At 47.9% G+C, this 71,604-nt stretch overlaps 3 protein-coding genes and 1 pseudogene across 3 annotated transcripts; all 4 read left to right on the top strand.

Annotated features, from left to right (window-relative positions):
- The first annotated feature begins 3,452 nt into the window (after positions 1-3,452).
- LOC140389457 (zinc-binding protein A33-like) lies at positions 3,453-4,383 on the top strand. Its single transcript, XM_072473590.1, has one exon. It carries the CDS (start codon positions 3,453-3,455, stop codon positions 4,065-4,067), a length of 615 nt encoding a protein of 204 aa, XP_072329691.1. The 3' UTR covers positions 4,068-4,383.
- Positions 4,384-20,902: 16,519 nt separating this feature from the next.
- On the top strand, positions 20,903-21,589 carry LOC140389131 (E3 ubiquitin-protein ligase TRIM39 pseudogene; annotated as a pseudogene).
- A 5,516-nt stretch (positions 21,590-27,105) lies between these two features.
- Positions 27,106-48,207, top strand: LOC140389130 (E3 ubiquitin-protein ligase TRIM39-like). The gene is made up of 12 exons (XM_072473287.1): positions 27,106-27,549; positions 27,927-28,022; positions 28,970-29,203; positions 30,216-30,238; positions 30,323-30,441; positions 33,781-34,309; positions 39,643-39,946; positions 40,324-40,419; positions 41,871-42,104; positions 42,924-42,946; positions 43,031-43,149; positions 47,374-48,207. Exons 1-12 carry the CDS (start codon positions 27,148-27,150, stop codon positions 47,889-47,891), a joined length of 2,697 nt encoding a protein of 898 aa, XP_072329388.1. The 5' UTR covers positions 27,106-27,147; the 3' UTR covers positions 47,892-48,207.
- Positions 48,208-56,952: 8,745 nt separating this feature from the next.
- Positions 56,953-65,490, top strand: LOC140389129 (zinc-binding protein A33-like). The gene is made up of 6 exons (XM_072473285.1): positions 56,953-57,354; positions 57,726-57,821; positions 59,134-59,367; positions 60,189-60,211; positions 60,296-60,414; positions 64,642-65,490. Exons 1-6 carry the CDS (start codon positions 56,953-56,955, stop codon positions 65,172-65,174), a joined length of 1,407 nt encoding a protein of 468 aa, XP_072329386.1. The 3' UTR covers positions 65,175-65,490.
- Positions 65,491-71,604: the final 6,114 nt, after the last annotated feature.

The following is a 71,604-nucleotide window of genomic DNA, read 5'->3' as shown; positions in this document are numbered from 1 at the left end:
AAGACTAATAACCCTCTCCGAGATGGAATTCCTCATCTAACACAGGAATAGTCCTGGAGGATTGCAAATGTGATGCCGTTGTTTCAGAAAGGGGCAAAGGTTAACCCAGGAAAGTACAGACCTGTCAGTTTGACATCAGCAGTGGGAAAACTGATAGAGGCGATAATATGAGATGAGAAAAATATGCACTTCGAGAAAAATTAATTAATATTAGCCAGTCCTCATGGCTTTGTCAAGGGCAGGCCATGTCTGCCAAATGTAATTGAGTTATTTGACAAGGTGACACAGGTAGTGGATGAGGGTAGTGCTGTGGATGTTGTATATTTGTACTTTGAGAAAGCATTTGATACAGTGCCACATGGCAGGTTGGTTAGCAGATTAAAAATGTTTGGGATTGAAGGGTCCTGGGCTGCATGGATTGGAAATTGGCTAAAAGATAGGAGACAGAGGGTAGGTATAGATGGCCATTTCTCAGACTGGAGACGAGTTGCAAGTGGTGTTCCCCAGGGCTCAGTGTTGGGACACTTGCTTTTTACGATTGATATAAATGATTTAGAGTTGCGTGTTGAGGGTAAAATCTCTAAATTTGTAGATGACACTAAGCTCGGGAGAATACCGAATTGTGACGATGACGCTGGGCGACTTCAGAGGGACATTGACAAGTTGGCCAATGGGTAGATACCTGGCAGATGAATTTCAATGCAGGGAAATGTGAGGTAATGCATTTTAGTAGAAGAATCATGGGGAGACAATATAGGCTCAATGGTACAACTTTGAGGGGAGTACATGAGCAGAGGGACCTCAGGATTCAAGTGCATAATTCTCTGAAGGGGGCCTGGCAATTTGAAAGAGTTGTTAAGAAGGCTAAATGGATCTTTGGGTTTATAAATAGAGGCACAGAGTATAAAAGCAAAGATGTGATGCTACACCACTACAAATCATTGGTCGAGTATTGTGTTCAGTTCTGGGCACATTATTTAAGGAAAGATGTTAAAGCCCTTGAGAGAGTGCAAAGGAGATTTACTAGGATTATACCAGCAGTGAGGAATTTTAGATACAAGGAAATATTGGGGAAAATTGGGCTTGTTCTCCAGAGCAGAGAATATGAAGGAGACTCTGTTTCCACTGGTTGGTAAGTCAGTGACTAGGACTCACAATTTCAAGATGGCCAGCAAGAGAGCTAGGAGTGAGGTGAGGAGAAACTTCTTTACTCAGAGAGTTGTTGGGAATTGGAATGTGGTACATGGGAGAGTGGTGGAGGCGGATTCCACAGGAGGTTTCAAAAGAGAGCTGGATATATATTTGAATGTGCCGAATTTAGGGGACCACGGAGACAGGGCTGGAGAATGGGACTAGCTGGGCCGCTCTTTTGGGAGCTGGTACGGACATGATGGGCCGAATGGCATCCTTCTGTGCTGTAAATAGCAACATCTCTGTCTTAAATAGAGGCCCCTTCATTTGATGCTGTGTCGCCTACACCTCGCTTACCCCAGAGATCAAACATCCTCCCAGCATCTACCCTGACGAAGGAATCCCTCAGAATGTTATGTTTCAATAAGATAACCTTTTATTCTTCTAAACTCCAGTGAGTACAGACCAACCTGCTCAACCTTTCCACATAAGGCAATCCCTTCATCCCAGGAATCAGCCCAGTGAATCTTCTCTGAACTGTGTCCAATGAGAGTCTCTCCCTCCTGATGTAAGGAGATCAGATCTGAACACAGTACTCAAGCTACAGTCTCACCAATCCCCTGTACAGTTGCAGCACGTCTTCCCTACTCTACACTCCATCCCTTTTCCAATAAAGGCCAACATTCCATTCGCCTTCCTCATTCCTTGCTGTACCTGGACACTAACTTTTAGTGATTGATGTACAAGGTCCCCCAGATCCCTCTGTACTGCAGCATTCTGCCGTCTCTTTCTGTTGAAGGGACTGTTTAGCACAGGGCTAAATCGCTGGCTTTGAAAGCAGACCAAGGCAGGCCAGCAGCACGGTTCGCTTCCCGTAACAGCCTCCCCGAACAGGCGCAGGAATGTGGCGACTAGGGGCTTTTCACAGAAACTTCATTTGAAGCCTACTTGTGACAATAAGCGATTTTCATGTCATTTTCATTTCATCTTCATTTCAAATCATTTGCTGATTTTCTATTCTTCCTGCCAAGGTGGACAACCTCACATTTTCCCACTTTATACTCCATCTGCTAAATCTTTGTCCACTCACTTAACCGGTCTATATCCCTCCGCTGAACCTTTGTATCCTCCTCACAACTTCCCAACCAAACTTTCTGTCATCAGTAAATTTGGCTCCAGATTTGGTCTCTTCATCCAATCACTAATATAGATCAGAAACAATTGTGTCCCCATCACTGATCCGTGTGTCACTCCACTAGTTACAGTTTGCCAACCTGAAAATGAACCATTTATATTGGCTATGCCAGGTAGTTTGCCAATCCTCTATCCAACACCATGAACTCTTATATTGTGCAGTAATATTTTACATGAGGACATGTCGTTTGGAAATCCAAATACACAACATCTACTGGTTCACCTTTATCTACCCTGCTGGTCCCATACTCAGAAAGCTCTGATAAATGTCTCAAAAACAATCTTCATTTAACAAAACCGTGTGGACTCCGCCAGATTGTATGAAGATTTTCTAAATGTCTTGTGACTCCCTCCTTCACAATGGCATCGAGAGTTTCCAAATAACAGATTTGGCCCAAATCTTCCTGCTTTGTCTCCCTCCTTTTTTGAAACATTTCCAAACCGCTGGGACTTGTCCAGAATGGGGGGAATTTGGAAAGATTACAACCAATGCATCCACTTTCTCCAAAACCACTGCTTTAAAATCCTGGGTTGCAGGACATCAGGTCCAGGGGACAAGTTGCCTTTCATCCCAATAGTTTTCCAGATACTTTCTCTTTGGTGACCATGATTGATTTTAAGTTCCTCCCTCCCTTTTTCCCTCCTGCCTCTGTCCTGGGTCAGAAGCAGATGAGGGTCAACTTGTCTTAACCAAGGTCTTGTCCTGGAGAGAGATGTTTATTCTCAGTGAATTGATGCTGATCTGTGCTGAGTGAATGGAGCTGAAGGAATGGGGAGAAATGTCTTCACACACTCTGGGCCCCCTCCCCCGCAGGCCGTCGCCCTTCAACGCTGCGTTCCGGCCGGCTGAGAGCCGGTGTGGGCGGCGCCGGTGGGACTCGGCGTTTCCACGACGGCCGCTCGGCCCCTCCCGGCCCGAGAATCGGCGGGCCTGCCGCAGAGAGCGGCTCGCGACCGATGCCGAGCCAACCACGCCAGCGCCGCTCAGCAGAGAATCGCGTGCCGGCGTCAGGGGGGCGTGGCGCGATTCGCACCGCTCCCGGGGATTCTCCGGCCAGGCCCCGGGCTGAGAGAATCCCGTCCTCTGTCCCTGAGCTTCCACAGTTCCTGGGCTGAGGAAAGTGGTGATGTCCCATCACCGTCTACACGTCTCGTCATTCACTCCTGTTTTTCTCACAGTAACAGCTTCCCAATCATGTTCTCTTCCAGTTCCAGCATCTCTCACCCTGGACCCGGAGACGGCACACAACTATCTCATCATTTCCCAGGATCTGACTAGTGTGAGGTTCGGAAATGAGAAGCAAGCTCGACCTGATCATCTGGGAAGATTTAATAAACACTTGTATGTTTTGAGCTCCCAGAGTTTCACATCAGGGAGACACTACTGGGAGGTGGGTCTTGGAAACAAGCCTTACTGGATTGTGGGTGTCTGCAGAGAGTCTGTCAACAGGAAAGCAAACATCACACGTTCACCTGAGAATGGATTCTGGGTCATCGCCCGGTATCCTAACTGCAAATCATTGAAAATCCCGGATGTCATCTCCCAGCGGAAAGTGAAACCCCGGAAGTTGGGAATTTACCTGGATTATGAGGGAGGACAGGTGTCATTTTACGATGCTGAGGACATGTCTCACCTGTACACCTTCACTGACACATTCACCGAGAAACTCTACCCCATCTTTAATCCTTGTAATGATAAGTCTGGTGATAACCTTGATTCACTCACACTGCTCACTGGGTAACACAGTGGGACACGTTTTGGGAGGTCGGAGTTTTAGTGAGAAGCCTGATTCACTGTCTGAACAGCTCATGTTGTCCTGATTCTCTGCTGTGTGCTGTCAGGGGGTGAGTGTGTTTCTGTATTGTTTATTCTGTAAATTTAACTCAGATTCTCCACCCATCCCACTGTCCCTCTCTGAATATAATGGGACCCAGAAACACTGGGCTGGTATAGAATGAAGCAAAATCTCCTGAATTGTGATAACTGTGCCCAGCTCTCGAACAATTCATTGTGAATCTTTATTTTGTTTCCTCCCTTGAATAAATATTTTATTTGAAGACGGGACAGACACCTGGTGTGATGATTACTGATTCAGTGAATGAGCAGAAAGAATGTTTTCTCTCCTGTCTGGGATGTGGATGTCGCTGGCTGAGCCCTCGTTGCCCATCCCTAATTGCCCTTGAGAAGGTGGTGTAGGTCCACCCACTGTGCTGTTAGGGAGGGAGTTCCAGGATTTTGACCCAGTGACAGTGAAGGAACGGCCGATATGTTTCCCAGTCGGGAAGGTGAGTGACTGGAAGGGAACCTCCAGGTGGTGGTATCAGGAATGAGAATATCAGAATAGGATCCGGAGTAGGACATGTGACCATTCAGTAAGATCCTGTCTGAACATCAACACCGACTCCACTTTCCCCTCCTATCCCTTCATTCTCTTTGCACTCAGGAATATACCGATCTCTGTGTGGAATATACTCACTGACATCTCACCGCGAGAGAGAATCCCAAAGATTCACAACTCTCTCTGAGGGAAGGAATTTCTCCTCATCTCAGTCTTAAATGGACGACCCTTTATCCTGATTCTGTGACCCCCTCGTTCTAGACCAGTGTCAGCACCTACCCTGTCAGGATCTCGGAGAATTGTATATGTTTCAATAAGATCACCTATTATTCTTTTAAACCTCAAAGAATATAGATCGATCCAACTCAATCCTTCCTCATATCAGAAAACCCTTTCATCCCAAGTATCAATTCCGAGAACCTTCATTGCTCCCTCTAAGGTAAGTACATGTTTCCTCAGGTACGGAGACTAAAACTGTCCACAGTCCTCCAGCTGTGACCACACTCAATCCCTGTTACTTTGCAGCAAGACTTATAGTCTTATACTTCAGCCCCGTTGTAATAAAGGCTAAGATACCATTTACCTTCCTAATAGTTCACTGTATCTGCTTGCTAACTTTCTCTGTTTCAGCTAATTTAGGGGGGTTGCCATTTAGGGTAGGTAGGGATAGGTTTAGGTATCTGGGGGTCCAGGTGACAGGGGTGTGGGCGACACTGCATAAGTGGAACTTAACAAAGTTGGTGGAGTAGATAAAGGAGGACTTTAGGAGGTGGGATACACAGCACCTGATGCTGGCGGGAGGGGTCCAAGTGGTTAAGATGAATGTCTTGCCAAGGTTTTTATTTGTATTTCAGATGCTCCCGATTTGTATTCCGAAGGCCTTCTTCCGGAATTTGGTCAACGTAATTTCGGAGTTTATTCGGGCGGGGAAGGTGAAAGGGTGAAGTGGGCCGTGATACAGAGGCAGGGAGAGAAAGGGGACTTGGCGTTACCGCACCTGCTGTACTATTATTGGGTGGTGAATGTGGAGAAAGTGAGGTGATAGTGGGAGGGAGAGAGGCCGGAATGGGTTAGGATGGAGGAGGAGTCCTGTCGGGGGCCCAGATTCAGGGCCACGGTAACGGTGGCACTACCGTTGTCACCGAGGAGATATATGGAGAGCCCGGTTGTACAGTCCACGGTTAGGGTGTGGAACCAGCTGAGGAGACAGTTTCGGATGGCGGGGATGTCGGTGCTAACACTGTTGTGTGTGAACCACGGATTCAAACCGGGGGAGACGGATGGCATGTACAGGAGGTGGAGAGAGGTGGGGTTGGTGAGGGCCAGGGATTTATATTTGGAGGAGAGGTTTGCCAGTCTGGGAGAGCTGCGGGAGAGGGGCGAGCTCCCGACGGAAGTGATTTTAGGTATCTACAAGTGAGTGACTTTGCACGGATGGTGTGTAAAGAGTTCCCCAGGCTGCCGAAGTATGTCCCATTAGAACGGCTGCTGCTTCCGGACATGGAGGAGGAGGGTAGGATTGGGGACATATACGGGTGGCTGGGGGAGCAGGGGGAATGCACATGGTGAGGATTCAGGAGAAATGGGAGGAGGAGTTGGGGGAGAGATAAGGTGGAGAGTGAGGCGCTGGGTGGGGTGAATTTGACCTCTTGTGCGAGACTGAGTTTGATACAGTTAAAGGTGGGATGGGATACAGTGAGTTACACACTGGAATCTAATCGAGGGGTTCAGATGGTTTATATATAGAATAATGGATACCTGGGAGTGAGTTACAGACTGGAATCTAATCGAGGGGTTCAGATGGTTTATATATAGAATAATGGATACCTGGGAGTGAGTTACAGACTGGAATGCAATCGAAGGGTTCTGATGGTTTATATATAGAATAATGGATACCTGGGAGTGAGTTACAGACTGGAATCTAATCGAGGGGTTCAGATGGTTTATATAATGAATAATGGATACCTGGGAGTGAGTTACAGACTGGAATCGAATCGAGGAGTTCAGATGGTTTATATATAGAATAATGGATACCTGGGAGTGAGTTACAGAATGGAATCTAATCGAGGGGTTCAGATGGTTTATATATAGAATAATGGATACCTGGGAGTGAGTTACAGACTGGAATCTAATCGAGGGGTTCAGATGGTTTATATATAGAATAATGGATACCTGGGAGTGAGTTACAGACTGGAATGCAATCGAAGGGTTCTGATGGTTTATATATAGAATAATGGATACCTGGGAGTGAGTTACAGACTGGAATCTAATCGAGGGGTTCAGATGGTTTATATAATGAATAATGGATACCTGGGAGTGAGTTACAGACTGGAATCGAATCGAGGAGTTCAGATGGTTTATATATAGAATAATGGATACCTGGGAGTGAGTTACAGAATGGAATCTAATCGAGGGGTTCAGATGGTTTATATATAGAATGGATACCTGGGAGTGAGTTACAGACTGGAATCTAATCGAGGGGTTCAGATGGTTTATATATAGAATAATGGATACCTGGGAGTGAGTTACAGAATGGAATCTAATCGAGGGGTTCAGATGGTTTATATAAAGAATAGTGGATACCAGGGAGTGAGTTACGGACTGGAATCTAATCGAGGAGTTCAGATGGTTTATATATAGAATGGATACCTGGGAGTGAGTTACAGACTGGAATCTAATCGAGGGGTTCAGATGGTTTATATATAGAATAATGGATACCTGGGAGTGAGTTACAGAATGGAATCTAATCGAGGAGTTCAGATGGTTTACATATAGAATAGTGGATACCAGGGAGTGAGTTACAGACTAGAATCTAATCGAGGGGTTCAGATGGTTTATATATAGAATAATGGATACCTGGGAGTGAGTTACAGACTGGAATCTAATCGAGGGGTTCAGATGGTTTATATATAGAATAATGGATACCTGGGTGTGAGTTACAGACTGGAATCTAATCGAGGGGTTCAGATGGTTTATATGTAGAATAATGGATACCTGGGAGTGAGTTACAGACTGGAATCTAATCGAGGGGTTCAGATGGTTTATTTACAGAATAATGGATACCTGGGAGTGAGTTACAGACTGGAATCTAATCGAGGGGTTCAGATGGTTTATATATAGAATAATGGATACCTGGGAGTGAGTTACAGACTGGAATCTAATCGAGGGGTTCAGATGGTTTATATATAGAATAATGGATACCTGGGAGTGAGTTACAGACTGGAATCTAATCGAGGGGTTCAGATGGTTTGTATAGAGAATAGTGGGCAGCACTGTAGCACAGTGGTTAGCACTGTTGCTACACAGCTCCAGGGTGCCAGGTGCGATTCCCTGCTTGGGGCACTGTCTGGCACGTTCTCCCTGTGTCGGTGTGGGTTTCCTCCGGGTGCTCCGGTTTCCACCCACAAGTCCCGAAAGATGTGCTGTTAGTTAATTTGGATATTCTGAATTCTCCCTCTGTGTGCCCGAACAGGCGCCGGCATGTGGCGACTAAGGGCTTTTCACAGTAACTTCATTGCAGTGTTAATGTAAGCCGACTTGCGACAACAATAAAGATTATTATTGTTATATTTATGGCCTCACTCAATCCGGCCTCCAACTGAAAGGCAGCTGACAGTGCAAGTGGTCATTCACAGTACCGCCAGCAGATGGCGGCGCTGTTCCATGTAAAGCGCTTCCAGCCAACCTGGGTAAAGTGTGGGTCAGGATGAGAGACTGATAAATATTGGGAGACAGAAGGATTTTTGTATCCATGAAGTAGGAAAAGTTTTTTTAATGTATTTTATTCCAAATAAATTAAATAATACAAAAACATAAGCAACCTGGGGAACATTCTCCCCAGCACACAATGTTACAATCTGGACAAATGTTTCCATTTTACACATTCCCCCCGCGCGACGGACAATTCCTCAAACGTGGCCACTGACGATCCCCACCGTGTGGGGATCAGAATCCCCTCAGATATGGGAGTCACTGGGAAATCCAATCGAGAATTCAGGAGAAACATCTTTACCCAGAGAGTGATTAGAATGAGGAGGTCACTTTGTTCACTGAGAACAGGGCAGGGGTTCAAATAGAGGGAGTGTGTCCTTGCCCAGCAGCTCAGGGCTGGACTCACTCTGACTGGGTTTGGGGATGGAGACGAGGCCCTTGTTTCAGGTGAAGCAATATTTTAAATCCGGGCTCGATGTACTCACAGTGACTCCCAGTGGGGGCCAATGGAAAGGGATATTGTCCAGAATGTTCAACAAGAGGCTGATTCACTGTCTCCCATTGAGTGCTGCCACCCCAGTCGAATATCCTTTAATGAGCATCACTGTCTCAGTAAAATGTCTTGTGAGATGATCACTAACTGCGGGTGAAGCAATAGCAGAATCAGCTTCACGATTTGTTCAAACTAACAGAAGATTAACAAGCGGATGGAGCAGGAGGTGAACAGGAATTTAAAGATGTTATTGTGCAGTCGATGTCCCAGTTCCAGATGTGTAAATGTGATCTAGTGACTGACAGAGCCTGTCCCTTCATCACTCTCCAGTAAATGGAAGCTCTGCTAGGTAGGGTGTGTCTGTGTGTGTGAGTGTGTCTCTGTGGGTGTCTGTCTGTCTATCTGAGTGTGTGTGTCTCTCTGAGAGTGTGTGTATATGTGTGTGCCTGTCTGTGTGTGTCTATGTGTGTCTGGGTCTGTGTGTGTATTTGCGTGTGTGTCTGTGTGTGTGTCTGTCTGTCAGGGTCTCTGACTGGGACTGAAGACCCCCCTCAGGACAGTTTCCAGCACAAACACTTTGATTCAGTCAGAGGCAACAACAAATTACATTTATATAGCGCCTTCAATGCAGTGAAACATCCAAAGGGACTCGACAGCAGCGTGAATCAGACAATATTGAGACTGAATCTGTTGTTCGAGACGCTTCTCCCCACAGGCAGAGAATGTGCAGCATCTGAGAAATGAGCAGCTCCAACACAGCGTTGTTCCTCTTCACTCCAGTTACACAAACTCGGCACCAACTTTCCATCTTCCTGTCCAGAAGCTGATCGGAGAGGTTCAGGCAGGATTGAGGGGGGAAAGATTGGCCCGGATTTGGGAGAGAGAAAGAGACTCTCCAGGAATTTGGAGAACAAGGGGGAGGTTGGAGATGGGGGTGCACATTTTCAAAAAGATGTTTTTTGTAAGAATGAGGGTCAGGTGGAGACAGGGTGGAGAGAGGATAAGGAGGGGCTCAGGGGTGAGGGAGGGGCTCCAGACACAATAATGGGGTCAGTTTGATTTAATTCCAAAGTTCCTGACACTGAGATGTGTCACTGATCAGTTGAAGTGAAATCCAGGAAGTGCAGCCCTGAACAGGAATTGAAAGTGACAGAGCTGGAACAGGGAAGGAGAGAGAGACTCTGAGCACTGGGATGGCGTCTCCAGATCTCACACAGGAACTAACCTGTCCCATCTGTCTGGAGATATTCACCCAGCCGGTGACTCTGGAATGTGGACATCATTTCTGCAGCTCCTGCATCTCTCAGAGTTGGCAGAAGGTCCCGGGCGATGTTTCCTGCCCCCAGTGTCGACAGGTCTTCACCCAGAGCAACGTCAGGCCTGCTCTGACCCTGATTAACATCGTGGAGAAGTTCAGAGAGCAGAAGGTGAAGGTGACACTGCCACAGGAGGAGTTTTACTGTCAGGAACACGAGGAGAAGCTGAAACTCTTCTGTGAAGATGAACACAAAGCGATCTGTGTGGTGTGTGGGATGTCCAGAGCTCATAAGACGCACAGTGTGATCCCAATAAAGGAGGCAGCCCAGATATACAACGTACTGGATCATTGCTACTGACACAGGTAGATGGGGAAGAGGGACAGGGTGTAAGTAATAGAGAGAGAGAGTGTTTGTAGAATGTGTGGAGGGGAAGAGAGGGCAGGAGAGAAAGGGGTAGGGAAGGGGAGAGGAATGTAAGAGAGGGTTGGAACGAGGAAAGGATTGATTGAGGAGGGGAATTAACCTGGAGGAGGATAATTGTAACAAACAGAATTAACCCACAGCTTCTACTTTGTTTATTGAGTGTCAATCCTGAGAATATCTCCTTCTCTACCTCACTAGTCTCACTCTATTTAAAACAGCAAACTCCTCCAGAATGTGACAATGATTGTTTCCTTTGACAAACCCCTTTGTGTCCTTTCTGTCTCAGAACAAGTTAGAAACATCATTGGAAACTCTGCAGAAGCAAATGGACCTCAGTCTCCACAGTAAAAGGGAACGAGAGGATGAGATTTTACACATGAAGGTAGGAGACTGGCCTTTAGGCTTTGTGTAAACTTCCCTGTGTTTGTTATTGAGAGTGAGTGAGCTTCTCACACAGTCAGAGAGAGAGTTTTACTGAATAAAATGCTGCTGCTCCAACGTACACTGCGAGCTGCTCCCCGAACTGCAATATAAGGGAGCGTCTGTAAACTGCAGATTATTATGACAATGTGAAAATCTCTTATTTTCTCTCTCAAATCAATCACATCAATTCATTAAATAAATCTTGGCTGTAACTCACTCCTGTGTATCCATTATTCTATATATAAAGCATCTGAACCCCTCTATTAGATTCTTGTCTGTAACTCACCCCCAGGTATCCATTATTCGATATATAAACCATCTGAACCTTTCGATTAGATTCCAGTCTGAACTCACTCCGAGGTATCCATTATTCTATATATAAACCATCTGAACCCCTCGATTCGATTCCAGTCAGTAACTCGCTCCCAGGTATCCATTATTCTATATATAAACCATCTGAACCCCTCGATTAGATTCCAGTCAGTAACTCGCTCCCAGGTATCCATTATTCTATATAAGGGCCATCTGAACCCCTCGATTAGTTTCCAGTCTGTAACTCACTCCCAGATATCCATTATTCTATATTTAAACCATCTGAACCCCTCGATTAAATTCCAGTCTGTAATTCACACCTTGATGGTTCTTATTCAGGATTAACCGTTGGAATCACTTTATAATGTTTATTTGTAACTCACTCCCACAGACCCAATATTCCATCAAATTATTGAGCCGGCAGTGAGCTGTTATTATTTGTTAGTCATACTGGATGCAAATTGTTTTCCTATATCCCAGTGGACAGAGACCAGGGACACTCGGATTATAAACGTTGTTTATTCCGTTCTGTATTCAATCTATTCCAGGCTGAAGTTGACAGACTGAGAAATGAAATCAACAGTGAATTTGAAAAGATGCACAAGTTCCTGGTTGAGAAGGAGGAGCTGCTGAAAGCAGAGTTGGAGAGAAAAAGCAATAAAATAATAGAGGAAATGGAGCAGAACTTAACCAAAACCATGGATGAAATGTCTTCTGTTGAAGGAGCAATAAGAGATCTAAAATCGAGGCTGGAGGTACAAGAGGCCCCAGAGTTCCTCAAGGTTCAAAATCTCTTTGTCTTGTCCAGTGAAACATTCCAGAGACTGAGGGTGGGCACTCTGACCTTTAACCTCTGGGATTGGGCAAGGCCTCAGTCTGATTGGTTGGGTGATTGTTTCTTTCTGCTGTCAGTAAGGGTCCAATGGGGAATGAGGTGAGAGAATCTCAGTGTGATTCCGATACTCAGTGTAACCACGGCACTGATTGATGATTGGACTCAGAGAGAGCTGGGCTGGGAACTGGAGACGTTTACACTGCTGCACATGGAGTTCTACTGAGGACGGGGTTAAGATGCGTTGTTAAAGTGGAGTCGGTAGATCTTTATTGAGTTGTGGGTTTTGCTGTTCCTGATCCTGCGAACGCTGGATTCAAATGAAGCCTCAGCCAGCAATAGTGTTGGGATTAATATCGGGGATGGACAAGAGACACAAATTAGAGGATGTCTCGGAGGGTTGTGGAGCTGGAGGAGATTACAGAGATCGGGAGGAGTGAGGCCATGAAGGAATTTGAAAACAAGGATGAGAATTTTCAACATCAATACGTTGTTGAACCGGGAGCCAATGTAGTTCACCAACCACAGGGGTGATGGGGGCTACGGTTAGAGAGATAAGAGTGGGAACTGGTGCGGGCAGAACACCCAGCTGGACAACAGTGAGAGGCGGTGGAGGAGGATGGTGTGATCGACCGTGTCAAAGGCTGCAGACTGATCGAGAATAATGAGGAGGCGAGAGGGGTGAAGATGTGGATTTAAAGGAGAGACAATCCCAGCTAACATGGGGACCAGGAGGGGAGTTTGGGAGATCAGTAATTTGGGGAAGAGGATGGAGGGGATAGGAGGGGGGTCTGATGACCAAGATGAGCTCAGAGAGGGAATGAAAGGAAAAAGTAAAAGTTATTTTCTATCTGATTCCTTGTCTCGATTCTGTCCCTCTTCATAATTTCTACTCGGGATTTACATCAACAAGAACTCTTTAATCTGACTCGATCATATCTATTCTGTTTCTTTCCCCTCAGGATATTCAGGACCTGTTGATGAGGTAAGCAGGTTTAAAGAAACAGTTTTGTGATGTGATCACTGCTGTCTCTCTATCACACACTGATTTCCAGACCTGTTTTTACAGGAGTCAGATGGAGTTTGGCAAGCCTGGAACTGTCTCCACTCAGTTACCTGCGGATATCGCTGGTGAACCAGTCAAATACATCAAAGTGTGGAGGGAAATGAGGGCAGTGATTTCTCCAGGTATCATTCTCTGTATATTACCGTCTCCCTGCTGTTATCCAAGTGATTAATGAGGTTTGACACACTGATGAAATGATCAGAAGGAATAAGAACAGGAGCGGTCCAGCCCAGTGAACCTGCTCTGATTTTTGATAAGATCATGTCTGATCGAATTGTGGCCTTTACTCCACTTTCCTGCCTGTCCCAGATGACCCTTAACCCCCTTGTTTTTTAAAAAAAAATTATTTTTATTCTCCTCCATTTTTCACGTTTTCTCCCACATTTACATCCATCAACAATAAACAATAATCAGCAAGATATGTCAGTCCCCATAATAACAACGATCCCATCCGCCCACCAACCCCCAAACCTCAACCCGCCTGTTTACATAAACAAACGACAAAAAGAAATCAGGGATTACCCGTAGTCACCCTTAATCTTACACAGCTCCCCCCCCCCCCCCCCCCCCCCCAACCAAATACCACTTTGGCTCCTTTAATCTCTACACCCGCGTACTACTACTCCAGTGATACAAAAAAGAAGAAAATACAGTCATGAGGTTACATCGGCACATGGCCATTCCTCAATTTGTCAGTTCTGCCACAGTCCTTCTGCTTTCGCAAACTCCTCCGCTGCTTCTGCCGTTCCAAAATAAAAGTCCCTGAGCTTGTAAGTCACCCTCAGCTTAGCTGGATATACAATGCCGCACCACACCTTGCTAATGTACAGTGCCCTCTTCACCCGGTTGAAGGCAGCCCGCCTCCTTGCCAGCTCCACCGTAAAGTCCTGGTATACACGTATACCAGCTCCAGCCCACTGCACCACCCGCTTCTGCTTGGCCCAACTCAGGACCTTCTCCTTCACCCTGTACCTACGGAAGCACAGAGTCACTGCCCTTGGCGGCTCACTCGCCTTTGGTACAGGCCTCCACGACCGATGAGCCCAATCCAGTTCATATCGGGAGGAATCCTCCCCCTCCCCCAATAGTTTCGCCAGCATCGCGGCAAAATACTCAGTCAGCTTCGGTCCTTCAACTCCTTCGGGCAGCCCCACAATCCTCAAATTCTGTCGCCTGGATCTGTTTTCCAGGTCTTCCATTTTTCCTCGCAGATCCTTGTTAATGTCCATCACCTTCCACATCTCTTTCCCCATCGAGGCAAGTTGATCACCGTGCTGCAATACCATCTCCTCCACTTCCTTCAGCGCCTCCCCTTGCTCTCGTACCTCCGCCACTGCGCTCGCCACCTCCGTCCTCACCGGGGAAACCGCCTCCTCCACCAGCATACTCAAAACCTCCCTCATCTCCTTCCTCACCGTCTCCATGCATTTCGCAACCTGCGCCAACTGCTTTTGGAATTCCGCAGCCATCGCCTTAGTTATTTCTTCAGCCGTAAGCAGTGGGGCCTTCCCTGGTGCTCCAGCCCCCATTTTTCCTGGTGACCCCGCGGTGACCTTTCCACTCCCCGACGGACCTCCAGCTGTTTTTTTTCGGCCGTTTTCTTTCTCACCCTCGACATTTTTCTTTGTTCTTTTTTTCCTCCTGTGTCTTCACTGTGCCTCCTCTGTGCCTTCTCCCTGCTTCTGCCGCCTCCGCGGACCCTGGGACCGGGCTTAAAGCCCCGAAAATGCCGTTGCCGAACGGGAGCACTCCATTGTGCGGCCGCCTCCCGCCCGCCATCACCGCAAGTCCCTTAACCCCCTTGTTGATCAACAATCTATCAAACTCGGTCATGAATCAATGACCCAGCCTCTGCTGGTCTCTGTGGTAGAGAATTCCAAAGACTAATAACCCTCTCCGAGAAGGAATTCCTCCTCATCTCTGTCTTAAGTAGAGGCCCCTTCATTTGATGCTGTGTCACCAACACCTCGCTTACCCCAGAGATCAAACATCCTCCCAGCATCTACCCTGACGAAGGAATCCCCTCAGAATGTTATGTTTCAATAAGATAACCTCTTATTCTTCTAAACTACAGACCACAGTACAGACCAACCTGCTCAACCTTTCCTCATAGAATAATCCCTTCACCAGGAATCAGCCCAGTGAATCTTCTCTGAACTGTGTCCAATGAGAGTCTCTCCCTCCTGATGTAAGGAGATCAGATCTGAACACAGTACTCAAGCTGCAGTCTCACCAATCCCCTGTAAAGTTGTAGCAAATCTTCCCTACTCTACACTCCATCCCTTTTCCAATAAAGGCCAACATTCCATTTGTTTTCCTCATTCCTTGCTGTACCTGGACACTAACATTTAGTGATTCATGGTCAAGGTCCCCCAGATCCCTCTGTACTGCAGCATTCTGCCGTCTCTATTGAAATAATTTGCTGCTTTTTCTATTCTTCCTGCCAAGGTGGACAACCTCACATTTTCCCACTTTATACTCCCTCTGCTAAATCTTTGTCCACTCACTCAACCGGTCTATATCCCTCCGCAGAACCATTGTATCCTCCTCACAAGTTCAAGACCTAACTTTGTGGCATCAGACAATTTAGCTCCAGTACATTCGGTTTCTTCATCCAATCAGGAATATTGATCATAAATAGTTGTATCCCCATCATTGACCAGTAATCTCGGGAATTTGCAAAGATTACAACCAATGCATCCACTTTCTCTCCAGCCCCGCCTTTAAAATCCTGGGATGCAGGACATCAGGTCCAGGGGACAAGTTGCCTTAAATCCCATTAGTTTTCCAGATACTTTTTCTCTGGTGATCATGATTGTTTTATGTTTATCCCTCCCTTTTCCCTCCTGCTTTTCCCCAACACTGGGTGACCCCAAGTGTTATTCTCTGTATATTGTTGGGTATTTTTCTTTCCCCAGGTTATAAGAAAACATTTATTTAACAATATTCTGTCATTTCTAAGGGACATTGCCAGACCTCCGCACAGAGCGCCGATTGGTCCCCACATGCCCCGTTGTCAACACTGATACACTCGGGCAACACGATGGCACAGTGGTTAGCATTGCTGCCTGACGGCGCCGAGGTCCCAGGTTCGATCCCGGCTCTCGGTCACTGTCCGTGTGGAGTTTTTACATTCTCCCCGTGTTTGCGTGGGTTTCGCCCCCACAACCCAAAATATGTGCAGGGTAGGTGGATTGGCTACGCTAAATTGCCCCTCAATAAAAAAAACAAAAAAACACTGATACACTTCCCCTCACTCCGTATACCAATCACCATGACTACATTCTGTCCCCTTCTGTGACCAAGGACAGGAACTCCCAACTTAGGCAGACTTCACCTTCTGTCTCTTCCTCAGGATTTTGTCTTGTCGTAAATGGAATTTGGATCAGAGAAGTGTGAGGTTAATGTATTGGGAGGGGGAAGATCTGGCAAGGGAATAGACAGTAAGTGGTAAGATAGTGAGAGTTGTGGAGGAACAGAGGGAGCTTTGAATTTATGTCCACAAATTCAGGACAGATGGATAAAGTTGTGAAGATAACACAACGGATATTTTCCTCTACTGACCTCGGAATAGAAAATAAGAGCAGAGAGGTAATGTAGGAACTTTATTAAACACTAGTTAGTCTACAACTAGAGTACTTTGTATCTTTCTGGTCAGTGTGCTGGAGAGGTTACCGAGGAGATTTATGATGGTGTTGGATGGATCAGAGAACTTGAGTTCTGAGTTATGATTGGATGGATTGGGATTGTTTTCATTGGATCAGAGAAGGCTGAGGGGAGATTTAATTGATGTGTATAAAATTAGGAATGTCCTGATTGGAAAAGCCCCGAGTTCCATTGTCTCGGTGTCCATGATCATAGAGAGTAGATACAGGGTAAGAGGGAGGAGGGTGAAAGGGGATTATTTTCACTTAGGGTGTGGTCTGGATCTGGGAAAGGAAGATTGAGGCAGAAACCCTCGTCACATTTATAAAGTAATCAGATCAACACTCCAGGTGCCGTAACCGACAGGGTTACGGAGCAGGAACTGGAAACCGGGATTGGGCTGGAGAATTCATTTGCAGCCGAATCAGGTTGGTCTGGAATGGTCTCTTTCTGTGAATCCCAGAATGTTTACAAAACAGGAGGAAACCAATCGGCCCATTGTGTTCCTGCTAGCTCGTTGCAAGATCAACTCCCCAGGGCCGTTCCTTCACCTTTTCTCTGTAACTCTGCAGATTATATAGATACATAGATACATAGAAGATAGGAGCAGGAGGAGGCCTTTTGACCCTTCGAGCCTGCTCCGCCATTCATCACGATCATGGCTGATCATCCAACTCAATAGCCTAATCCTGCTTTATCCCCATAGCCTTTGAACCCATTATCCTCAAGTGCTATATCCAGCCGCCTCTTGAATATATTCAATGTTTTAGCATCAATTACTTCCTGTGGTAATGAATTCCACAGGCTCACCACTCTGGGTGAAGAATTGTCTCCTTATCTCTGTCCGAAATGATTTATCCTGAATCTTCAGACTGTGGCCCCTGGTTCTGGACACACCCATCATTGGTAACATCTTCCCTGCATCTACCCTGTCTAGTCCTGTTCGAATTTTATAAGTCTCTATGAGATCCCCCCTCATTCTTCTGAACTCCAGCGAAAACAATCCCAACCTCGTCAATCCCTCCTCATATGACAGTCCCGCCATCCCTGAAATCAGTCTGGTAAACCTTTGTTACACTCCCTCGAGACCAGAACATCCTACCTCAAAGAAGACCAAAACTGCACACAATACCCAGGTGTGGCCTCACCAAGGCCCTGTACAATTGCAGCAACACATCCCTGCTTCTGTACTCGAAATCTCTCACAATGAAGGCCAACATACCATTAGCCTTCTTTACCGCCTGCTGCACCTGCATGCTTACCTTCAGCGACTGGTGCACAAGGACATCCAGGTCCCACTGCACACTCCCCTCTCCCAATTTACAACCATTCAGGGAGTAATCTGCCTTCCTGTTTTTGCTTCCAAAGTGAATAACATCAGACATATCCAAATTACACTCCATCTGCCATTGATTTGCCCACTCGCCCAACCTGTCCAGATCTTGCTGTAGCATCCCTGAATCACCGTCACAGTTCACAGTTTGAAGAATAAAGGGTTATGGTGTTTGGGTGGAAAATTGGAGCTGAGTCCACAAAAGATCAGCCATGATCTCATTGAATAACGGAGCAGGCTCGAAGGGCCAGGTGGCCTACTCCTGCTCCTAGTTCTTATGTTATGTTCACCCTCCCACCCAACTTGATATTGTCTTGAAACTTTGAGATGTTACATTTTGTTCCCTCATCTAAATCATTCATATATATTGTGAATAGCTGCGATCCCAGCACCGATCCCTGTGGCACCCCAGGAGTTACTGCCTGCTAATTTGAAAAGGACCCATTAATCCCCACTCTTTGTTTCCTCACTGCCAACCAGTTTTCTATCCACGTCAATAGATTTCCCCCAATCCCATGCGCTTTAATTTTGCACAATAAACTCTTATACGGGACTTTGTCAAACGCCTTCTGAAAGTCCAAATGTACCACATCGACTGCCTCCCCCTTGTCAACTGTACTGGTTACATCTTCAAAGAATTCCAGTAGATTTGTCAAGCATGATTTTCCCTTCATAACTCCACGCTGACTCTGCCTGATCCTGACGTTGATTGTTCCTCTTCAGTTAATGATTCAATTCCATATGAAAGCTGTGATTCAATCTGATTCCATCACAGTACATTCCTGACCCTAAAAACTCGCTGTGTGAAAAGGTTTTCCCTCACGCTAAAAGGGCTACTTTTTGTTAATCTGCTTAAATTCTGTGTCCTCTGGTTCTCTTCTCTCAGTGGAACCACCTCAGCTTCACTAATCTGTGTCCGTAACTGAAGTTCCTCCTCCCAGGAATCATTGTGGTGAATGTTCCCTGCACTCTCTCTAATGCCCTCACATCCTCCCTCAAGTGTGTTGCCCAGAACAGAGTTGAGGATTAACCAGTGTTTTGTACAGATATAATTTTGTCACTCTATTCTGCGTTAATAAAGCCTAAGATGCTGCATTCTTATTAATCACTCTCTCAACTTGTTCTGTCACCCGCTAATTGTGAACTGATGTTCTGTACATTAAGGTTTAGGTCATTAAGTTACACAGGAAGAGTCAGGGTGTGAACACTGACCCCTGTGAACACTAATGTATATCTATGTCCAGTCTGAACAACCAACAACTGTCATTCACCCCATTCCATATCCATGTTGCTACTGTCCTCGTTATTCTGGACATTTTCTAGGTTTCTGTCTGTTAGGGCCATGTTGCCATGGAGACAGGGAACATACGAGGAGATTAAAGAACAAAACCGTGCATTGAGATAACTGAAGTAACTTCTCCGTCATTTAGATGTGAATTTTCCACTGGGATCACTCCTTCCGACTGTGAATGGAATTCCCAGTGGGAATGTTGTCCGTGTTATCCCATCACTGAGTCAGAAAGCTGTAGATTTCTGTCCCATGCCAGAATCTGGAGCAGAAATATATATTGGGGCAGCACGGTAGCATTGTGGTTAGCACAATTGCTTCACAGCTCCAGGGTCCCAGGTTCGATTCCGGCTTGGGTCACTGTCTGTGCGGAGTCTGCACATCCTCCCCGTGTGTGCGTGGGTTTCCTCCGGGTGCTCCGGTTTCCTCCCACAGTCCAAAGATGTGCCGGTTAGGTGGATTGGCCATGATAAATTGCCCTTAGTGTCCAAAATTGCCCTTAGTGTTGGGTGGGGTTACTGGGTTATGGGGACAGGGTGGAGGTGTTGACCTTGGGTAGGGTGCTCTTTCCAAGAGCCGGTGCAGACTCGATGGGCCGAATGGCCTCCTTCTGCACTGTAAATTCTATGATAATCTATGAAAGTGCAGACTGACAATCCCAGCGCGGAACTGAGGAAGTGCTGCAGTGTTGGAGGAGCCTCTTTCAGGTGAGACTTTACCCCTTCTCAGCTGGGGGTCAATGATTCCGTGGCAGGAGTTTGAAGAGGAGGAGGAGAGCTCACCCCCTTGTCCTGACTGAGATCTCGGAGGGGGTTGTAGGGCTGGAGGAGGAGAGCTCACCCCCTTGTCCTGACTGAGATCTCGGAGGGGGTTGTAGGGCTGGAGGAGGAGAGCTCACCCCCTTGTCCTGACTGAGATCTCGGAGGGGGTTGTAGGGCTGGAGGAGGAGAGTCACCCCCTTGTCCTGACTGAGATCTCGGAGGGGGTTGTAGGGCTGGAGAAGGTGACAGACGTACAGAGTGTGGGGAGGCCGTGTAGACATTTAATTTTGAGACATCCCTGTGTCAGAAGCCGATGAGGGTCAGTGAGAGTGCGCTCGGGGGAGTGGGAAAGGTGAGGGGGGGCACGTGTGGTTGGTGATGGATGTCTGGGTCTTGGTGGAAGTTAGACGGTGGGCACAGAATTTGGATGAGCTCGAGTTTCCGTTTCTGGTTCTGCGTTGAAAATAAATGAACATCTGGACTCCCCCTTGACTGATGTGTACAGGAATGTGAGAGAGTTAATGCTTCAATCCCATTCACACGTTGAAAAATGCGTCAACACTGTCCACAAAAGTTCACAACAGGCTGGACTCAGAGCGGTGACCGAGTTCCCACAACTTGTCTTAACCGAGGTCTTGTATTGGAGAGAGATCTTTATTCTCAGTGAATTGATGCTGATCTGAGCCGAGTGAATGGAGCTGAGGGAAGGGGGAGAAATTTCTTCACACACTCTGTCCCTGAGCTTCCACAGTTCCTGGGCTGAGGAAAGTGGTGATGCCCCATCACCGTCTGTACACGTCTCGTCATTCACTCCTGTTTTTCTCACAGTAACAGCTTCCCAATCATGTTCTCTTCCAGTTCCAGCATCTCTCACCCTGGACCCGGAGACGGCAAACAACCGACTCATCATTTCCCAGGATCTGACTATTGTGAAGTTCGGAAATGAACAGCAAAGTCGATTTTATAATCCGGAAAGATTTAGTACATATATGTATGTGTTGTGCTCCCAGAGTTTCACATCAGGGAGACACTACTGGGAGGTGGGTCTTGGAAACAAGCCTTACTGGGTTGTGGGTGTCTGCAGAGAGTCTGTCAACAGGAAAGCAAACATCACACGTTCACCTGAGAATGGATTCTGGGTCATCGCCCGGTTGGCAGACTGCAAATCATTGAAAATCCCGGATGTCATCTCCCAGCTGAAAGTGAAACCCCGGAAGTTGGGAATTTACCTGGATTATGAGGGAGGACAGGTGTCATTTTACGATGCTGAGGACATGTCTCACCTGTACACCTTCACTGACACATTCACCGAGAAACTCTACCCCGCCTTCAATCCCTGTCGTAATAACTCTGACCCACTGACCCTGCTCACTGGGTAACACAGTCGGACACGTTTTGGGAGGTCGGAGTTTTAGTGAGAAGCCTGATTCACTGTCTGAACAGCTCATGTTGTCCTGATTCTCTGCTGTGTGCTGTCAGGGGGTGAGTGTGTTTCTGTATTGTTTATTCTGTAAATTTAACTCAGATTCTCCACCCATCCCACTGTCCCTCTCTGAATCTAATGGGACCCATAAACACTGGACTGGTATAGAATGAAGCAAAATCTCCTGAATTGTGGTAACTGTGCCCAGCTCTCGAACAATTCATTGTGAACCTTTATTTTGTTTCCTCCCTTGAATAAATATTTTATTTGAAGACGGGACTGACACCTGGTGTGATGATTATTGATCCAGTGAATGAGCAGAAAGAATGTTTTCTCTCCTGTCTGGGATGTGGATGTCGCTGGCTGAGCCCTCGTTGCCCATCCCTAATTGCCCTTGAGAAGGTGGTGTAGGTACACCCACAGTGCTGTTAGGGAGGGAGTTCCAGGATTTTGACCCAGTGACAGTGAAGGAACGGCCGATATGTTTCCCAGTCGGGATGGTGAGTGACTGGAAGGGAACCTCCAGGTGGTGGTATCAGGAATGAGAATATCAGAATAGGTTCCGGAGTAGGACATGTGACCATTCAGTAAGATCCTGTCTGAACATCAACACCGACTCCACTTTCCCCTCCTATCCTTTCATTCTCTTTGCACTCATGAATATACCGATCAATGTGTGGAATATCCTCACTGACATCTCGCCGAGGGAGAGAATCCCAAAGATTCACAACTCTCTCTGAGGGAAGGAATTTCTCCTCATCTCAGTCTTAAATGGACGACCCTTTATCCTGATTCTGTGACCCCCTCGTTCTAGACCAGTGTCAGCATCTATCCTTAGAGAATTGTATATGTTTCAATAAGATCACCCATTATTCTTTTAAACCTCAAAGAATATAGATCGATCCAACTCAATCCTTCCTCATATCAGAAAACCCTTTCATCCCAAGTATCAATTCCGAGAACCTTCATTGCTCCCTCTAAGGTAAGTACATGTTTCCTCAGGTACGGAGACTAAAACTGTCCAAAATCCTCCAGCTGTGACCACACTCAATCCCTGTTACTTTGCAGCAAGACTTATAGTCTTATACTTCAGCCCCGTTGTAGTAAAGGCTAAGATACCATTTACCTTCCTAATAGTTCACTGTATCTGCTTGCTAACTTTCTCTGTTTCAGCTAATTTAGGGGGGTTGCCATTTAGGGTAGGTAGGGATAGGTTTAGGTATCTGGGGGTCCAGGTGACAGGGGAGTGGGCGACACTGCATAAGTGGAACTTAACAAAGTTGGTGGAGTAGATAAAGGAGGACTTTAGGAGGTGGGATACACAGCACCTGATGCTGGCGGGAGGGGTCCAAGTGGTTAAGATGAATGTCTTGCCAAGGTTTTTATTTGTATTTCAGATGCTCCCGATTATTATTCCGAAGGCCTTCTTCCGGAATTTGGTCAACGTAATTTCGGAGTTTATTCGGGCGGGGAAGGTGAAAGGGGGAAGTGGGCTGTGATACAGAGGCAGGGAGAGAAAGGGGACTTGGCGTTACCGCACCTGCTGCACTATCACCTCATACGCTGCAGGAAAGGATGTCCCAAAGCGTGGTACATTGGCGAGACCATGCAGTCGCTGCGACAACGAATGAACGGACATCGTGCAACAATCACCAGGCAGGAATGTTCCCTTCCAGTCGGGGAACACTTCAGCAGTCAAGGGCATTCAGCCTCTGATCTCCGGGTAAGCGTTCTCCAAGGCGGCCTTCAGGGCGCACGACAACGCAGAATCGCTGAGCAGAAGCTTATAGCCAAGTTCCGCACACATGAGTGCGTCCTCAACCGGGAGCTGGGATTCATGTCGCATTACATTCATCCCCCACCACCTGGCCTGCAAAATCCTACCAACTGTCCTGGCTTGACACAATTCACACCTCTTTAACCTGGGGTTACCCCATCTCTGGATCTGTAAAGATTTAATCACCTGCTAATGCTCGCATTCCAAGCATTGTCTGGCATCTTTGAATCTGTCTATATATATGTTTCTGGAACATACTTCTTCATTCATCTGAGGAAGGAGCAGCGCTCCGAAAATTAGTGACATCGAAACAAACCTGTTGGACTTTAACCTGGTGTTGTAAAAATTCTTACTGCACTATTATTGGGTGGTGAATGTGGAGAAAGTGAGGTGATAGTGGGAGGGAGAGAGGCCAGAATGGGTTAGGGTGGAGGAGGAGTCCTGTCGGGGGCCCAGATTCAGGGCCATGGTAACGGTGGCACTACCGTTGTTACCGAGGAGATATATGGAGAGCCCGGTTGTACAGTCCACGGTTAGGGTGTGGAACCAGCTGAGGAGACAGTTTCGGACGGAGGGGATGTCGGTGCTAACATTGTTGTGTGTGAACCACGGATTCAAACCGGGGGAGACGGATGGCATGTACAGGAGGTGGAGAGAGGTGGGGTTGATGAGGGCCAGGGATTTATATTTGGAGGAGAGGTTTGCCAGTCTGGGAGAGCTGCGGGAGATGGGAGAGCTCCCGAGGGGAGTGATTTTAGGTATCTACAAGTGAGTGACTTTGCACGGATGGTGTGTAAAGCGTTCCCCAGGCTGCCGAAGTATGTCCCATTGGAACGGCTGCTGCTTCCGGACATGGAGGAGGAGGGTAGGATTGGGGACATATACGGGTGGCTGGGGAAGCAGGGGGAATGCACGTGATGAGGATTCAGGAGAAATGGGAGGAGGAGTTGGGGGAGAGATACGGTGGAGAGTGAGGCGCTGGGTGGGGTGAATTTGACCTCTTGTGCGAGACTGAGTTTGATACAGTTAAAGGTGGGATGGGATACAATGAGTTACAGACTGGAATCCAATCGAGGGGTTCAGATGGTTTATATATAGAATAATGGATACCTGGGAGTGAGTTACAGACTGGAATCTAATCGAGGGGTTCAGATGGTTTATATATAGAATAATGGATACCTGGGAGTGAGTTACAGACTGGAATCTAATCGAGGGGTTCAGATGGTTTATATATAGAATAATGGATACCCGGGAGTGAGTTACAGACTGGAATCCAATCGAAGAGTTCAGATGGTTTATATATAGAATAATGGATACCTGGGAGTGAGTTACAGACTGGAATCTAATCGAGGGGTTCAGATGGTTTATATAATGAATAATGGATACCTGGGAGTGAGTTACAGACTGGAATCTAATCGAGGGGTTCAGATGGTTTATATATAGAATAATGGATACCCGGGAGTGAGTTACAGACTGGAATCCAATCGAAGGGTTCAGATGGTTTATATATAGAATAATGGATACCTGGGAGTGAGTTACAGACTGGAATCTAATCAAGGAGTTCAGATGGTTTATATATAGAATAGTGGATACCTGGGAGTGAGTGCCAGACTGGAATCTAATCGAGGGGTTCAGATGGTTTATATATAGAATAATGGATACCTGGGAGTGAGTTACAGACTGGAATCTAATCGAGGGGTTCAGATGGTTTATATATAGAATAATGGATACCAGGGAGTGACTTACAGACTAGAATCTAATCGAGGGGTTCAGATGGTTTGTATAGAGAATAGTGGGCAGCACTGTAGCACAGTGGTTAGCACTGTTGCTACATAGCTCCAGGGTCCCAGGTGCGATTCCCTGCTTGGGGCACTGTCTGGCACATTCTCCCTGTGTCGGTGTGGGTTTCCTCCGGGTGCTCCGGTTTCTTCCCACAAGTCCCGAAAGATGTGCTGTTAGGTAATTTGGATATTCTGAATTCTCCCTCTGTGTACCCGAACAGGTGCCGGAATGTGGCGATAAGGGGCTTTTCACAGTAACTTCATTGCAGTGTTAATGTAAGCCGACTTGTGACAATAATAAAGATTATTATTGTTATATTTATGGCCTCACTCAATCCGGTCTCCAACTGAAAGGCAGCTGACAGTGCAAGTGGTCATTCACAGTACTGCCAACAGATGGCGGCGCTGCTCCATGTAAAGCCCTTCCAGCCAACCTGGGGAAAGTGTGGGTCAGGATGAGAGAGATCAAGGGGGGATTTCAGGAAGCGCTTCTTCACACAAAGCTTATAAAACCAAGGTGAGTAAATGTGGTTCAGATACAGATCAGCTATGAGCTGACTGAATGGTGGAACAGGCTGGAGGGGCTCAATACCCAACATGTTCTGTAAAATTATCACTTTGACACGAGGATCTCAGGATATCTTTAAAAGATGAGAGACTGATAAATATTGGGAGTCAGAAGCATTTTTGTATCCATGAAGTAGAAAAAGTTTTCTTAATGTATTTTATTCCAAATAAATTAAATAATACAAAAACATAAGCAACCTGGGGAACATCCTCCCCAGCACACAATGTTACAATCTGGACAAATGTTTCCATTTTACACATTTCCCCCCGCGCGACGGACTATTCCTCAAACGTGGCCACCGACGATCCCCACCGTGTGGGGATCAGAATCCCCTCAGATATGGGAGTCACTGAGAAATCCAATAGGGAATTCAGGAGAAACATCTTTACCCAGAGAGTGATTAGAATGAGGAGGTCACTGCCCTTCACTGAGAACAGGGCAGGGGACGCGGTTCAAATAGAGGGAGTGTGTCCTTGCCCACCAGCTCAGGGATGGACTCACTCTGACTGGGTTTGGGGATGGAGACGAGGCCCTTGTTTCAGGTGAAGCAATATTTTAAATCCGGGCTCGATGTACTCACAGTGACTCCCAGTGGGGGCCAATGGAAAGGGATATTGTCCAGAATGTTCAACAAGAGGCTGATTCACTTTCTCCCATTGAGTGCTGCCACCCCAGTCGAATATCCTTTTCATGAGCATCACTGTCTCAGTAACAAGTCTTGTGAGGCAATCGCAGAATCAGCTTCACGATTTGTTCAAGCTAACAGAAGATTAACAAGCGGATGGAGCAGGAGGTGAACAGGAATTTAAAGATGTTATTGTGCAGTCGATGTCCCAGTTCTAGATGTGTAAATGTGATCTAGTGACTGACAGAGCCTGTCCCTTCATCACTCTCCAGTAAATGGAAGCTCTGCCTAGGTAGGGTGTGTCTGTGTGTGTGAGTGTGTCTCTGTGGATGTCTGTCTGTCTATCTGAGTGTGTGTGTGTCTCTCTGAGAGTGTGTGTATATGTGTGTGCCTGTCTGTGTGTGTCTGTGTGCCTGTCTGTGTGTGTCTATGTGTGTCTGGGTCTGTGTGTGTATTTGCGTGTGTGTCTGTGTGTGTCTGTCTGTCAGGGTCTCTGACTGGGACTGAAGACCCCCCTCAGGACAGTTTCCAGCACAAACACTTTGATTCAGTCAGAGGCAACAACAAATTACATGTAGGGGCTCAGGGATGAGGGAGGCGCTCCAGACACAATAAAGGGGTTAGTTTGATTTAATTCCAAAGTTCCTGACACTGAGATGTGTCACTGATCAGTTGAAGTGAAATCCAGGAAGTGCAGCCCTGAACAGGAATTGAAAGCGAAAGAGCTGGAACAGGGAAGGAGAGAGAGACTCTGAGCACTGGGATGGCGTCTCCAGATCTCACACAGGAACTAACCTGTCCCATCTGTCTGGAGATATTCACCCAGCCGGTGTCTCTGGAATGTGGACATCATTTCTGCAGCTCCTGCATCTCTCAGAGTTGGCAGAAGGTCCCGGGCGATGTTTCCTGCCCCCAGTGTCGACAGGTCTTCACCCAGAGGAACGTCAGGCCCGCTCTGACCCTGATTAACATCGTGGAGAGGTTCAGAGAGCTGAAGGTGAAGGTGACACAGCCACAGGAGGAGTTTTACTGTCAGGAACACGAAGAGAAGCTGAAACTCTTCTGTGAAGATGAACACAAAGCGATCTGTCTGGTGTGTGGGATGTCCAGAGCTCATAAGACGCACAGTGTGATCCCAATAAAGGAGGCAGCCCAGATATACAAGGTACTGCATCACTGCTACTGACACAGGTAGATGGGGAAGAGGGACAGGGTGTAAGTAATAGAGAGAGCGAGTGTTTGTAGAATGTGGGAAGGGGAAGAGAGGGCAGGAGTGAAAGGGGTAGGGAAGGGGAGAGGAATGTAAAGAGGAGAGGTTTGGAACGAGGAAAGGATTGATTGAGATGGGGAACTAACCTGGAGGAGGATAATTGCAATAAACAGAATTAACCCACAGCTTCTACTTTGTTTATTGAGTGTCAATCCTGAGAATATCTCGTTCTCTACCTCACTCGTCTCACTCGATTTAAAACAGCAAACTTCTCCAGAATGTGACAATGATTGTTTCCTTTGACAAACCCCTTTGTGTCCTTTCTGTCTCAGAACAAGTTAGAAACATCATTGGAAACTCTGCAGAAGCAAATGGACCTCAGTCTCCACAGTAAAAGAGAACGCGAGGATGGGATTTTACACATGAAGGTAGGAGACTGGCCTTTAGGCTTTGTGTAAACTTCCCTGTGTTTGTTATTGAGAGTGAGTGAGCTTCTCACACAGTCAGAGAGAGAGTTTTACTGAATAAAATGCTGCTGCTCCAAAGTACACTGTGGGCTGCTCCCCGAACTGCAAGATAAGGGAGCGTCTGCAAATTGCAGATTATTATGACAGTGTGAAAATGTCTTATTTTCTCTCTCAAACCAATCCCATCAATTGATTAAATAAATCTTGTCTGTAACTCACTTCCGTGTATCCATTATTCTATATATAAACCATCTGAACCCCTCGATTAGATTCCAGTCTGTAACTCACTCCCAGGTATCCATTATTCTCTATGTAAACCATCTGAACCCCTCGATTAAATTCCAGTCTATAACTCACTCTCAGGTATCCATTATTCAATATATAAACCATCTGAACCCCTCGATTAGATTCCAGTCTGTAACTCACTCCCAGGTATCCATTATTCTATATATAAACCATCTGAACCCCTTGATTAGATTCCAGTCTGTAACTCACTCCCAGGTATCCATTATTCTCTATGTAAACCATCTGAACCCCTCGATTAAATTCCAGTCTATAACTCACTCCCAGGTATCCATTATTCTATATATAAACCATCTGAACCCCTTGATTAGATTCCAGTCTGTAACTCACTCCCAGGTATCCATTATTCGATATATAAACCATCTGCATTCCGCGATTAGATTCCACTCGGTGACTCAGTCCTTGATGTCTATTATTTAATGATAAACTATTGGAATCACTGAAACATGTTTGTAACTCACTCCCACACAGCCAAAGTTCCATCAAACTGTTCAGCAGGCAGTGACCTGTTATTATTTGTTATCCTTGCTGGATATCAATTTTTATCCCAGGGTCACTGGGATTATAAACGTTTTTTATTCCGTTCTGTATTCAATCTGTTCCAGGCTGAAGTTGACAGACTGAGAAATGAAATCAACAGTGAATTTGAAAAGATGCACAAGTTCCTGTTTGAGAAGGAGGAGCTGCTGAAAGCAGAGTTGGAGACAAAAAGCAATAAAATAATAGAGGAAATGGAGCAGAATTTAACCAAAACCATGGATGAATTGTCTTCTCTTGAAGGAGCAATAAGAGATCTAAAATCGAGGCTGGGGGTACAAGAGGCCCCAGAGTTCCTCAAGGTACAAAATCTCTTTGGCTTGTCCAGTGAAACATTCCAGAGACTGAGGGCGGGCACTCTGACCTTTAACCTCTGGGATTGGGCAAGGCCTCAGTCTGATTGGTTGGGTGATTGTTTCTTTCTGCTGTCAGTAAGGGTCCAATGGGAAATGAGGTGAGAGAATCTCAGTGTGATTCCGATACTCAGTGTAACCACGGCACTGATTGATGATTGGACTCAGAGAGAGCTGGGCTGGGAACTGGAGACGTTTACACTGCTGCACATGGAGTTCTACTGAGGACGGGGTTAAGATGCGTTGTTAAAGTGGAGTCGGTAGATCTTCATTGAGTTGTGGGTTTGCTGTTCCTGATCCTGCGAACGCTGGATTCAAATGAAGCCTCAGCCAGCAATAGTGTTGGGATTAATATCGGGGGTGGACAAGAGACACAAATGAGAGGATGTCTCGGAGGGTTGTGGAGCTGGAGGAGATTACAGAGATCGGGAGGAGTGAGGCTATGGAGGAATTTGAAAACAAGGATGAGAATTTTCAACATCAATACGTTGTTGAACCGGGAGCCAATGTAGTTCACCAAGCACAGGGGTGATGGGGGCTACGGTTAGAGAGATAAGAGTGGGAACTGGTGCGGGCAGAACACCCAGCTGGACAACAGTGGAGAGGCGGTGGAGGAGGATGGTGTGATCGACCGTGTCAAAGGTTGCCGACTGATCGATGATAATGAGGAGGTGAGAGGGGTGAAGATGTAGATTTAAAGGAGAGACAATCCCGCTAACATGGGGACCAGGAGGGGAGTTTGGGTGATCAGTAGTTTTGGGGAAGAGGATGGAGGGGACAGGAGGTGGGTCTGATGACCAGGATGAGCTCAGAGAGGGAATGAAAGGAAAAAGTAAAAGTTATTTTCTATCTGATTCCTTGTCTCGATTCTGTCCCTCTTCATAATTTCTACTCGGGATTTACAGCAACAAGAACTCTTTAATCTGACTCGATCATATCTATTCTGTTTCTTTCCCCTCAGGATATTCAGGACCTGTTGACGAGGTGAGCAGATTTAAAGAAACAGTTTTGTGATGTGATCACTGCTGTCTCTCTAACACACACTGATTTCCAGACCTGTTTTTACAGGAGTCAAATGGAGTTTCACAAGCCTGGAACTGTCTCCACTCAGTTACCTGCGGATATCGCTGGTGAACCAGTCAAATACATCAAAGTGTGGAGGGAAATGAGAGCAGTGATTTCTCCAGGTATCATTCTCTGTATATTACCGTCTCCCGGCTGTTATCCACGTGATTAATGAGGTTTGACGCACTGATGAAATGATCATCAGAAATAAGAGTCGGACTCGCCCATTGAGCCTGCTCTGCCATTCAACAAGATAATAGTTAATCCTATTGTGGCCTCAACCCGGTGCTTCTGCCCATCCCCGATAACCCTTAACTCACCTGTCCATCAACATCTGTCTGACTCAGCCTTGAACATATTCAATGACCCATGTCCCTAACTCTCTGTGGGAGAGAATTCCAGAGACCGATGACCCTCGGAGAAGAAATTCCTCCTCGTCTCCATCTTAAATGAGAGGTCGCTTATTTTTAAACGGTGACACCTCGTTGTAGATTCCTATTGATTAAACATCCTCTCAGCATCGGTCCTGTCAATCCTGCTCTGAGTCCTGGATGCTTCACGAAGATCACCTTTCATTCTTCTAAACTCCAATGAGTATCGTTCCAACCGGTTCAACCTTTCCCCATAAAACAACCCCTTCATCCCGGAATGAGCCCAGTGAAGCTTCTCGGAATTGTTTCCAATGCAATTATATCCCTTAGGTAAGTGGACCAAAACTGTAGACAATACTCCAGATGTAATTATTTATGTTTCATTCTTTTTATTGTAACGAGTATGGATCCCCTGAGCACACAGGTGAGTCTTTCAAACAGCCCACCTTGCCATTTGGTTGCCCCTGTAGCTGCCTCCACGTTGTTGCTCGGGGTGACTGGCCGGACTCACTATGCACACGGCCTCCTACAGCGGAAATGCCGTGGCTCAGGGCAGATTCCCCCGAGCTGGTTTTGCAAAGTAACCAAACTATCCACCCCGCCCACCCAACTTGGGAATGAAATTCCGTGTCTCTGTGTCCTCCTCACAACATACTTTGCTACCTCTATCTGTCACCATCAAATTTACTTACAATACACATGGTCCCTTCATACAAGGCAGGCCATGGTAAGAGAGTAGGAAACCCTGTCACTCGAAGGCTTCAACATGGACAAGTTATTGGATTATCATAGAATTTACAGCGCAGAAGGAGGCCATTCAGCCCATCTGCACCGGCTCTTGGAAAGAGCACCCTACCCAAGGTCAACACTTCCACCCTATCCCCATAACCCAGTAACCCCACCCAACACTAAGGGCAATTTTGGACACTAAGGGCAATTTTAGCTTGGCCAATCCACCAAACCTGCACATCTTTGGACTGTGGGAGGAAACCGGAGCACCCGGAGGAAACCCACGCGCACGCGGGGAGGATGTGCAGACTCCGCACAGACAGTGACCCAAGCCGGAATCGAACCTGGGACCCTGGAGCTGTGAAGCAATTGTGCTATCCACAATGCTACCGTGCTGCCCATGAACTGTCACAAACGTTGACAAGGCGTTGACAGTGGAAATTGCAGTGCCACTGACCATAATGCTCCATCTTCTCTAGACTCAGGCGAGGTGCCAGAGGACTGGACAATTTCAGGCCTTACTACCTGTTTCATAGATGATTGTAAGGGGAAGTCATGTTTAAATAACTTTCTGGGGTTTTTTAAACTGATAACACAAAGTGTCAATGAGGATAATGGTGCATGTGGATTTTCAGAAGAGATTCGATACAGTGCCACAGAACAGACTTGTGAAAAAAGTCATAGCTTACGGACTAAAAGGGACAACAGCAACATGGAACAAAATTGGCATTTGAAAAAGAGGAAGCATAGAGAGTTCATGGATATTTTTTGGGCTGGAGGAATGTTCGGAGATGTGTTACCCAGATGTCTTTATTAGGACTTCTTCCCTCCCTGATTTATAATAATGATCTAGATCTTGGTGTGCAGGGGGAAATTTCAACGTTTGAAGATTATATAAAACTTGGAAGTCTTGTCAACTGTGAGGAGGATAGTGTTGAACTTCAGAGGGATATAGACAAGTTGGTGTAAGAGGCAGATAGGTGGCAGATGAAGTTCAATGCGGAGAAGGGAGAGGTGGTGTATTTTGTTAGAAACAACATGAAGAGGCAATATAAAATAAGTGATACAACTTTAATGAGTGAGCAGGAGCAGAGGAACCTGATGTGTATGTGTATAAGTTATTAAAAGTAGCAGGACAGGTGGAGAGAACAGTTAATAAAGTATAAAGTATTCTGGTCTTTACTAATAGAGACAAAGTGTACAAGTTATTCATGCCGAACATGTACATGTCACTAGTTAGTCCTGGAGCTGTGAAGCAGTTGTGCTATCCACAATGCTGCCGTGCTGCCCCAGGTGTCAGAGATAGGGTGCGGACAGTAAGAATTTTAAGTTCGAGGTGTTGCTGGGTTCAAAGCTGATGAGGATCAGTGAGCACTGGGGGGGCTGAAATTATCAACAGGGGACAACCAGTGTCAGATTCCAGTAGATTGAGTTCAGGGCGATGACCGACTTCCTACAACTCGTCTTAACCGAGGTCTTGTACTGGAGAGAGATCTTTATTCCCAGTGAATTGATGCTGATCTGAGCTGAGTGAATGGAGCTGAGGGAATGGGGAGACATTTCTTCAGATCTCATGGGCTGGATTCGCCGTTCCTGCATCTTAAGTGCTGACACCAACGATCCACGGTGTTTGACGACGGAAACATCGGTTGCGCACACGCACCGATTCCGTTACCGGTGAGGGGCTAGCACCGGCATTGCGTGAAACATCCGCGGAACACGTGGAAAATGGTGGGAGAATCGGCGGGTCCGCGCTGGACACGCGCAGGGCTGACAAGCTGCAGCTGTGCGTACGCCTACACCCCCCACACGCACACGCACCGATCGCACAGAAACGATGACACCGGTTGTCCTGGACCATGAACCCGTCCACCCCGACCCCACAGCCCATTTCTAGTCCAGCCCCCATCCCTGGCAGAAGCCCCCCCCCCGGCCAACGGCCCGGCTCTCGGCGCAGTATGGTGGCGCTGGACACTGTCCGCATGCCCACTCTCTCTCCGCAGCCGCCACGCCAGGCTCGCGAACGCTGAGACCACGCGTGGCCGCATCGTCGGGAACTCGGCCCATCGGAGGCAGAACATCGCAGGTGGGCCCGAGAATTATATTCAAACTGGGTGGCGAATGCGCGGGCGTGGGTCTCGGTGACGCTGATTTGGAGGGGGCGGAGCACCGTGTCCCACGGCAAACCGGCGCGTGCCGTAGTTTCGGCACGGGGAAACAGAGATTCCGGCCCCCTGTCTCTCAGCTTCCACAGTTCCTGGGCGGAGGAAAGTGGTGATGTCCCATCACCGTCTGTACACGTCTCGTCATTCACTCCTGTTTTTCTCACAGTAACAGCTTCCCAATCATGTTCTCTTCCAGTTCCAGCATCTCTCACCCTGGACCCAGAGACGGCACACAACAAACTCATCATTTCCCAGGATCTGACTAGTGTGAGGCACGGAAATGAGGAGCAAGATCTCCCTGATCATCCGGGAAGATTTAATGAATACTTGTATGTTTTGAGCTCCCAGAGTTTCACATCAGGGAGACACTACTGGGAGGTGGGTCTTGGACACAAACCTCTCTGGATTGTGGGTGTCTGCAGAGAGTCTGTCAACAGGAAAGGAAAGATCATTTCTTCACCTGAGAATGGATTCTGGGTCATTGCCCGGTCTCCTAACTGCAAATCATTGAAAATCCCAGATGTCATCTCCCAGCGGAAAGTGAAACCCCGGAAGTTGGGAATTTACCTGGATTATGAGGGAGGACAGGTGTCATTTTACGATGCTGAGGACATGTCTCACCTGTACACCTTCACTGACACATTCACCGAGAAACTCTACCCCATCTTTAATCCTTGTAATCATAAGTCTGGTGCTAACTCTGAGCCACTCACACTGCTCACTGGGTAACACAGTGGGACACGTTTTGGGAGGTCGGAGTTTTAGTGAGAAGCCTGATTCACTGTCTGAACAGCTCATGTTGTCCTGATTCTCTGCTGTGTGCTGTCAGGGGGTGAGTGTGTTTCCTGTATTGTTTATTCTGTAAATTTAACTCAGATTCTCCACCCATCCCACTGTCCCTCTCTGAATATAATGGTACCCATAAACACTGGGCTGGTATAGAATGAAGCATAATCTCCTGAATTGTGGTAACTGTGCCCAGCTCTCGAACAATTCATTGTGAATCTTTATTTTGTTTCCTCCCTTGAATAAATATTTTATTTGAAGACGGGACTGACACCTGGTGTGATGATTACTGATCCAGTGAATGAGCAGAAAGAATGTTTTCTCTCCTGTCTGGGATGTGGATGTCGCTGGCTGAGCCCTCGTTGCCCATCCCTAATTGCCCTTGAGAAGATGGTGTAGGTACACCCACAGTGCTGTTAGGGAGGGAGTTCCAGGATTTTGACCCAGTGACAGTGAAGGAACGGCCGATATGTTTCCCAGTCGGGATGGTGAGTGACCGGAAGGGAACCTCCAGGTGGTGGTATCAGGAATGAGAATATCAGAATAGGTTCCGGAGTAGGACATGTGACCATTCAGTAAGATCCTGTCTGATCATCAACATCGACTCCACTTTCCCATCCTATCCCTTCATTCTCTTTGTACTCAGGAATATGTCGATCTCTGTGTGGAATATACTCACTGACATCTCGCCGAGAGAGAGAATTCCAAAGATTCACAACTCTCTCTGAGAGAAGGAATTTCTCCTCATCTCAGTCTTAAATGGACGACCCCTTATCCTGATTCTGTGACCCCTCGTTCTAGACCAGTCTCAGCATCTACCCTGTCACGATCTCTGAGAATTATATATGTTTCAATAAGATCACCTCTTATTCTTCTAAACCTCAAAGAATATAGATCGATCCAACTCAATCCTTCCTCATATCGGAAAACCCTTTCATCCCAAGTATCAACTCCGAGAACCTTCATTGCTCCCTCTTAGGTAAGTACATGTTTCCTCAGGTACGGAGACTAAAACTGTCCACAGTCCTCCAGCTGTGACCACACTCAATCCCTGTTACATTGCAGCAAGACTTATAGTCTTATACTTCAGCCCCGTTGTAATAAAGGCTAAGATACCATTTACCTTCCTAATAGTTCACTGTATCTGCTTGCTAACTTTCTCTGTTTCAGCTTATTTTGGGGGGTTGCCATTTAGGGTAGGTAGGGATAGGTTTCGGTATCTGGGGGTCCAGGTGACAGGGGAGTGGGCGACACTGCATAAGTGGAACTTAACAAAGTTGGTGGAGTAGATAAAGGAGGACTTTAGGAGGTGGGATACGCCGCACCTGATGCTGGCGGGAAGGGTCCAAGTGGTTAAGGTGAATGTCTTCCAAGGTTTTTATTTGTATTTCAGATGCTCCCGATTATTATTCCGAAGGCCTTCTTCCGGAGTTTGGTCAACATAATTTGGGAGTTTATTTGGGCGGGGAAGGTGCCAAGGGTGAAGTGGGCCCTGATACAGAGGCAGGGAGAGAAAGGGGACTTGGCGTTACCGAACCTGCTGTACTATTATTGGGTGGTGAATGTGGAGAAAGTGAGGTGAGAGAGGGAGGGAGAGAGGCCGGAATGGGTTAGGATGGAGGAGGAGTCCTGTAGGGGGCCCAGATTCAGGGCCATGGTAACGGTGGCACTACCGTTGTCACCGAGGAGATATATGGAGAGCCCGGTTGTACAGTCCACGGTTAGGGTGTGGAACCAGCTGAGGAGACAGTTTCGGACGGAGGGGATGTCGGTGCTAACATTGTTGTGTGTGAACCACGGATTCAAACCGGGGGAGACGGATGGCATGTACAGGAGGTGGCGAGAGGTGGGGTTGATGAGGGCCAGGGATTTATATTTGGAGGAGAGGTTTGCCAGTCTGGAAGAGCTGCGGGAGATGGGAGAGCTCCCGAGGGGAGTGATTTTAGGTATCTACAAGTGAGTGACTTTGCACGGATGGTGTGTAAAGGGATCCCCAGGCTGCCGAAGTATGTCCCATTGGAACGGCTGCTGCTTCCGGACATGGAGGAGGAGGGTAGGATTGGGGACATCTCCGGGTGGCTGGGGAAGCAGGGGGAATGCACATGGTGAGGATTCAGGAGAAATGGGAGGAGGAGTTGGGGGAGAGATAAGGCGGGGAGTGAGGCGCTGGGCGGGGTGAATTTGACCTCTTGTGCGAGACTGAGTTTGATACAGTTAAAGGTGGGATGGGATACAGTGAGTTACAGACTGGAATCTAATCGAGGGGTTCAGATGGTTTATATATCGAATAATGAATACCTGGGAGTGAGTTACAGACTGGAATCTAATCGAGGGATTCAGAGGGTTTATGTATAAAATAATGGATACCTGGGAGTGAGTTACAGACTGGAATCTAATCGAGAGGTTCAGATGGTTTATATATAGAATAATGGATACCTGGGAGTGAGTTACAGACTGGAATCTAATCGAGGGATTCAGAGGGTTTATGTATAAAATAATGGATACCTGGGAGTGAGTTACAGACTGGAATCTAATCGAGGGGTTCAGATGGTTTACATGTAGAATAATGGATACCTGGGGGTGAGTTACACACTGGAATCTAATCGAGGGATTCAGAGGGTTTATGTATAAAATAATGGATACCTGGGGGTGAGTTACAGACTGGAATCTAATCGAGGGGTTCAGATGGTTTACATGTAGAATAATGGATACCTGGGGGTGAGTTACAGACTGGAATCTAATCGAGGGGTTCAGATGGTTTATATATAGAATAATGGATACCTGGGGGTGAATTACAGACTGGAATCTAATCGAGGGGTTCAGATGGTTTATATATAGAATAATGGATACCTGGGGGTGAATTACAGACTGGAATCTAATCGAGGGGTTCAGATGGTTTATATACAGAATAATGGATACCTGGGGGTGAGTTACTGACTGGAATCTAATCGAGGAGTTCAGATGGTTTATATATAGAATAATGGAAACCTGGGAGAGAGTTACAGACTGGAATCTAATCGAGGGGTTCAGATGGTTTATATACAACATAATGGATACTTGGGAGCGAGTTACAGACTGGAATCTAAACGAGGGGTTCAGGTGGTGTATATATAGAATAATAAATACCCGGGAGTGAGTTACAGACTGGAATTTAATCGAGGGGCCTCCAACTGAAAGGCAGCTGACAGTGCAAGTGGTCATTCACAGTACTGCCAGCAGATGGCGGCATTGCTCCATGTAAAGCCCTTCCAGCCAACAGGGGGAAAGTGTGGGTCAGGATGAGAGAGATCAAGGGGGGATTTCAGGAAGCGCTTCTTCACACAAAGGTTATAAAACCAAGGTGAGTAAATGTGGTTCAGATACAGATCAGCTATGAGCTGACTGAATGGTGGAACAGGCTGGAGGGGCTCAATACCCAACATGTTCTGTAAAATTATCCACTTTGACATGAGGATCTCAGGATATCTTTAAAAGATGAGAGACTGATAAATATTGGGAGACAGAAGGATTTTTGTATCCATGAAGTAGGAAAAGTTTTTTTAATGTATTTTATTCCAAATAAATTAAATAATACAAAAACATAAGCAACCTGGGGAACATCCTCCCCAGCACACAATGTTACAATCTGGACAAATGTTTCCATTTTACACATTCCCCCCGCGCGACGGACAATTCCTCAAACGTGGCCACCGACGGTCCCCACCGTGTGGGGATCAGAATCCCCTCAGATATGGGAGTCACTGGGAAATCCAATCGGGAATTCAGGAGAAACATCTTTACCCAGAGAGTGATTAGAATGAGGATGTCACTGCCGTTCACTGAGAACAGGGCAGGGGACGCGGTTCAAATAGAGGGAGTGTGTCCTTGCCCAGCAGTTCAGGGCTGGACTCACTCTGGCTGGGTTTGGGGATGGAGACGAGGCCCTTGTTTCAGGTGAAGCAATATTTTAAATCCGGGCTCGATGTACTCACAGTGACTCCCAGTGGGATTCAATGGAAAGGGATATTGTCCAGAGTGTTCAACAAGAGTCTGATTCACTTTCTCTCATTGAGTGCTGCCACCCCAGTCGAATATCCTTTAATGAGCATCACTGTCTCAGTGACATGTCTTGTGAGATGATCACAAACTGCGGGTGAGGCAATAGCAGAATCAGCTTCACGATTTGTTCAAACTAACAGAAGATTAACAAGCGGATGGAGCAGGAGGTGAACAGGAATTTAAAGATGTTATTGTGCAGTCGATGTCCCAGTTCCAGATGTGTAAATGTGATCTAATGACTGACGGAGCCTGTCCCTTCATCACTCTCCAGTAAATGGAAGCTCTGCCTAGGTAGGGTGTGTCTGTGTGTGTGAGTGTGTCTCTGTGGGTGTCTGTCTGTCTATCTGAGTGTGTGTGTCTCTCTGAGAGTGTGTGTATATGTGTGTGCCTGTCTGTGTGTGTCTATGTGTGTCTGGGTCTGTGTGTGTATTTGCTGTGTGTGTCTGTGTGTGTCTGTCTGTCAGGGTCTCTGACTGGGACTGAAGACCCCCCTCAGGACAGTTTCCAGCACAAACACTTTGATTCAGTCAGAGGCAACAACAAATTACATTTATATAGCGCCTTCAATGCAGTAAAACATCCAAAGGGACCCGACAGCAGCGTGAATCAGACAACAACATTGAGACTGAATCTGTTGTTCGAGACGCTTCTCCCCACAGGCAGAGAATGTGCAGCATCTGAGAAATGAGCAGCTCCAACACAGCGTTGTTCCTCTTCACTCCAGTTACACAAACTCGGCACCAACTTTCCATCTTCCTGTCCAGAAGCTGATCGGAGAGGTTCAGGCAGGATTGAGGGGGGAAAGATGGGCCCGGATTTGGGAGAGAGAAAGAGACTCTCCAGGAATTTGGGGAACAAGGGGGGGGTTGGAGATGGGGGTGGACATTTTCAAAAAGATGTTTTTTGTAAGAATGAGGGTCAGGTGGAGACAGGGTGGAGACAGTATAAGGAGGGGCTCAGCGGTGAGGGAGGGGCTCCAGACACAATAAAGGGGTCAGTTTGATTTAATTCCAAAGTTCCTGACACTGAGGGTGTCACTGATCACGTGAAGTGAAATCCAGGAAGTGCAGCCCTGAACAGGAATTGAAAGTGACAGAGCTGGAACAGGGAAGGAGAGAGAGACTCTGAGCACTGGGATGGCGTCTCCAGATCTCACACAGGAACTAACCTGTCCCATCTGTCTGGAGATATTCACCCAGCCGGTGTCTCTGGAATGTGGACATCATTTCTGCAGCTCCTGCATCTCTCAGAGTTGGCAGAAGGTCCCGGGCGATGTTTCCTGCCCCCAGTGTCGACAGGTCTTCACCCAGAGCAACGTCAGGCCCGCTCTCACCCTGATTAACATCGTGGAGAGGTTCAGAGGGCAGAAGGTGAAGGTGACACAGCCACAGGAGGAGTTTTACTGTCAGGAACACGAAGAGAAGCTGAAACTCTTCTGTGAAGATGAACACAAAGCGATCTGTGTGGTGTGTGGGATGTCCAGAGATCATAAGACGCACAGTGTGATCCCAATAAAGGAGGCAGCCCAGATATACAAGGTACTGGATCACTGCTACTGACACAGGTAGATGGGGAAGAGGGACAGGGTGTAAGTAATAGAGAGAGAGAGTGTTTGTCGAATGTGGGAAGGGGAAGAGAGGGCAGGAGAGAAAGGGGTAGGGAAGGGGAGAGGAATGTAAAGAGGAGAGGTTTGGAACGATGAAAGGATTGATTGAGATGGGGAACTAACCTGGAGGAGGATAATTGTAACAAACAGAATTAACCCACAGCTTCTACTTTGTTTATTGAGTGTCAATCCTGAGAATATCTCCTTCTCTACCTCACTCGTCTCACTCGATTTAAAACAGCAAACTCCTCCAGAATGTGACAATGATTGTTTCCTTTGACAAACCCCTTTGTGTCCTTTCTGTCTCAGAACAAGTTAGAAACATCATTGGAAACTCTGCAGAAGCAAATGGACCTCAGTCTCCACAGTAAAAGAGAACGAGAGGATGGGATTTTACACATGAAGGTAGGAGAGTGTCCTTTAGGCTTTGTGTAAACTTCCCTGTGTTTGTTATGGAGAGTGAGTGAGCTTCTCACACAGTCAGAGAGAGAGTTTTACTGAATAAAATGCTGCTGCTCCAAAGTACACTGCGGGCTGCTCCCCGAACTGCAAGATAAGGGAGCGTCTGCAAATTGCAGATTATTATGACAATGTGAAAATGTCTTATTTTCTCTCCTAATCAATCACATCAATTGATTAAATAAATCTTGTCTGTAACTCACTCCCAGGTATCCATTATTCTATATATAAACCATCTGAACCCCTCGATTAGATTCCAGTCTGTAACTCACTCCCTGGCATCCATTATTCTATATATAAACCAACTGAACCCCTTGATTAGATTCCAGTCTGTAACTCATTCCCCGGCATCCATTATTCTATATATAAACCATCTGAACCCCTCAATTAGATTCCAGACTGTAACTCACTCCCCGGCATCCTTTATCAAGATATAAACCATCTGAACCCCTCGATTAGATTCCATTCCGTAAGTCACTCCCAGGTTTCCATTATTCTATATATCAACCATCTGAACCCCTCGATTAGATTCCAGTCTGTAACTCACTCCCAGGTATCCATTATTCTATATATAAACCATCTGAACCCCTCGATTAGATTCCATTCCGTAAGTCACTCCCAGGTTTCCATTATTCTATATATAAACCATCTGAACCCCTCGATTAGATTCCAGTCTGTAACTCACTCCCAGGTATCCATTATTCTTTTCTAAACCATCTGAACCCCTCGATTAGATTCCAGTCTGTAACTCACACCCAGGTATCCATTATTCTATATATAAACCATCTGAACTCCTCGATTAGATTCCAGTCTGTAACTCACTCCCAGGTATCCATTATTCTATATATAAACCATCTGAACCCCTCGATTAGATTCCAGTCTGTAATTCACTCCCAGGTATCCATTATTCTATATATAAACCATCTGAACCCCTCGATTAGATTCCAGTCTATAACTCACTCCCAGGTATCCATTATTCTATATATAAACCATCTGAACCCCTCGATTAGATTCCAGTCTATAACTCACTCCCAGGTATCCATTATTCTATATATAAACCATCTGAACCCCTCGATTAGATTCCAGTCTGTAACTCACTCCTAGGTATCCATTATTCTATATATAAACCATCTGAACCCCTCGATTAAATTCCAGTCTGTAATTCACACCTTGATGATTCTTATTTAGGATTAACCATTGGAATCACTTTATAATGTTTATTTGTAACTCACTCCCACTGACCCAATATTCCATCAAATTATTGAGCCGGCAGTGAGCTGTTATTATTTGTTAGTTGTACTGGATGCAAATTGTTTTCCTCTATCCCAGTGGACAGAGACCAGGGACACTCGGATTATAAACATTGTTTATTCCGTTCTGTATTCAATCTGTTCCAGGCTGAAGTTGACAGACTGAGAAATGAAATCAACAGTGAATTTGAAAAGATGCACAAGTTCCTGTTTGAGAAGGAGGAGCTGCTGAAAGCAGAGTTGGAGAGAAAAAGCAATAAAGTGTTCAAGGAAATGGAGAGCAATTTAACCAAAAGCATGGATGAATTGTCTTCTCTTGAAGGAGCAATAAGAGATCTAAAATCAAGGCTGGGGGTACAAGAGGCCCCAGAGTTCCTCAAGGTACAAAATCTCTTTGTCTTGTCCAGTGAAACATTCCAGAGACTGAGGGCGGGCACTCTGACCTTTAACCTCTGGGATTGGGCAAGGCCTCACTCTGATTGGTTGGGTGATTGTTTCTTTCTGCTGTCAGTAAGGGTCCAATGGGGAATGAGGTGAGAGAATCTCAGTGTGATTCCGATACTCAGTGTAACCACGGCACTGTTTGATGATTGGACTCAGAGAGAGCTGGGCTGGGAACTGGAGACGTTTACACTGCTGCCCATGGAGTTCTACTGAGGTCGGGGTTAAGATGCGTTGTTAAAGTGGAGTCGGTAGATCTTTATTGAGTTGTGGGTTTGCTGTTCCTAATCCTGCGAACGCTGGATTCAAATGAAGCCTCAGCCAGCAATCGTGTTGGGATTAATATCGGGGGTGGACAAGAGACACAAATTAGAGGATGTCTCGGAGGGTTGTGGAGCTGGAGGAGGTTACAGAGATCGGGAGGAGTGAGGCCATGGAGGAATTTGAAAACAAGGATGAGAATTTTCAACATCAATACGTTGTTGAACCGGGAGCCAATGTAGTTCACCAACCACAGGGGTGATGGGGGCTACGGTTAGAGAGATAAGAGTGGGAACTGGTGCGGGCAGAACACCCAGCTGGACAACAGTGAGAGGCAGTGGAGGAGGATGGTGTGATCGACCGTGTCAAAGGTTGCAGACTGATCGAGAATAATGAGGAGGCGAGAGGGGTGAAAATGTAGATTTCTACTCGGGATTTACATCAACAAGAACTCTTTAATCTGACTCGATCATATCTATTCTGTTTCTTTCCCCTCAGGATATTCAGGACCTGTTGATGAGGTGAGCAGGTTTAAAGAAACAGTTTTGTGATGCGATCACTGCTGTCTCTCTAACACACAGTGATTTCCAGACCTGTTTTTACAGGAGTCAGATGGTGTTTCACAAGCCTGGAACTGTCTCCACTCAGTTACCTGTGGATATCGCTGGTGAACCAGTCAAATACATCAAAGTGTGGAGGGAAATGAGAGCAGCGATTTCTCCAGGTATCATTCTCTGTATATTACCGTCTCCCTGCTGTTATCCAAGTGATTAATGAGGTTTGATACACTGATGAAATGATCATAAGATCAGAAGGAATAAGAACAGGAGTGGTCCAGCCCAGTGAACCTGCTCTGATTTTTGATAAGATCATGTCTGATCGAATTGTGGCCTTTACTCCACTTTCCTGCCTGTCCCAGATGACCCTTAACCCCCTTGTTGATCAACAATCTATCGAACTCGGTCATGAATCAATGACCCAGCCTCTGCTGGTCTCTGTGGTAGAGAATTCCAAAGACTAATAACCCTCTCCTAGATGGAATTCCTCATCTAACACAGGAATAGTCCTGGAGGATTGCGAATGTGATGCCGTTGTTTCAGAAAGGGGCAAAGGTTAACCCAGGAAAGTACAGACCTGTCAGTTTGACATCAGCAGTGGGAAAACTGATAGAGGCGATAATATGAGATGAGAAAAATATGCACTTCGAGAAAAATTAATTAATATTAGCCAGTCCTCATGGCTTTGTCAAGGGCAGGCCATGTCTGCCAAATGTAATTGAGTTATTTGACAAGGTGACACAGGTAGTGGATGAGGGTAGTGCTGTGGATGTTGTATATTTGTACTTTGAGAAAGCATTTGATACAGTGCCACATGGCAGGTTGGTTAGCAGATTAAAAATGTTTGGGATTGAAGGGTCCTGGGCTGCATGGATTGGAAATTGGCTAAAAGATAGGAGACAGAGGGTAGGTATAGATGGCCATTTCTCAGACTGGAGACGAGTTGCAAGTGGTGTTCCCCAGGGCTCAGTGTTGGGACACTTGCTTTTTACGATTGATATAAATGATTTAGAGTTGCGTGTTGAGGGTAAAATCTCTAAATTTGTAGATGACACTAAGCTCGGGAGAATACCGAATTGTGACGATGACGCTGGGCGACTTCAGAGGGACATTGACAAGTTGGCCAATGGGTAGATACCTGGCAGATGAATTTTAATGCAGGGAAATGTGAGGTAATTCATTTTAGTAGAAGAATCATGGGGAGACAATATAGGCTCAATGGTACAACTTTGAGGGGAGTACAGGAGCAGAGGGACCTCAGGATTCAAGTGCATAATTCTCTGAAGGGGGCCTGGCAAGTTGAAAGAGTTGTTAAGAAGGCTAAATGGATCCTTGGGTTTATAAATAGAGGCACAGAGTATAAAAGCAAAGATGTGATGCTGCACCACTACAAAGCATTGGTCGAGTATTGTGTTCAGTTCTGGGCACATTATTTAAGGAAAGATGTTAAAGCCCTTGAGAGAGTGCAAAGGAGATTTACTAGGATGATACCAGCAGTGAGGAATTTTAGATACAAGGAAATATTGGGGAAAATTGGGCTTGTTCTCCAGAGCAGAGAAGATTAAGAAGTGACCTTATTGAGGTGTTCAAAATTATCAACAGTTTTGACAAGGAGACTCTGTTTCCACTGGTTGGTAAGTCAGTGACTAGGAGTCACAATTTCAAGATGGCCAGCAAGAGAGCTAGGAGTGAGGTGAGGAGAAACTTCTTTACACATGGGGCAGTACGGCAGCCTTGTGGATAGCACAATTGCTTCACAGCTCCAGGGTCCCAGGTTCGATTCCGGCTTGGGTCACTGTCTGTGCGGAGTCTGCACATCCTCCCCGTGTGTGCGTGGGTTTCCTCCGGGTGCTCCGGTTTCCTCCCACAGTCCAAAGATATGCGGGTTAGGTGGATTGGCCATGATAAATTGCCCTTAGTGTCCAAAATTGCCCGTGGGGCTACTGGGTTATGGGGATAGGGTGGCGGTGTTGACCTTGGGTAGGGTGCTCTTTCCAAGAACCGGTGCAGACTCGATGGGCTGAATGGCCTCCTTCTGCTCTGTAAATTCTATGATAATGATCTACTCAGAGAGTTGTTGGGAATTGGAATGTGGTACATGGGAGAGTGGTGGAGGCGGATTCCACAGGAGGTTTCAAAAGAGAGCTGGATATATATTTGAATGTGCCGAATTTAGGGGACCACGGAGACAGGGCTGGAGAATGGGACTAGCTGGGCCGCTCTTTTGGGAGCTGGTACGGACATGATGGGCCGAATGGCATCCTTCTGTGCTGTAAATAGCAACATCTCTGTCTTAAATAGAGGCCCCTTCATTTGATGCTGTGTCGCCTACACCTCGCTTACCCCAGAGATCAAACATCCTCCCAGCATCTACCCTGACGAAGGAATCCCTCAGAATGTTATGTTTCAATAAGATAACCTTTTATTCTTCTAAACTCCAGTGAGTACAGACCAACCTGTTCAACCTTTCCACATAAGGCAATCCCTTCATCCCAGGAATCAGCCCAGTGAATCTTCTCTGAACTGTGTCCAATGAGAGTCTCTCCCTCCTGATGTAAGGAGATCAGATCTGAACACAGTACTCAAGCTGCAGTCTCACCAATCCCCTGTACAGTTGCAGCACGTCTTCCCTACTCTACACTCCATCCCTTTTCCAATAAAGGCCAACATTCCATCCGCCTTCCTCATTCCTTGCTGTACCTGGACACTAACTTTTAGTGATTAATGTACAAGGTCCCCCAGATCCCGCTGCACTGCAGCATTCTGCCGTCTCTTTCTGTTGAAGGGACTGTTTAGCACAGGGCTAAATCGCTGGCTTTGAAAGCAGACCAAGGCAGGCCAGCAGCACGGTTCGGTTCCCGTAACAGCCTCCCCAAACAGGCGCAGGAATGTGGCGACTAGGGGCTTTTCACAGAAACTTCATTTGAAGCCTACTTGTGACAATAAGCGATTTTCATTTCATTTTCATTTCATCTTCATTTCAAATCATTTGCTGATTTTCTATTCTTCCTGCCAAGGTGGACAACCTCACATTTTCCCACTTTATACTCCATCTGCTAAATCTTTGTCCACTCACTTAACCTGTCTATATCCCTCCGCTGAACCTTTGTATCCTCCTCACAACTTCCCAACCAAACTTTCTGTCATCAGTAAATTTAGCTCCAGATTTGGTCTCTTCATCCAATCACGAATATAGATCAGAAACAATTGTGTCCCCATCACTGATCCGTGTGTCACTCCACTAGTCACAGTTTGCCAACCTGAAAATGAACCATTTATATTGGCTATGCCAGGTAGTTTGCCAATCCTCTATCCAACACCATGAACTCTTATATTGTGCAGTAATATTTTACATGAGGACATGTCGTTTGGAAATCCAAATACACAACATCTACTGGTTCACCTTTGTCTACCCTGCTGGTCCCATACTCAGAAAGCTCTGATAAATGTCTCAAAAACAATCTTCATTTAACAAAACCGTGTGGACTCCGCCTGATTGTATGAAGATTTTCTAAATGTCTTGTGACTCCCTCCTTCACAATGGCATCGAGAGTTTCCAAATAACAGATTTGGCCCAAATCTTCCTGCTTTGTCTCCCTCCTTTTTTGAAACATTTCCAAACCGCTGGGACTTGTCCAGAATGGGGGGAATTTGGAAAGATTACAACCAATGCATCCACTTTCTCCAAAACCACTGCTTTAAAATCCTGGGTTGCAGGACATCAGGTCCAGGGGACAAGTTGCCTTTCATCCCAATAGTTTTCCAGATACTTTCTCTTTGGTGACCATGATTGATTTTAAGTTCCTCCCTCCCTTTTTCCCTCCTGCCTCTGTCCTGGGTCAGAAGCAGATGAGGGTCAACTTGTCTTAACCGAGGTCTTGTCCTGGAGAGAGATGTTTATTCTCAGTGAATTGATGCTGATCTATGCTGAGTGAATGGAGCTGAAGGAATGGGGAGAAATGTCTTCACACACTCTGGGCCCCCTCCCCCGCAGGCCGTCGCCCTTCAACGCTGCGTTCCGGCCGGCTGAGACCCGGTGTGGGCGGCGCCGGTGGGACTCGGCGTTTCCACGACGGCCGCTCGGCCCCTCCCGGCCCAAGAATCGGCAGGCCTGCCGCATAGAGCGGCTCGCGACCGATGCCGAGCCAACCACGCCAGCGCCGCTCAGCAGAGAATCGCGTGCCGGCGTCAGGGGGGCGTGGCGCGATTCGCACCGCTCCCGGGGATTCTCCGGCCTGGCCCCGGGCTGAGAGAATCCCGTCCTCTGTCCCTGAGCTTCCACAGTTCCTGGGCGGAGGAAAGTGGTGATGTCCCATCACCGTCTGTACACGTCTCGTCATTCACTCGTGTTTTTCTCACTGTAACAGCTTCCCAATCATGTTCTCTTCCAGTTCCAGCATCTCTCACCCTGGACCCGGAGACGGCAAACAACCGACTCATCATTTCCCAGGATCTGACTAGTGTGAGGTTCGGAAATGAGGAGCAAGATCTCCCTGATCATCTGGGAAGATTTAATGAATACTTGTATGTTTTGAGCTCCCAGAGTTTCACATCAGGGAGACACTACTGGGAGGTGGGTCTTGGACACAAGCCTTACTGGGTTGTGGGTGTCTGCAGAGAGTCTGTCAACAGGAAAGGAGAGATCACAGAGTCACCTGAGAATGGATTCTGGGTCATCGCCCGGCTTCCTGACTGCAAATCATCGAAAATCCCGGATGTCATCACCCAGCGGAAAGTGAAACCCCGGAAGTTGGGAATTTACCTGGATTATGAGGGAGGACAGGTGTCATTTTACGATGCTGAGGACATGTCTCACCTGTACACCTTCACTGACACATTCACCGAGAAACTCTACCCCATCTTTAACCCTTGTAATCACCCTGACCCACTCACACTGCTCACTGGGTAACACAGTGGGACACGTTTTGGGAGGTCGGAGTTTTAGTGAGAAGCCTGATTCACTGTCTGAACAGCTCATGTTGTCCTGATTCTCTGCTGTGTGCTGTCAGGGGGTGAGTGTGTTTCTGTATTGTTTATTCTGTAAATTTAACTCAGATTCTCCACCCATCCCACTGTCCCTCTCTGAATATAATGGGACCCATAAACACTGGACTGGTATAGAATGAAGCAAAATCTCCTGAATTGTGGTAACTGTGCCCAGCTCTCGAACAATTCATTGTGAATCTTTATTTTGTTTCCTCCCTTGAATAAATATTTTATTTGAAGACGGGACAGACACCTGGTGTGATGATTATTGATCCAGTGAATGAGCAGAAAGAATGTTTTCTCTCCTGTCTGGGATGTGGATGTCGCTGGCTGAGCCCTCGTTACCCATCCCTAATTGCCCTTGAGAAGATGGTGTAGGTACACCCACAGTGCTGTTAGGGAGGGAGTTCCGGGATTCTGACCCAGTGACAGTGAAGGAACGGCCGATATGTTTCCCAGTCGGGATGGTGAGTGACTGGAAGGGAACCTCCAGGTGGTGGTATCAGGAATGAGAATATCAGAATAGGTTCCGGAGTAGGACATGTGATCATTCAGTAAGATCCTGTCTGATCATCAACACCGACTCCACTTTCCCATCCTATCCCTTCATTCTCTTTGCACTCAGGAATATGTCGATCTCTGTGTGGAATATACTCACTGACATCTCACCGAGAGAGAGAATCCCAAAGATTCACAACTCTCTCTGAGGGAAGGAATTTCTCCTCATCTCAGTCTTAAATGGACGACCCTTTATCCTGATTCTGTGACCCCCTCGTTCTGGACGAGTCTCAGCAACTACCCTGTCACGATCTCTGAGAATTGTACATGTTTCAATAAGAAACCTGTTATTCTTCTAAACTTCAAACAATATTGATCCATCCAACTCAATCCTTCCGCATATTGGAAAACCCTTTCATCCCAAGAATCAATTCCGTGAACCTTCATTGCTCCCTCTAAGGTAAGTACATGTTTCCTCAGGTACGGAGACTAAAACTGTCCACAGTCATCCAGCTGTGACCACACTCAATCCCTGTTACATTGCAGCAAGACTTATAGTCTTATACTTCAGCCCCGTTGTAATAAAGGCTAAGATACCATTTACCTTCCTCATAGTTCACTGTATCTGCTTGTTAACTTTTATTGGGTGGTGAATGTGGAGAAAGTGAGGTGATAGTGGGAGGGAGAGAGACCGGAATGGGTTAGGATGGAGGAGGAGTCCTGTCGGGGGCCCAGCTTCAGGGCCATGGTAACGGTGGCACTACCGTTGTCACCGAGGAGATATATGGAGAGCCCGGTTGTACAGTCCACGGTTAGGGTGTGGAACCAGCTGAGGAGACAGTTTCGGATGGCGGGGATGTCGGTGCTAACATTGTTGTGTGTGAACCACGGATTCAAACCGGGGGAGACGGATGGCATGTACACGAGGTGGAGAGAGGTGGGGTTGATGAGGGCCAAGGATTTATATTTGGAGGAGAGGTTTGCCAGTCTGGGAGAGCTGCGGGAGAGGGGAGAGCTCCCGAGGGGAGTGATTTTAGGTATCTACAAGTGAGTGACTTTGCACGGATGGTGTGTAAAGGGTTCCCCAGGCTGCCGAAGTATGTCCCATTGGAACGGCTGCTGCTTCCGGACATGGAGGAGGAGGGTAGGATTGGGGACCGATACGGGTGGCTGGGGAAGCAGGGGGAATGCACGTGATGAGGATTCTGGAGAAATGGGAGGAGGAGTTGGGGGAGAGATAAGGTGGAGAGTGAGGCGCTGGGTGGGGTGAATTTGACCTCTTGTGCCAGACTGAGTTTGATACAGTTAAAGGTGGGATGGGATACAGTGAGTTACAGACTGGAATCTAATCGAGGGGTAGAGATGGTTTATATATAGAATAATGGATACCTGGGCGTGAGTTACAGACTGTAATCTAATCGAGGGGTTCAGATGGTTTATATATAGAATAATGGATGCCTGGGAGTGAGTTGCAGACTGGAATCTAATCGAGGGGTTCAGATGGTTTATATATAGAATAATGGATACCTGGGAGTGAGTTACAGACTGGAATCTAATCGAGGGGTTCAGATGGTTTATATATAGAATAATGGATACCTGGGACTGAGTTACAGACTGGAATCTAATCGAGGGGTTCAGATGGTTTGGATATAGAATAATGGATACCTGGGAGTGAGTTACAGACTGGAATCTATTTGAGGGATTCAGATGGTTTATATAGCGAATAATGGATCCCTGGGAGTGAGTTACGGACTGGAATCTAATCGAGGGGTTCAGGTGATTTATATATAGAATAATGGATACCTGGGAGTGAGTTACAGATTGGAATCTAATCGAGGGGTTCAGATGGTTTATATATAGAATAATGGATACCCGGGAGTGAGTCACAGACTGGAATCAAATCGAGGGGTTCAGATGGTTTATATATAGAATAATGGATACCTGGGAGTGAGTTACAGACTGGAATCTAATCGAGGGGTTCAGATGGTTTGTATAGAGAATAGTGGGCAGCACTGTAGCACAGTGGTTAGCACTGTTGCTACACAGCTCCAGGGTCCCAGGAGCGATTCCCTACTTGGGCCACTGTCTGTGTGGATCCACAGGTTCTCCCTGTGTCTGTGTGGATTTCCTCCGGGTCCTCCGGTTTCCTCCTACAAGCCCCGAAAGATGTGCTGTTAGGTAATTTGGACATTCTGAATTCTCCCTCTGTGTACCCGAACAGGTGCCGGAATGTGGCGATAAGGGGCTTTTCACAGTAACTTAATTGCAGTGTTAATGTAAGCCGACTTGCGACAATAATAAAGATTATTATTGTTATATTTATGGCCTCACTCAATCCGGCCTCCAACTGAAAGGCAGCTGACAGTGCAAGTGGTCATTCACAGTACTGCCAGCAGATGGCGGCATTGCTCCATGTCAAGCCCTTCCAGCCAACCTGGGGAAAGTGTGGGTCAGGATGAGAGAGATCAAGGGGGGATTTCAGGAAGCGCTTCTTCTCACAAAGGTTACAAAACCAAGGTGAGTAAATGTTGGTCAGATACAGATCAGCTATGAGCTGACTGAATGGTGGAACAGGCTGGAGGGGCTCAATACCCAACATGTTCTGTAAAATTATCACTTTGACATGAGGATCTCGGATATTTTCAAAAGATGAGAGACTGATAAATATTGGGAGGCAGAAGGATTTGTGTATCCATGAAGTAGAAAAAGTTTTTTTAATGTATTTTATTCCAAATAAATTAAATAATACAAAAACATCAGCAACCTGGGGAACATCCTCCCCAGCACACAATGTTACAATCTGTACAAATGTTTCCATTTTACACATTCCCGCCCGCGCGACGGACAATTCCTCAAACGTGGCCACCGACGATCCCCACCGTTTGGGGATCAGAATCCCCTCAGATATGGGAGTCACTGAGAAATCCAATCGGGAATTCAGGAGAAACATCTTTACCCAGAGAGTGATTAGAATGAGGAGGTCACTGCTGTTCACTGAGAACAGGGCAGGGGACGGGGTTCAAATGGAGGGAGTGTGTCCTTGCCCAGCAGCTCAGTGCTGGACTCACTCTGACTGGGTTTGGGGATGGAGACGAGGCCCTTGTTTCAGGTGAAGCAATATTTTAAATCCGGGCTCGATGTACTCACAGTGACTCCCAGTGGGATTCAATGAAAAGGGATATTGTCCAGAATGTTCAACAAGAGGCTGATTCACTGTCTCCCACTGAGTGCTGCCACCCCAGTCGAATACCCTTTTCATGAGCATCACTGTCTCAGTAAAATGTCTTGTGAGATGATCACAAACTGCGGGTGAGGCAATAGCAGAATCAGCTTCACGATTTGTTCAAACTAACAGAAGATTAACAAGCGGATGGAGCAGGAGGTGAACAGGAATTTAAAGATGTTATTGTGCAGTCGATGTCCCAGTTCCAGATGTGTAAATGTGATCCAGTGACTGACAGAGCCTGTCCCTTCATCACCCTCCAGTAAATGGAAGCTCTGCCCAGGTAGGGTGTGTGTGTCCGTGTCTGTCTGTGTGAGTGTCTGTGTCTGTCTGTGTGTGTGTGTCAGGGTCTGTTTGCTTGTGTATGTCTCTGTGTGTGTGGCTGTGTGTGTGTCCGTGTCTGTCTGTGTGAGGGTGTGTGTCAGGGTCTGACTGGGACTGAAGACCCCCCTCTGTACAGTTTGCAGCACAAACACTTTGATTCAGTCAGAGGCAACAACAAATTACATTTGTATAGCACCTTCAATGCAGTGAAACATCCAAAGGGACTCGACCGCAGCGTAAATCAGACAACAAGGGCGAAATTCTCCGTTTTCGGCGCAAAGTCCGCCGATCGGCGCAAAAAACGGCGCAGATCCGACTTGCGTCACGCCGGAAAAATGGTCGTAAAGTTTCCGGCCGGAAATAGGCGAGCAGCGTCGTGACGGAATCCGCGCTTGCGCACGTGGTTCACGCCGTGCAGCGTCATACACGCCGCACGGCGTGACGGCTCATAAGGACGCGCTGCTCCCCCCCACCCGACCGGAACACCCGACCGGAACACCCGACTGGATGGCTGGCCGCCGCTCAGCCCCGAGGTTCCAGTCACGGGATGTGGAGGCGCTCCTGGACGCGGTGGAGCAGAGAAGGGACGCCCTGTATCCCGGGCACGGCCGCAGAGTTGCCCCACGCCACAGCCGGCGTCTGTGGAGGGAAGTGGCAGAGGCCGTCACCGCTGCGGCCCTGACACCACGGACAGGCACCCAGTGCCACAAGAAGGTGAACGACCTCATCAGAGCAGCCAGGGTGAGCATCTCCCCCCTCCAATATCCATATCCCCCCTCCCCCATATTCTCCCTCCCCCATATCCCCCCTCCCCCATATCCCCCCTCCCCATATCCCCCCTCCCCCATATCCCCCCTCCCCCATATCCCCCCCTCCCCCATATCCCCCCTCCCCCATATCACCTGATCACTGCCTGCGTGTCTAACCATGCATGCCTCATTGTGTATCGCAGGAGCAAACGTCGAGGCACCCATCCCCGCAGATGCGTCCACCCGCAATTGTGCCGCAGGTGGATCGGCAATGGGGGGGGTGGTGTGCATGCGGGTGGGGTGGGTGGGGTTGGGAGGGTGGTGGATGGGTGGGGGGTGTGGGTGGTCGGCTGTTGCCATGGTGTGCGGTCTGTGGCCATACTACCCGATTCCCACGCCCATCTAGTCAGTAAAGCGGGCGGCTATCAGCCTGTCCCGTGCCCGCTGGGCCAGCCGGTAACGGTGGACAGCCACCCGCCTGTGTCTAGCCCGTCTGCCCTGACCATTGCCCCCATCCCCCCATCTGGGGAGGACTGCGCCTCTTCCTGCTGCTCCTCCACTCCGCCCTCCTCTGCCTGCGGCACATCGCCCCTCTGTTGGGCTATGTTGTGCAGGACGCAGCACACCACAATGATGCGGCCGACCCTATCTGACCGACACTGGAGGGCTCCCCCAGAGAGGTCCAGGCACCTAAAACGCATCTTCAGCACGCCAAAGCACCTCTCCATCACTCCCCTTGTCGCTACATGGGCATCATTGTAGCGGTTCTCCGCCTCATTGCGTGGCCTCCGTACAGGCGTCATCAGCCACGATCGCAATGGGTAGCCCCTGTCGCCCAGCAACCAGCCCCTCAGCCGGGGATGGCGTCCCTCGTACATGCCGGGGATGGATGACCGCGACAACACGTATGAGTCGTGTACACTGCCTGGGTAACGGGCGCAGACTTGCAGGATCATCATGCGGTGGTCGCAGACCACCTGTATGTTCATCGAATAGGTCCCCTTCCTATTGGTGAACACGGCCCTGTTATCTGCAGGTGGCCGCACGGCGACGTGCATCCCATCAATCGCGCCCTGGACCATGGGGAACCCGGCCACGGCAGAGAAGCCCACGGCCCGGGCATCTTGGCTGGCCCGGTCCACAGGGAAGCGGATGTAGTGGTGCGCCATGGCATATAGGGCATCTGTCACTGCCCGGATGCATCGGTGCAACGATGTCTGTGATATGCCGGACAGGTCCCCACTCGGTGCCTGGAATGACCCCGTTGCATAAAAGTTCAGGGCAACCGTAACCTTGACGGACACGGGGAGAGGGTGTCCCCCGCCAGGGCCACGCGGTGACAGGTGTGCCAGCAGGTGGCAGATGTGTGCCACGGTTTCCCGGCTCATCCGGAGTCTCCTCCTGTATTCCCGGTCCGTGAGGTCCTGGTATGAGTGCCGGGGCCGGTACACATGGGGCGCCCTCGGGTGCCTCCGTTGCCATGGGGCCGCGACGTCCTCCTCCCCCTCCTCGTCCTGTCGGTCAGGTGTCCCTCCAGCCTGGGCGGCTGCCGCCTGCCCCTCTGCGGCAGCCTGCGCCGCCTCTCTGGCACGCTCCTCCTCCTCCTCCTCCTCCTCCTCCTCCTCCTCCTCCTCCTCATCCAGGGCAACATGGACATGAGCTGCTGCCGCCACGGCGGCCAACATCGCTGGATGATCTGAAAACATGACGGCCTGGTGGGGGGGGGGGGGACAACGACATGTCATCATTGCCCATATCCCCTCCTTCCCCCCAGCCAGGTGGCATGGACCGCATGGGTCCAACTGTTGGAGGCTGGCACCTGGCCAGGTGGACCAACTCACTTGCCCCCCCCCATCCCCCTCCCCGGCACGGACCCCCCCATCCTCATCCCCGGCACGGACCCCCCATCCCCCTCCCCGGCACGGACCCCCCCATCCTCCTCCCCGGCATGGACCCCCCATCCCCCTCCCCAGCACGGACCCCCCATCCCCCTCCCGGGCACGGACCCCCCATCCCCCTCCCCAGCACCGACCCCCCATCCCCCTCCCTGGCACGGACCCCCCATCCCCCTCCCCAGCACCGACCCCCCATCCCCCTCCCTGGCACGGACCCCCCATCCCCCTCCCTGGCACGGACCTCCCATCCTCCTCCCCGGCACGAACCCCCCATCCCCCTCCCCGGCACGGACCCCCCATCCCCCTCCCCAGCACCGACCCCCCATCCCCCTCCCCGGCACGGACCCCCCATCCCCCTCCCCTGCACCGACCCCCCCATCCCCCTCCCCAGCACCGACCCCCCATCCCCCTCCCTGGCACGGACCTCCCATCCCTCTCCCCGGCACGGACACCCCATCCTCCTCCCCGGCACGGACCCCCCATCCCCCTCCCCGGCACGGACCCCCCATCCTCCTCCCCGGCACGGAGCCCCCATCCCCCTCCCCGACACGGACTCCCCATCCCCCTCCCTGGCACGGACCCCCCATCCCCCTCCCTGGCACGGACCCCCCATCCCCCTCCCCGGCACGGAACCCCCATCCTTCTCCCCGGCACGGACCCCCCATCCTCCTCCCCGGCACGGACCCCCCATCCCCCTCCCCGGCACGGACCCCCCATCCCCCTCCCCGGCACGGACCCCCCATCCCCCTCCCCGGCACGGACCCCGCCATCCCCCTCCCCGGCACGGACCCCCCATCCCCCTACCCGGCACGGACCCCCCATCCCCCTCCCCGGCACGGACACCCCATCCCCCTCCCTGGCACGGACACCCCATCCTCCTCCCCGGCACGGACCCCCCATCCCCCTCCACGGCACGGACCCCCCATCCCCCTCCCCGGCACGGACCCCCCATCCCCCTCCCTGGCACGGACACCCCATTCTCCTCCCCGGCACGGACCCCCCATCCTCCTCCCCGGCCCTCCCCGGCACTGACCCCCCCTCCCGGCACTCTCCTGGAGCCCAGCCCACTCTAACCACCCCCCTCCCCCACCCTCCGCACACACACACACACACAACCCGAGACACACCTCTCCTCACGCATTCAGACTGCGGCCACGCCATCGCCTGCCCAGAGCCACCGTCACTCACCTCCACGCTGGTCGGCGTGAACCTGGAGCACAGGTTTACGCCGATGAAAAGGAAGTTTGATTTACGTCGACGTGACCGGTCATCACGTCGACGGGACTTCGGCCCATCCGGAAGGGAGAATATCGGCAGGCCGAAAATCGGCTGCCTTGCGCAGACCCGTGACATTCTCCGCGGCAGCGGCGACATTAACGCCCCGCTGACTTTTCTCCCTTCGGAGACTTCGGCAACCGGCGGGGGCGGGATTCACGGCGGCCAACGGCCATTCTCCGACCCGCTGGGGGGTCGGAGAATGACGCCCCAACATTGAGACTGAATCTGTTGTTCGAGACGCTTCTCCCCACAGGCAGAGAATATGCAGCATCTGAGAAATGAGCAGCTCCAACACAGCGTTGTTCCTCTTCACTCCAGTTACACAAACTCGGCACCAACTTTCCATCTTCCTGTCCAGAAGCTGATCGGAGAGGTTCAGGCAGGATTGAGGGGGGAAAGATGGGCCCGGATTTGGGAGAGAGAAAGAGACTCTCCAGGAATTTGGGGAACAAGGGGGAGGTTGGAGATGGGGGTGGACATTTTCAAAAAGATGTTTTTTGTAAGAATGAGGGTCAGCTGGACACAGGGTGGAGAGAGAATAAGGAGGGGCTCAGGGATGAGATGGATTTGGAAAGGACTTGGGGAGGGGAGGGTGGGGGGAGATAAAATAGATAAAGATGTGGGGGTGAAGGGGGGATGTTTGGTCAGTGGGTTGGGGGGGGGGCAGGAGGTTAGTAACAGAAACAGCTGTAAGGATGGTCTGGATTTTAACTGAGAAAGTCACTTCTGACTTCCACAGACAGGGGGAGTTGAGGGAGGTGGGGAAAGGGGGGAGAGAGTTTTCAAGGAGTGAGTTTGTAGCGAGAGAGAAGAGAAATAATGTTATAAAGCTGACTTTATAAAAGTGAAAAAGGCTTCAGACACAATAAAGGGGTCAGTTTGATTTAATTCCAAAGTTCCTGACACTGAGATGTGTCACTGATCAGTTGAAGTGAAATCCAGGAAGTGCAGCCCTGAACAGGAATTGAAAGCGAAAGAGCTTGAACAGGGAAGGAGAGAGAGACTCTGAGCACTGGGATGGCGTCTCCAGATCTCACACAGGAACTAACCTGTCCCATCTGTCTGGAGATATTCACCCAGCCGGTGACTCTGGAATGTGGACATCATTTCTGCAGCTCCTGCATCTCTCAGAGTTGGCAGAAGGTCCCGGGCGATGTTTCCTGCCCCCAGTGTCGACAGGTCTTCACCCAGAGCAACGTCAGGCCTGCTCTGACCCTGATTAACATCGTGGAGAAGTTCAGAGAGCTGAAGGTGAAGGTGACACAGCCACAGGAGGAGTTTTACTGTCAGGAACACGAAGAGAAGCTGAAACTCTTCTGTGAAGATGAACACAAAGCGATCTGTGTGGTGTGTGGGATGTCCAGAGCTCATAAGACGCACAGTGTGATCCCAATAAAGGAGGCAGCCCAGATATACAAGGTACTGGATCACTGCTACTGACACAGGTAGATGGGGAAGAGGGACAGGGTGTAAGTAATAGAGAGAGAGAGTGTTTGTCGAATGTGGGAAGGGGAAGAGAGGGCAGGAGAGAAAGGGGTAGGGAAGGGGAGAGGAATGTAAATAGGAGAGTGTTGGAACGAGGAAAGGATTGATTGAGGAGGGGAATTAACCTGGAGGAGGATAATTGTAACAAACAGAATTAACCCACAGCTTCTACTTGTGAGTGTCAATCCTGAGAATATCTCCTTCTCTACCTCACTAGTCTCACTCTATTTAAAACAGAAAACTCCTCCAGAATGTGACAATGATTGTTTCCTTTGACAAACCCCTTTGTGTCCTTTCTGTCTCAGAACAAGTTAGAAACATCATTGGAAACTCTGCAGAAGCAAATGGACCTCAGTCTCCACAGTAAAAGAGAACGAGAGGATGGGATTTTACACATGAAGGTAGGAGACTGGCCTTTAGGCTTTGTGTAAACTTCCCTGTGTTTGTTATTGAGAGTGAGTGAGCTTCTCACACAGTCAGAGAGAGAGTTTTACTGAATAAAATGCTGCTGCTCCAAAGTACACTGCGAGCTGCTCCCCGAACTGCAAGATAAGGGAGCGTCTGCAAATTGCAGATTATTATGACAATGTGAAAATGTCTTATTTTCTCTCCTAATCAATCACATCAATTGATTAAATAAATCTTGTCTGTAACTCACTCCCAGGTATCCATTATACTATATATAAACCATCTGAACCCCTTGATTAGATTCCAGTCTGTAACTCACTCCCCGGCATCCATTATTCTATATATAAACCAACTGAACCCCTCGATTAGATTCCAGACTGTAACTCACTCCCCGGCATCCTTTATCAAGATATAAACCATCTGAACCCCTCGATTAGATTCCATTCCGTAAGTCACTCCCAGGTTTCCATTATTCTATATATCAACCATCTGAACCCCTCGATTAGATTCCAGTCTGTAACTCACTCCCAGGTATCCATTATTCTATATATCAACCATCTGAACCCCTCGATTAGATTCCAGTCTGTAACTCACTCCCAGGTATCCATTATTCTATATATAAACCATCTGAACCCCTCGATTAGATTCCAGTCTGTAACTCACTCCCAGGTATCCATTATTCTATGTATAAACCATCTGAACCCCTCGATTAGATTCCATTCCGTAAGTCACTCCCAGGTATCCATTATTCTATATAGCAACCATCTGAACACCTCGATTAGATTCCAGTCTGTAATTCACTCCCAGGTATCCATTATTCTTTTCTAAACCATCTGAACCCCTCGATTAGATTCCAGTCTGTAACTCACACCCAGGTATCCATTATTCTATATATAAACCATCTGAACCCCTCGATTAGATTCCAGTCTGTAACTCACTCCCAGGTATCCATTATTCTATATATAAACCATCTGAACCCCTCGATTAGATTCCAGTCTATAACTCACTCCCAGGTATCCATTATTCTATATATAAACCATCTGAACCCCTCGATTAAATTCCAGTCTGTAATTCACACCTTGATGATTCTTATTTAGGATTAACCATTGGAATCACTTTATAATGTTTATTTGTAACTCACTCCCACAGACCCAATATTCCATCAAATTATTGAGCCGGTAGTGAGCTGTTATTATTTGTTAGTCATACTGGATGCAAATTGTTTTCCTCTATCCCAGTGGACAGAGACCGGGAAACTGGGATTATAAACGTTGCTTATTCTGTTCTGTATTCAATCTGTTCCAGGCTGAAGTTGACAGACTGAGAAATGAAATCAACAGTGAATTTGAAAAGATGCACAAGTTCCTGTTTGAGAAGGAGGAGCTGCTGAAAGCAGAGTTGGAGAGAAAAAGCAATAAAGTGTTCGAGGAAATGGAGCAGAATTTAAACAAAACCATGGCTGAAATGTCTTCTCTTGAAGGAGCAATAAGAGATCTAAAATCGAGGCTGGGGGTACAAGAGGCCCCAGAGTTCCTCAAGGTACAAAATCTCTTTGTCTTGTCCAGTGAAACATTCCAGAGACTGAGGGCGGGCACTCTGACCTTTAACCTCTGGGATTGGGTAAGGCCTCAGTCTGATTGGTTGGGTGATTGTTTCTTTCTGCTGTCAGTAAGGGTCCAATGGGGAATGAGGTGAGATAATCTCAGTGTGATTCCGATACTCAGTGTAACCACGGAACTGATTGATGATTGGACTCAGAGAGAGCTGGGCTGGGAACTGGAGACGTTTACACTGCTACCCATGGAGTTCTACTGAGGACGGGGTTAAGATGCATTGTTAAAGTGGAGTTGTTAGATCTTTATTGAGTTGTGGGTTTTGCTGTTCCTGATCCTGCGAACGCTGGATTCAAATGAAGCCTCAGCCAGCAATCGTGTTGGGATTAATATCGGGGATGGACAAGAGACACAAATTAGAGGATGTCTCGGAGGGTTGTGGAGCTGGAGGAGATTACAGAGATAGGGAGGAGTGAGGCCATGGAGGAATTTGAAAACAAGGATGAGAATTTTCAACATCAATACGTTGTTGAACCGGGAGCCAATGTAGTTCACCAACCACAGGGGTGATGGGGGCTACGGTTAGAGAGATAAGAGTGGGAACTGGTGCGGGCAGAACACCCAGCTGGACAACAGTGGAGAGGCGGTGGAGGAGGATGGTGTGATCGACCGTGTCAAAGGTTGCAGACTGATCGAGAATAATGAGGAGGCGAGAGGGGTGAAAATGTAGATTTCTACTCGGGATTTACATCAACTAGAACTCTTTAATCTGACTCGATCATATCTATTCTGTTTCTTTCCCCTCAGGATATTCAGGACCTGTTGATGAGGTAAGCAGGTTTAAAGAAACAGTTTTGTGATGTGATCACTGCTGTCTCTCTAACACACACTGATTTCCAGACCTGTTTTTGCAGGAGTCAGATGGTGTTTCACAAGCCTGGAACTGTCTCCACTCAGTTACCTGCGGATATCGCTGGTGAACCAGTCAAATACATCAAAGTGTGGAGGGAAATGAGGGCAGTGATTTCTCCAGGTATCATTCTCTGTATATTACCGTCTCCCTGCTGTTATCCACGTGATTAATGAGGTTTGACACACTGATGAAATGATCATAAGATCAGAAGGAATAAGAACAGGAGTGGTCCAGCCCAGTGAACCTGCTCTGATTTTTGATAAGATCATGTCTGATCGAATTGTGGCCTTTACTCCACTTTCCTGCCTGTCCCAGATGACCCTTAACCCCCTTGTTGATCAACAATCTATCGAACTCGGTCATGAATCAATGGCCCAGCCTCTGCTGGTCTCTGTGGTAGAGAATTCCAAAGACTAATAACCCTCTCCGAGATGGAATTCCTCATCTAACACAGGAATAGTCCTGGAGGATTGCAAATGTGATGCCGTTGTTTCAGAAAGGGGCAAAGGTTAACCCAGGAAAGTACAGACCTGTCAGTTTGACATCAGCAGTGGGAAAACTGATAGAGGCGATAATATGAGATGAGAAAAATATGCACTTCGAGAAAAATTAATTAATATTAGCCAGTCCTCATGGCTTTGTCAAGGGCAGGCCATGTCTACCAAATGTAATTGAGTTATTTGACAAGGTGACACAGGTAGTGGATGAGGGTAGTGCTGTGGATGTTGTATATTTGTACTTTGAGAAAGCATTTGATACAGTGCCACATGGCAGGTTGGTTAGCAGATTAAAAATGTTTGGGATTGAAGGGTCCTGGGCTGCATGGATTGGAAATTGGTTAAAAGATAGGAGACAGAGGGTAGGTATAGATGGCCATTTCTCAGACTGGAGACGAGTTGCAAGTGGTGTTCCCCAGGGCTCAGTGTTGGGACACTTGCTTTTTACGATTGATATAAATGATTTAGAGTTGCGTGTTGAGGGTAAAATCTCTAAATTTGTAGATGACACTAAGCTCGGGAGAATACCGAATTGTGACGATGACGCTGGGCGACTTCAGAGGGACATTGACAAGTTGGCCAATGGGTAGATACCTGGCAGATGAATTTCAATGCAGTGAAATGTGAGGTAATGCATTTTAGTAGAAGAATCATGGGGAGACAATATAGGCTCAATGGTACAACTTTGAGGGGAGTACAGGAGCAGAGGGACCTCAGGATTCAAGTGCATAATTCTCTCTAAAGGGGGCCTGGCAAGTTGAAAGAGTTGTTAAGAAGGCTAAATGGATCCTTGGGTTTATAAATAGAGGCACAGAGTATAAAAGCAAAGATGTGATGCTACACCACTACAAATCATTGGTCGAGTATTGTGTTCAGTTCTGGGCACATTATTTAAGGAAAGATGTTAAAGCCCTTGAGAGAGTGCAAAGGAGATTTACTAGGATGATACCAGCAGTGAGGAATTTTAGATACAAGGAAATATTGGGGAAAATTGGGCTTGTTCTCCAGAGCAGAGAAGATTAAGAAGTGACCTTATTGAGGTGTTCAAAATTATCAACAGTTTTGACAAGGAGACTCTGTTTCCACTGGTTGGTAAGTCAGTGACTAGGAGTCACAATTTCAAGATGGCCAGCAAGAGAGCTAGGAGTGAGGTGAGGAGAAACTTCTTTACTCATGGGGCAGCACGGTAGCCTTGTGGATAGCACAATTGCTTCACAGCTCCAGGGTCCCAGGTTCGATTCTGGCTTGGGTCACTGTCTGTGCGGAGTCTGCACATCCTCCCCGTGTGTGCGTGGGTTTCCTCCAGGTGCTCCGGTTTCCTCCCACAGTCCAAAGATGTGCGGGTTAGGTGGATTGGCCATGATAAATTGCCCTTAGTGTCCAAAATTGCCCGTGGGGCTACTGGGTTATGGGGATAGGGTGGCGGTGTTGACCTTGGGTAGGGTGCTCTTTCCAAGAACCGGTGCAGACTCGATGGGCTGAATGGCCTCCTTCTGCTCTGTAAATTCCATGATAATGATGTACTCAGAGAGTTGTTGGGAATTGGAATGTGGTACATGGGAGAGTGGTGGAGGCGGATTCCACAGGAGGTTTCAAAAGAGAGCTGGATATATATTTGAATGTGCCGAATTTAGGGGACCACGGAGACAGGGCTGGAGAATGGGACTAGCTGGGCCGCTCTTTTGGGAGCTGGTACGGACATGATGGGCCGAATGGCATCCTTCTGTGCTGTAAATAGCAACATCTCTGTCTTAAATAGAGGCCCCTTCATTTGATGCTGTGTCGCCTACACCTCGCTTACCCCAGAGATCAAACATCCTCCCAGCATCTACCCTGACGAAGGAATCCCTCAGAATGTTATGTTTCAATAAGATAACCTTTTATTCTTCTAAACTCCAGTGAGTACAGACCAACCTGTTCAACCTTTCCACATAAGGCAATCCCTTCATCCCAGGAATCAGCCCAGTGAATCTTCTCTGAACTGTGTCCAATGAGAGTCTCTCCCTCCTGATGTAAGGAGATCAGATCTGAACACAGTACTCAAGCTGCAGTCTCACCAATCCCCTGTAAAGTTGTAGCAAGTCTTCCCTACTCTACACTCCATCCCTTTTCCAATAAAGGCCAACATTCCATTCGCCTTCCTCATTCCTTGCTGTACCTGGACACTAACTTTTAGTGATTGATGTACAAGGTCCCCCAGATCCCGCTGTACTGCAGCATTCTGCCGTCTCTTTCTGTTGAAGGGACTGTTTAGCACAGGGCTAAATCGCTGGTTTTGAAAGCAGACCAAGGCAGGCCAGCAGCACGGTTCGGTTCCCGTAACAGCCTCCCCGAACAGGCGCAGGAATGTGGCGACTAGGGGCTTTTCACAGAAACTTCATTTGAAGCCTACTTGTGACAATAAGCGATTTTCATTTCATTTTCATTTCATCTTCATTTCAAATCATTTGCTGATTTTCTATTCTTTCTGCCAAGGTGGACCACCTCACATTTTCCTACATTATACTCCATCTGCTAAATCTTTGTCCACTCACTTAACCGGTCTATATCCCTCCGCAGATGCTTTGTATCCTCCTCACAACTTCCCAACCAAACTTTCTGTCATCAGTAAATTTGGCTCCAGATTTGGTCTCTTCATCCAATCACTAATATAGATCAGAAACAATTGTGTCCCCATCACTGATCCGTGTGTCACTCCACTAGTCACAGTTTGCCAACCTGAAAATGAACCATTTATATTGGCTATGCCAGGTAGTTTGCCAATCCTCTATCCAACACCATGAACTCTTATATTGTGCAGTAATATTTTACATGAGGACATGTCGTTTGGAAATCCAAATACACAACATCTACTGGTTCACCTTTATCTACCCTGCTGGTCCCATACTCAGAAAGCTCTGATAAATGTCTCAAAAACAATCTTCATTTAACAAAACCGTGTGGACTCCGCCTGATTGTATGAAGATTTTCTAAATGTCTTGTGACTCCCTCCTTCACAATGGCATCAAGAGTTTCCAAATAACAGATTTGGCCCAAATCTTCCTGCTTTGTCTCCCTCCTTTTTTGGAACATTTCCAAACCGCTGGGACTTTTCCAGAATGGGGGGAATTTGGAAAGATTACAACCAATGCATCCACTTTCTCCAAAACCACTGCTTTAAAATCCTGGGTTGCAGGACATCAGGTCCAGGGGACAAGTTGCCTTTCATCCCAATAGTTTTCCAGATACTTTCTCTTTGGTGACCATGATTGATTTTAAGTTCCTCCCTCCCTTTTTCCCTCCTGCCTCTGTCCTGGGTCAGAAGCAGATGAGGGTCAACTTGTCTTAACCAAGGTCTTGTCCTGGAGAGAGATGTTTATTCTCAGTGAATTGATGCTGATCTGTGCTGAGTGAATGGAGCTGAAGGAATGGGGAGAAATGTCTTCACACACTCTGGGCCCCCTCCCCCGCAGGCCGTCGCCCTTCAACGCTGCGTTCCGGCCGGCTGAGAGCCGGTGTGGGCGGCGCCGGTGGGACTCGGCGTTTCCACGACGGCCGCTCGGCCCCTCCCGGCCCGAGAATCGGCGGGCCTGCCGCAGAGGGCGGCTCGCGACCGATGCCGAGCCAACCACGCCAGCGCCGCTCAGCAGAGAATCGCGTGCCGGCGTCAGGGGGGGCGTGGCGCGATTCGCACCGCTCCCGGGGATTCTCCGGCCAGGCCCCGGGCTGAGAGAATCCCGTCCTCTGTCCCTGAGCTTCCACAGTTCCTGGGCTGAGGAAAGTGGTGATGTCCCATCACCGTCTGGACACGTCTCGTCATTCACTCCTGTTTTTCTCACAGTAACAGCTTCCCAATCATGTTCTCTTCCAGTTCCAGCACCTCTCACCCTGGACCCGGAGACGGCTAACAACTATCTCATCATTTCCCAGGATCTGACTAGTGTGAGGTTCGGAAATGAGGAGCAAGATCTCCCTGATCATCTGGGAAGATTTAATAAACACTTGTATGTTTTGAGCTCCCAGAGTTTCACATCAGGGAGACACTACTGGGAGGTGGGTCTTGGACACAAGCCTGGCTGGGTTGTGGGTGTCTGCAGAGAGTCTGTCAACAGGAAAGGAAAGATCATTCCTTCAACTGAGAATGGATTCGGGGTCATCGCCCGGTATCCTAACTGCAAATCATTGAAAATCCCAGATGTCATCTCCCAGCTGAAAGTGAAACCCCGGAAGTTGGGAATTTACCTGGATTATGAGGGTGGACAGGTGTCATTTTACGATGCTGAGGACATGTCTCACCTGTACACCTTCACTGACACATTCACCGAGAAACTCTACCCCATCTTTAATCCTTGTAATGATAAGTCTGGTGATAACCTTGATTCACTCACACTGCTCACTGGGTAACACAGTGGGACACGTTTTGGGAGGCCGGAGTTTTAGTGAGAAGCCTGATTCACTGTCTGAACAGCTCATGTTGTCCTGATTCTCTGCTGTGTGCTGTCAGGGGGTGAGTGTGTTTCTGTATTGTTTATTCTGTAAATTTAACTCAGATTCTCCACCCATCCCACTGTCCCTCTCTGAATATAATGGGACCCAGAAACACTGGGCTGGTATAGAATGAAGCAAAATCTCCTGAATTGTGGTAACTGTGCCCAGCTCTCGAACAATTCATTGTGAATCTTTATTTTGTTTCCTCCCTTGAATAAATGTTTTATTTGAAGACGGGACAGACACCTGGTGTGATGATTATTGATTCAGTGAATGAGCAGAAAGAATGTTTTCTCTCCTGTCTGGGATGTGGATGTCGCTGGCTGAGCCCTCGTTGCCCATCCCTAATTGCTCTTGAGAAGGTGGTGTAGGTACACCCACAGTGCTGTTAGGGAGGGAGTTCCAGGATTCTGACCCAGTGGCAGTGAAGGAACGGCCGATATGTTTCCCAGTCGGGATGGTGAGTGACTGGAAGGGAACCTCCAGGTGGTGGTATCAGGAATGAGAATATCAGAATAGGTTCCGGAGTAGGACATGTGACCATTCAGTCGGATCCTGTCTGAACATCAACATCGACTCCACTTTCCCCTCCTATCCCTTCATTCCCTTTGCACTCAGGAATATACCGATCTCTGTGTGGAATATACTCACTGACATCTCACCGAGAGAGAGAATTCCAAAGATTCACAACTCTCTCTGAGGGAAGGAATTTCTCCTCATCTCAGTCTTAAATGGACGACCCTTTATCCTGACTCTGTGACCCCCTCGTTCTGGACGAGTCTCAGCAACTACCCTGTCACAATCTCTGAGAATTGTACATGTTTCAATAAGAAACCTGTTGTTCTTCTAAACTTCAAACAATATTGATCCATCCAACTCAATCCTTCCTCATATTGGAAAACCCTTTCATCCCAAGAATCAATTCCGTGAACCTTCATTGCTCCCTCTAAGGCAAGTACATGTTTCCTCAGGTACGGAGACTAAAACTGTCCACAGTCATCCAGCTGTGACCACACTCAATCCCTGTTACATTGCAGCAAGATTTATAGTCTTATACTTCAGCCCCGTTGTAATAAAGGCTAAGATACCATTTACCTTCCTAATAGTTCACTGTATCTGCTTGTTAACTTTTATTGGGTGGTGAATGTGGAGAAAGTGAGGTGATAGTGGGAGGGAGAGAGACCGGAATGGGTTAGGATGGATGAGGAGTCCTGTCGGGGCCCAGCTTCAGGGCCATGGTAACGGTGGCACTACCGTTGTCACCGAGGAGATATATGGAGAGCCCGGTTGTACAGTCCACGGTTAGGGTGTGGAACCAGCTGAGGAGACAGTTTCGGATGGCGGGGATGTCGGTGCTCACATTGTTGTGTGTGAACCACGGATTCAAACCGGGGGAGACGGATGGCATGTACAAGAGGTGGAGAGAGGTGGGGTTGATGAGGGCCAGGGATTTATATTTGGAGGAGAGGTTTGCCAGTCTGGAAGAGCTGTGGGAGAGTGGAGAGCTCCCGAGGGGGGAGTGATTTTAGGTATCTACAAGTGAGTGACTTTGCACGGAAGGTGTGTAAAGGGTTCCCCAGGCTGCCGAAGTATGTCCCATTGGAACGGCTGCTGCTTCCAGACATGGAGGAGGAGGGTAGGATTGGGGACCGATACGGGTGGCTGGGGAAGCAGGGGGAATGCACGTGATGAGGATTCAGGAGAAATGGGAGGAGGAGTTGGGGGAGAGATAAGGTGGAGAGTGAGGCACTGGGTGGGGTGAATTTGACCTCTTGTGCGAGACTGAGTTTGATACAGTTAAAGGTGGGATGGGATACAGTGAGTTACAGACTGGAATCTAATCGAGGGGTTCAGATGGTTTATATATAGAATAATGGATGCCTGGGAGTGAGTTGCAGACTGGAATCTAATCGAGGGGTTCAGATGGTTTATATATAGAATAATGGATGCCTGGGAGTGAGTTGCAGACTGGAATCTAATCGAGGGGTTCAGATGGTTTATATATAGAATAATGGATGCCTGGGAGTGAGTTGCAGACTGGAATCTAATCGAGGGGTTCAGATGGTTTATATATAGAATAATGGATACCTGGGAGTGATTTACAGACTGGAATCTAATCGAGGGGTTCAGATGGTTTATATAGCGAATAATGGATCCCTGGGAGTGAGTTACGGACTGGAATCTAATCGAGGGGTTCAGGTGATTTATATATAGAATAATGGATACCTGGGAGTGAGTTACAGATTGGAATCTAATCGAGGGGTTCAGATGGTTTATATATAGAATAATGGATACCCGGGAGTGAGTCACAGACTGGAATCTAATCGAGGGGTTCAGATGGTTTAGATATAGAATAATGGATACCTGGGAGTGAGTTACAGACTGGAATCTAATCGAGGGGTTCAGATGGTTTATATATAGAATAATGGATACCTGGGAGTGAGTCACAGACTGGAATCTAATCGAGGGGTTCAGATGGTTTAGATATAGAATAATGGATACCCGGGAGTGAGTCACAGACTGGAATCTAATCGAGGGGTTCAGATGGTTTAGATATAGAATAATGGATACCTGGGAGTGAGTTACAGACTGGAATCTAATCGAGGGGTTCAGATGGTTTATATATAGAATAATGGATACCTGGGAGTGAGTTACAGACTGGAATCTAATCGAGGGGTTCAGATGGTTTATATATAGAATAATGGATACCTGGGGGTGAGTTACAGACTGGAATCTAATCGAGGGGTTCAGATGGTTTATATATAGAATAATGGATACCTGGGAGTGAGTTACAGACTGGAATCTAATCGAGGGGTTCAGATGGTTTATATATAGAATAATGGATACCTGGGAGTGAGTCACAGACTAGAATCTAATCGAGGGGTTCACATGGTTTCTATATAGAATAATGGATACCTGGGGGTGAGTTACAGACTGGAATCTAATCGAGGGGTTCACATGGTTTATATATGGAATAGATACCTGGGAGTGAGTTACAGACTGGAATCTAATCAAGGGGTTCAGATGGTTTATATATAGAATAGTGGATACCTGGGAGTGAGTTACAGACTGGAATCTAATCGAGGGGTTCAGATGGTTTATATATAGAATAATGGATACCTGGGGGTGAGTTACAGACTGGAATCTAATCGAGGGGTTCAGATGGTTTATATATAGAGTAATGGATACCTGGGGGTGAGTTACAGACTGGAATCTAATCGAGGAGTTCAGATGGTTTATATATAGAATAATGAATACCTGGGAGTGAGTTACAGACTGGAATCTAATCGAGGGATTCAGATGGTTTATATATAGAATAATGGATACCTGGGGGTGAGTTACAGACTGGAATCTAATCGAGGAGTTCAGATGGTTTATATATAGAATAATGAATACCTGGGAGTGAGTTACAGACTGGAATCTAATCGAGGGGTTCAGATGGTTTATATATAGAATAATGGATACCTGGGAGTGAGTTACAGACTGGAATCTAATCGATGGATTCAGATGGTTTATATATAGAATAATGGATACCTGGGAGTGAGTTACAGACTGGAATCTAATCGAGGGGTTCAGATGGTTTGTGTAGAGAATAGTGGGCAGCACTGTAGCACAGTGGTTAGCACTGTTGCTACACAGCTCCAGGGTCCCAGGAGCGATTCCCTACTTGGGCCACTGTCTGTGTGGATCCACAGGTTCTCCCTGTGTCTGTGTGGGTTTCCTCCGGGTGCTCCGGTTTCCTCCTACAAGCCCCGAAAGATGTGCTGTTAGTTAATTTGTACATTCTGAATTCTCCCTCTGTGTACCCGAACAGGCGCCGGAATGTGGCGATAAGGGGCTTTTCACAGTAACTTCATTGCAGTGTTAATGTAAGCCGACTTGCGACAATAATAAAGATTATTATTGTTATATTTATTATGGCCTCACTCAATGATCTCCAACTGAAAGGCAGCTGACAGTGCAAGTGGTCATTCACAGTACTGCCAGCAGATGGCGGCGCTGCTCCAAGTCAAGCCCTTCCAGCCAACCTGGGGAAAGTGTGGGTCAGGATGAGAGAGATCAAGGGGGGATTTCAGGAAGCGCTTCTTCACACAAAGCTTATAAAACCAAGGTGAGTAAATGGTTCAGATACAGATCAGCTATGAGCTGACTGAATGGTGGAACAGGCTGGAGGGGCTCAATACCCAACATGTTCTGTAAAATTATCCACTTTGACACGAGGATCTCGGATATTTTCAAAAGATGAGAGACTGATAAATATTGGGAGTCAGAAGGATTTGTGTATCCATGAAGTAGAAAAAGTTTTTTTAATGTATTTTATTCCAAATAAATTAAATAATACAAAAACATCAGCAACCTGGGGAACATCCTCCCCAGCACACAATGTTACACTCTGGACAAATGTTTCCATTTTACACATTTCCCCACCGCGCGACGGACTATTCCTCAAACGTGGCCACCGACGGTCCCCACCGTGTGGGGATCAGAATCCCCTCAGATATGGGAGTTACTGAGAAATCCAATCGGGAATTCAGGAGAAACATCTTTACCCAGAGAGTGATTAGAATGAGGAGGTCACTTTGTTCACTGAGAACAGGGCAGGGGACGCGGTTCAAATAGAGGGAGTGTGTCCTTGCCCAGCAGCTCAGGGCTGGACTCACTCTGACTGGGTTTGGGGATGGAGACGAGGCCCTTGTTTCAGGTGAAGCAATATTTTAAATCCAGGCTCGATGTACTCACAGTGACTCCCAGTGGGATTCAATGGAAAGGGATATTGTCCAGAGTGTTCAACAAGAGGCTGATTCACTGTCTCCCATTGAGTGCTGCCACCCCAGTCGAATATCCTTTAATGAGCATCACTGTCTCAGTAACAAGTCTTGTGAGGCAATAGCAGAATCAGGTTCACGATTTGTTCAAACTAACAGAAGATTAACAAGCGGATGGAGCAGGAGGTGAACAGGAATTTAAAGATGTTATTGTGCAGTCGATGTCCCAGTTCCAGATGTGTAAATGTGATCCAGTGACTGACAGAGCCTGTCCCTTCATCACCCTCCAGTAAATGGAAGCTCTGCCCAGGTAGGGTGTGTGTGTCCGTGTCTGTCTGTGTGAGTGTCTGTGTCTGTCTGTGTGTGTGTGTCAGGGTCTGTTTGCTTGTGTATGTCTCTGTGTGTGTGGCTGTGTGTGTGTCCGTGTCTGTCTGTGTGAGGGTGTGTGTCAGGGTCTGACTGGGACTGAAGACCCCCCTCAGGACAGTTTGCAGCACAAACACTTTGATTCAGTCAGAGGCAACAACAAATTACATTTATATAGCCCCTTCAATGCAGTAAAACATCCAAAGGGACTCGACCGCAGCGTAAATCAGACAACAAGGGCGAAATTCTCCGTTTTCGGCGCAAAGTCCGCCGATCGGCGCAAAAAAACGGCGCAGATCCGACTTGCGTCACGCCGGAAAAATGGTCGTAAAGTTTCCGGCCGGAAATCGGCGAGCAGCGTCGTGACGGGATCCGCGCTTGCGCACGTGGTTCACGCCGTGCAGCGTCATACACGCCGCACGGCGTGACGGCTCATAAGGACGCGCTGCTCCCCCCCACCCGACCGGAACACCCGACCGGAACACCCGACTGGATGGCTGGCCGCCGCTCAGCCCCGAGGTTCCAGTCACGGGATGTGGAGGCGCTCCTGGACGCGGTGGAGCAGAGAAGGGACGCCCTGTATCCCGGGCACGGCCGCAGAGTTGCCCCACGCCACTGCCGGCGTCTGTGGAGGGAAGTGGCAGAGGCCGTCACCGCTGCGGCCCTGACACCACGGACAGGCACCCAGTGCCACAAGAAGGTGAACAACCTCGTCAGAGCAGCCAGGGTGAGCATCTCCCCCCTCCAATATCCATATCCCCCCTCCCCCATATCCCCCCTCCCCCATATCCCCCCTCCCCATATCCCCCTCCCCCATATCCCCCCTCCCCCATATCCCCCTCCCCCATATCACCTGATCACTGCCTGCATGTCTAACCATGCATGCCTCATTGTGTATCGCAGGAGCAAACGTCGAGGCACCCATCCCCGCAGATGCGTCCACCCGCAATTGTGCCGCAGGTGGATCGGCAATGGGGGGGGTGGTGTGCATGCGGGTGGGGTGGGTGGGGTTGGGGAGGGGGGTGAGGGTGGTGGATTGGTGGGGGGTGTGGGTGGTCGGCTGTTGCCATGGTGTGCGGTCTGTGGCCATACTACCCGATTCCCACGCCCATCTAGTCAGTAAAGCGGGCGGCTATCAGCCTGTCCCGTGCCCGCTGGGCCAGCCGGTAACGGTGGACAGCCACCCGCCTGTGTCTAGCCCGTCTGCCCTGACC

Source organism: Scyliorhinus torazame, chromosome 14 (assembly GCF_047496885.1).
Source record: "Scyliorhinus torazame isolate Kashiwa2021f chromosome 14, sScyTor2.1, whole genome shotgun sequence".
Classification (NCBI taxonomy): Eukaryota; Metazoa; Chordata; class Chondrichthyes; order Carcharhiniformes; family Scyliorhinidae; genus Scyliorhinus; species Scyliorhinus torazame.
This window is presented reverse-complemented; position numbering and strand designations above follow the sequence as displayed.

Excerpts from the sequence above, each read along its gene's own strand:
- LOC140389457 (XM_072473590.1), top strand. The coding sequence starts at position 3,453 with ATGTCCCATCACCGTCTACACGTCTCGTCATTCACTCCTGTTTTTCTC.
- LOC140389130 (XM_072473287.1), top strand. The coding sequence starts at position 27,148 with ATGGCGTCTCCAGATCTCACACAGGAACTAACCTGTCCCATCTGTCTG. Across the intron at positions 40,420-41,870 it reads ATGGGATTTTACACATGAAG|GCTGAAGTTGACAGACTGAG; the intron begins GTAGGAGAGTGT and ends AATCTGTTCCAG. Across the intron at positions 43,150-47,373 it reads GAGAGCAGCGATTTCTCCAG|TTCCAGCATCTCTCACCCTG; the intron begins GTATCATTCTCT and ends GTTCTCTTCCAG.
- LOC140389129 (XM_072473285.1), top strand. The coding sequence starts at position 56,953 with ATGGCGTCTCCAGATCTCACACAGGAACTAACCTGTCCCATCTGTCTG. Across the intron at positions 57,822-59,133 it reads ATGGGATTTTACACATGAAG|GCTGAAGTTGACAGACTGAG; the intron begins GTAGGAGACTGG and ends AATCTGTTCCAG. Across the intron at positions 60,212-60,295 it reads ATTCAGGACCTGTTGATGAG|GAGTCAGATGGTGTTTCACA; the intron begins GTAAGCAGGTTT and ends CTGTTTTTGCAG.